Here is a 72,089-nt window from a genome sequence, read left to right as displayed (position 1 = left end):
GTACATATATTACATTCAAGTACTTCGGACATACTATAGTATACTATAGGTAAACACCTTATAGATTTATGCTGTAGCACTTCCTTATACTTCTGCACTTTCATATTCTCCATAAACTAGTAATATATTCATTTATTCATTTATCAACTACACATTCATTCTGACAAACTTTTACACACTAACATAGAAATATAGTTCTTCCTTTGACCATTGAAGGTAGTTCTAAAAAGAACTGTTGTTTTTTTTTAGTTTTTTTTTGTGTTTTATGAACAAATTCCAAGCGGAACAAAAGAATAAAAAAAAAAACAACTAATGTCGAGGACAGCGATGCTCCTGCATCCTGCATTTCATCAGGTCCATAGACTGTCCCCCATAACACAAAAGTTTATCACAATAAATGCATAGAATTTTAACTTTAGCAAAGTCAGAATCAATTTGTGGGTGTGGACTGCTTGCTGAAAATGCTGCTGCAGCAGTTGATGTGCTTGGTGTAGCAGCAGGTGGGTTCTCGTGCAACATGTGCCTTGCAGCTGGAGCAAAGTTGTTGGGGTGCAAGTTCTTCACATGTCGCACCATATTTGATGTGCCAAAGGAGTATTTTTTATATGGATCACCCCTTGAAAAAGTTGGTTCGCAAATTTTACAGGTTACTTTTGGAGCATTAACCTTTTTTTGTCCTTCTGGAAAAGTAAAAAACTTCCAAATTAGAGCTTCTTCCCTCTTCTTTGGAGGATCTTTAGGAATGAAATCTCCCTCTGAAGAACTACTGAAACATGAGTCCATTGCTCTTATTATTGTGATCTTCCTTCTATTTGAGAAAGATTCTCAGAAGAAATGCTTCTTCTTAGAAACTCAAAGTAGAATAATTATAATGGGACGGAACTTTCAACAGTCATAATAGGAAAAGTTATGAACCAATCAATCTTCTACTTTTAAAGTCACATGACTTTGCGTACGCTCATGATGCGCTTATGCAGCTCTTTCAATACGAGTACGCATCTTGTTCTACCGCAATTTGTGTAATCGTTTTTAAAAGTGATATATGATTGTTACAAGTATTAAAAAAAATCATAGTTATCCCAAATGTCTGCCCTTAGTATGTACATTAAATACATAAATAAATGTTTTAAACCAAGTACAAACATTGCCCCCTTTCGCATACAGAACGCCGTACATGACGTCACACCGAAGCTTTAATGCAACGCGTAACATCAAAGCATATTCGTACTGTATGTGCGGGTACACGCTGAGTATGATACGCAGTACAAACTATGGTGCAATCACCCTCTCAGTAACAAATCAGAGCTCAGGGCGCGCTAAGGACAATGATTAGAAGTGCTGACTCATTGCAGATCTGATTCTGGGCCTGCCTCTGCGCACATGATAACACCGCCCCCTTCTCTCTCTGTTGTTAATTGTTAGTGCACACACTCATACTTGCACATGCACGGTGCGCGCCTGCCCACACTCCACACATGCCACCACCTAGCATGCTTCCTATCACTAACCCTGCAAACTAATACATTAGCCAACGGGATGTCCCCCAGGACCTTCATTCTTGCAGACCGCGAAAACGCTACCAATCACGGCCCTCGGCTTCATTTGTTCTGCCCCCGCGGTTCCCATATAATGCAGGCACTGACGTGAGCACGCTCTCTTTTCCCTGCCTGTGCTGCGGTGACAAACAAAGTGTCGTCATCAACTTTACTACGAACTGATTGCTAGAGCGGAAGAGGACTCCTGACACTCGACGTGGTGTCACTGCTGCTGCCGCCGCCCAGCCACAATACCGTAGGCGCGGAGGCGGCGCCGCCCGCATGCAAAACACCCCAGACTCAGCGGAACCGCAGCCTTTGAAGACACGACAAAAGACGACAGAAGCAAAGGTAAGAGAAGACGTCACAACATCAGCCTCCACTGTAAATTGTATATCCATAATACTATTTTTTTCTCCTTCATATGGCTTTCCTACCCCTCAATGGTTTTAAATTGTATGCACATAGTTTAAAAGTTTCTTTCTGCGTCACGACTTGCTCAACACTTCTATTTTTTTTATAAAGCGTTCGTCCATGAAATTCTGTGTACTACTTCTATAGTACACCACGTGCTCAGGCCTCTATTATTAATTGTTCGATCATTATGGTATTTTTTTTTCTGCGTCACGAGGCCGTCCTAAGCCTCGCTTTTTATAAATTCAGCATACATGATTTTTTTATTCGTATTTCTCTACTACGCCACGAGCACAGGCCTCCATTATTAATTGTGCGTGCATGATGGTATTTTTTTTTCTGTCACGAGGTCCTCATAGGCCTGTATTCCTATTGATCTTCCTTTGTTGATCCTAATATTTCCTTCTGTGTCATGCAGCACTCCCAGTCCTCTTCTTTTTTATAAACTGAGCGTGCATGAATTTCTGTGTCATATTTTTGAGGAGTCTCACGTGCTTTGGAATCTGTTCTTTTTATTGTATGTACATGATGGTATTCTTTTCTACATCACATGACCCTCCTACCCCTCAATGGTTTCAAAGTGTGCTTACATAAATGAAATGTTTCTTTATAAGTCAAGAGGTCTTATAAACCTCTAATTTTTATAAATTGTGCGTGCATACATTTTTGTGTTGTATTTCTGTACTACGCCAAGAGCTCAGGCCTCCATTATTAATTGTGCGTGTATGATGGTATTTTTATTTCTGCGTCACGAGGCCCTCCCGGGCCTGTATTCTTATTGATCTTCCTTTGTTGATCCTAATATTTCCTTCTGTGTCACGGAGCACTCCCAGTCCTCTTTTTTTTATAAATTGAGCGTGCATGAATTTCTGTGTCGTATTTTTGAAGAGTCTCACGTGCTTTGGAATCTTTTCTTTTTATTGTATGTACATGATGATATTCTTTTCTACTTCACGTGACCCTCCTACCCCTCAACGGTTTCAAAGTGTGCTTACATAATTTAAATGTTTCTTTATAAGTCACGAGGTCCTATACACCTCTAATTTTTTTAAATTGTGCGTGCATACATTTCTGTGTCGTATTTCTGTACTACGCCATGTGCTCAGGCCTCCATTATTAATTGTGCGTGCATGATGGTATTTTTTTTCTACGTCACGAGGACCTCCCGGGCCTGTATTCTTATTGATCTTCCTTTGTTGATCCTAATATTTCCTTCGGTGTCAAGGAGCACTTTCAGTCCTCTTTTTTTATAAACTGAGCGTGCATGAATTTCTGTGTCCTATTTTTGAAGAGTCTCACGTGCTTTGGAATCTGTTCTTTTTATTGTATGTACATGATGGTATTCTTTTCTACATCATGTGACCCTCCTACCCCTCAACAGTTTCAAAGTGTGCTTACATAATTGAAATGTTTCTTTATAAGTCACGAGGTCCTATACACCTCTAATTTTTATAAATTGTGCGTGCATACATTTCTGTGTCGTATTTCTGTACTACGCAACGTGCTCAGGCCTCCATTATTAATTGTGCGTGTATGATGGTATTTTTTTGTTTTCTGCGTCACGAGGCCCTCCCGGGCCTGTATTCTTATTGATCTTCCTTTGTTGATCCTAATATTTCCTTCTGTGTCACGGAGCACTCCCAGTTCTCTTTTTTTTATAAACTGAGCGTGCATGAATTTCTGTGTCGTATTTTTGAAGAGTCTCACGTGCTTTGGAATCTGTTCTTTTTATTGTATGTACATGATGATATTCTTTCCTCCATCACGTGGCCCCCCTACCCCTCAACAATTTTAAATTGTATATACATAGTATAAATGTTTCTTTCTGCGTCACGAGGTCCTCCAGACCTCTAATTGTAAAAATTCTCTGTGCATAAATTTCAGTGTCGTATTTTTAAACTGTCACGTGCTTTAGATTGTATTGATACAAATTGTGCGTTCATAATAGTATTATTTTTTTTAATCCGTCACGTGGCCCTCCCAGCTCTGTTTTCCTTTATTTTTGTGGAATATATACTTTCTAGTTCATCGTATTTGCCCCCTCCTAATGCTCCTATTAGTTTTAATATTTATTACTGCGTCACGTGACACTCCCAAACCTATATTCTTTAAAATGATGCCTACATGCTTGTAATAGTTACTGCTACCTCATATGGCCCTCTCAGACCTCTATTTAAATTAATGTTTAAGAGTAGAATTGAGTAACGTTTAGAAGACTATGACAAATGTAAGATATTTTTAAAAGTTTTTTAAAGAAACTATGTTCCTTTTAAAAATATAATAATTAATTATTCACTTTTTCTAATACTTATAACTCTAAACGAATGTAATTCGGTTGTAATGTAAACCTATTAATTATTGAATTTTAACTCTACAGGTACCTTTTCAGAAAATGGACATTCTTCTTACTCCGACAATTACTGCCTGTCATTGGATACTTCTGGTAAGTAGAAGTTTTTCAACATTTATTACTCCGTTTTCAAAGTTATTCTTGAAAAATATAATTGGTTGTAATAGTTTAAACTATCTAAATTTATTTTATCAAATAATTTAAAGGATACTCTTTTAAAATAATTTTGTAATGTATCTAATGTAGACATCTGTACCGTAAAATGTAAACTCTCCACACTAAAAATTATATTTCTACAATGTTTTCTATACACTTCCAAACCTTTAACAAAGATAATGGGTCATGATTCACGGAGTAACAAAATTCAGACCTATCAAGACTTTTCATTAAATTATAAGTAACTTTTCCCTACAAAACAATGTACTTAATCTCTTTATTATTTATTATATTGCACAAACATAAAATTGCCAATATCATTTCTCTTTATGAAATTAAAAAAAGCAAACTATTAAACATAACCATTCGTATCTCTCTAAAGGCTTTCTCTACAACAATTGAATCCTCACGACTATGACCAATGGCAGTAACTCATCTTAATAGTTTACTTCTTTAAAATACTTGTAAATAGCAAACAGGGTTTTCAAAGATAACATTTATGAACGGCTACCAAACAAATCTATAGTGCCTGTCAGAACCATATTGCTACTTGAACATCATTTTGTCTAACCACTACTGTGGACCTAACACAGTTGCTATCAAATCTACGATCGGTTTCCAACCCCAATACGAATAATTATTGTTGTTTTGAATAGTTGCCACAGTCCCATTGCGTTGATTTCAAAACATGTACAATAATTTGCAAATTAACTTTCCAATGGTTAGCATTGCTATTATGATGACCTTATGTACATCTTTTTTACATTTGCAGTCTGTTGAAAAGTCTTGTGCTGTCTACAACCAAAAAGTTTCAGCAATTTCTTCTGAAAACTTTATGGTAAGAATCTTTTCTGAGTTGCCTTCACTATATTCGAAAGCTGCCTATGTACCGGTAGGGATGTGGAATTCCTATAGCCCAGGGGTCTCCAACCAGTAGCTCGGGTCCTACTAGTAGCTTACCAGCACCCTCAAAGTAGCTCTCAGAGGTGAAGCAAAGCAAGCCAATCTGGGGGAATCTCTTTATATTGTAAAAGGCAACACTACTAATTCCACTCCCTTTTAAGAGTTACAGACAGCCAAACCAATACCAGGGCCATTTGATAACACTCAAACACACACTTTGGTGGCCTATCAATCAATCAGGGATTTATAGAGCGCACTACTGACCTATGAGGTTCTTAAGGCGCTGGGGGAGTGTGTGTCGGGGGATTTGGGCACCTCAGCTCATTCGAAAAGCCAGATCTTGAGGCTCTTCCTGAATGCTTTCAGTGTGGTGGTTCATCTGATGCTGAGGGGTAGTTTGTTCCACGTCTTTGCCATGATGTAGTAGAAGGGTATACCTCCTGTACTGGTTCTGTGGATACAGGGGATCTCGGCCAAGACCTGGTCAGCAGAGCGCAGGTTTCTTTTGGGGGTGTAGAAGGACATTAATTTGTTGAGGTATTGGGGTCCGGTGTTGTGGAGACCTTTTATAGGTGTGTGTGAGCAGCTTGAGAATCACTCTGTTTTTCGACGGGGAGGCAATGGAGGTCTTGTATATGCTGGGTAATGTGGTCTTCTCATGGGATACTGAGAATGAGTCTAGCTGCAGCGTTTTGGACAGTCAAAAGTTTGTAGTAGAGATTTGTTGACTCCGACATAGAGGGTGTTCCCATAGTCCACCCTGCTGATAATGGGTGCATAGGTGACGGTCTTCCTGGATTCGGGGGGTGGGTCCATTTGAAAGTCTTGCTGAGTAAGCGGAGGGTGTTGAAGCATGTGGAAGAAACAGTATTGGCCTATGGGTCTGCCACATGAACCATCTTTATCCACTTTAAAACTACCTAAAAAGAGATTGGCCATATTATCCACCCGGCTTCATCAGTCGCACGATATGTGGCATCAAAGAATAGTAACAACAGTAACCAGGGATGACCCACCAAAGGGTGTGAATTCAAAAACTAAAGTGAAAATATGTTAGTTGGGACCATGATCAACCAAAGAGCCAAAGAGAACAGAGTATGCATCCAGAGCAGGGAAAATTAAAAACATCACATTCATTTTTATGTGGGTGTGTGACATTGTGTCCTTCCTAAATAAACAGTGTGCATTCCTCAAAACTACTCCTAGCGTCAAGGACTACCAAATATGTATGCTGGTCTCCATCAAAAAAGTATTATCTCTAAAGCAATTGTGCGCATTCATGTATAATTGTGCCATAGCTATAATATTTTCGTCCTTAACTATTTTGGGCACATAAGTAGAGTAATTACATACTTGCTGCCATCACTGACATATTAAGAGCATGACTGATCTGCTTTTAGCCATTCCTGACAGAGTGGCAGCATCTTCTCCCATAATAATGGCCATAACTGATATATGTTGGGCATCCAGCTGTGGCATAGTGGTAGCCCTGGTTTAATGGTGGGCATTATTACCATAACAGAGGCATTCTTAGTGTTATGGTGAAGAACCATGGCCTATGATTCCAATACCTGGGTATCTGAAGCACAATGTGTCCATGAGAGGCATTTTTACATGGCGGTACTCAATGAAAAGCAAAAGCTGATGTTTAGGGACTGTGTATTCTCTAACAATGAAAACTGATTTGATTTTTAAAAGATTAAATTATGCTTTTTTTAAAAAAAGTTTTTCTTCGGGAAAATTGAGTTTGATTGCTCAAAGCTGAAAGAGATTTTGATAGAAAACTATGTGTATTTTCAAAAACTAATATGCGAATGAAGACATAATATTGCAATTCTAAAACACATTTAAAGTTGTTAGCTGAATGATAATACAATTTGAGTTGGAGAGACTTACTGCTGTGGTACTACCCTTTGTGCAACACAGCATATGAAGATTTGAATTTTACTTCATTACAAACATTTAATATCGATAAACATTTTCCTAGCATTCTGCTGATAACTTCACCTGAAATTTTTAGGGGTTACTACTGATAACTGTGCTTAGGGTGGTCATAGTGTAATGTTAATACATATCATAGGCATTTTACAGTGATAAAATATGCTAGTAGCTCAGCAGGACTATCCTTCATCAGAATTATCTCTTACTACAGAGAAGGTTGGAGACCCCTGCTATACCCGATGCACAGGACATATTGGTTGGGATCAAGGACCACAAGTTTTCATGTGTATTATATCCTTGGAACAAGTAGGCCCAACTCCCAGCAGCACAAACCCTTTCTCTACCACTTAGCAGTACCACATAATAGGTCAGGGAAGGGCACTGTCTGCAGTTAAGGTAATATGTTTGCCCATTTGTTAATACTTTTCAAACCTGTATTTATGCTTCAATAATTCAATGCCTTTATTATTCAGCCAGACACTCTAAGTAAATGTTGTAAGCTCTCACTGCACTACTATCAGTGCCTGCAGTATACAAAAGCATACAGCTCTGAAACACGTCTGACCCACGTATACTTATCAGGAACTCTTCCACCTCTCAATGATCACCATGATATATTTATTGGGGCCAGGGCTATCAAAAATTCACATTTACTTTGTCTTTGGAACAAGTAATCCCATCGAACAATATTGTATAGAGGAGCAGTGTTTAAGTATGGGCGGAAAATTCGTCCTGCTTGAGGAATTTGCGGATTTTCCGTGATTTTGCGATCCGCGAATCGCGGGAAATCGCGGCAACATCCGCAAATTCGCGAGCAGGACGGGTTTTACTCAGGAAGCATTTACAGGGTTACTACAGGTGCCCAAGTTGAAGCTAATTTCTTTGTAACCATTTACAAAATGGTTACAAAGAAATTAACTTCAACTTGGGCACCTGCTGTAACCCTGTAAGTGCTTCCTGGCTCCTCCTTGCCTAATTGCAACTATTCTCTGACCCTGCTCTGACCCTCGAAGCAGGGTCAGAGAATAGTTACAAGTAGACAAGTAGGCTCCGTGAACAGGAGAACAGGAAGCACTTACAGATAAAGCAGGTGCCCGAGTTGAAGGTCAAATTCAGTCAGCCCCAAAAAATCACTGGAGCTTCATTCTCCCCACCTGCTGCTCTGATCGTGCCTGACCTTTTATATACACAAGAGGCATGTGAACTCGCATGGAAGCTTCGCCCGTTTGGCCCCGCCCACACACTAGCGGTGTGCACCGTCTTCCTGCCATTTACCCACTAATGTGGACAGCTCACTCAAGGGACCCCTGCGCCCTTCGGCGCGATGGCATAGTAACACACATGGTCACTGGAGCTTCATTCTCCCCATCTGCTGCTCTGATCGGTCTCTGACCATTTATACACACAAGAGGCATGTGAACTCGCATGGAAGCCCCGCCCACACACTAGCGGTGTGCACCGTCTTCCCGCCATTTACCCACTAATGTGGACAGCTCACTCAAGGGACCCCTGCACCCTTCGGCGCGATGGCATAGTAACACACATGGTCACTGGAGCTTCATTCTCCCATCTGCTGCTCTGATCGGTCTCTGACCATTTATACACACAAGAAGCATGTGAACTCGCATGGAAGCCCTACCCACACACTAGCGGTGTGCACCGTCTTCCCGCCATTTACCCACTAATGTGGCAGCTCACTCAAGGGACCCCTGCGCCCTTCGGCACGATGGCATAGTAACACACATGGTCACTGGAGCTTCATTCTCCCCATCTGCTGCTCTGATCGGTCTCTGACCATTTATACACACAAGAGGCATGCGAACTCGCATGGAAGCCCGGCCCACACACTAGCGGTGTGCACCGTCTTCCCGCCATTTACCCACTAATGTGGACAGCTCACTCAAGGGACCCCTGCGCCCTTTGGCGCAATGGCATAGTAACACACATGGTCACTGGAGCTTCATTCTCCCCATCTGCTGCTCTGATCGGTCTCTGACCAGTTATACACACAAAAGGCATGTGAACTCGCATGGAAGCCCCACCCACACACTAGCGGTGTGCACCGTCTTCCCGCCATTTACCCACTAATGTGGACAGCTCACTCAAGGGACCCCTGTGCCCTTCGGCGCGATGGCATAGTAACACACATGGTCACTGGAGCTTCATTCTCCCCATCTGCTGCTCTGATCGGTCTCTGACCATTTATACACACAAGAGGCATGTGAACTCGCATGGAAGCCCCGCCCACACACTAGCGGTGTGCACCGTCTTCCCGCCATTTACCCACTAATGTGGACAGCTCACTCAAGGGACCCCTGCGCCCTTCGGCGCGATGGCATAGTAACACACACATGGTCACTGGAGACAACTAATCACAAAAAATCTGTGATTTCACGGGGAAATTTGCGAATGCGCAGATTTTTTTGCGATTTCGCGCAAATTCGCGAACCGCTGATTCGCAAAATTCACCCAAACTTAAGCAGTGTTGCTTCTTGACCTTCAAAGAGGAACATTTAAATGTATATTTCAACAGGTACAGGAAATGATTGCTGAATATTAAAATGAAAATGAAGTACCTATGTTACAGGAACTCTGCTCCAACTCTAAAAAGATTAGTATCTCAAGCTTTTACAATCCTGAATGCTACGTTTTCTCTGAGACAATGCCCATGCATAACCATGCTAAGTTTTCTTTACCTCCATGCACACATGTAGTGTAACCTATCAAACACTTTAAAATGCTACCCTCCCACTAGTTCTAAAGGCGGGTTTACAATTCAACAGTTCTTCACAAAATAGAATTCGACGTCACTAAGTACAAAGTGTTTCTGTATTCTGAAAGCTCTAATATGTCCCTTTAAAGATTCCAGCAAAGTCCACACACATACTAACTGAAATACAACAACCATTAGTAACCTGTTAAATTTATCAAACAACTCTTTCAAGGTGTGATCAATCCAAAAAATCCTCCTTTGGCACAGCAAATATAGTGCAACACTTAAACAACTTGCACCCCAACAACTTAGCTTCACTGTAACACAGAGATTGCGGAACAACAAACGTCCTGCTGCATCAAGCACATCAACTACTGCAACACCATCTTCAGCAAACCGTCCATACTCACATATTGATCTTAAATTTGGTAAACTTAAATTTCTATGCATTTATTACGAATGACGTTTGTGTTACGCAAAACAGTCTATCAATCTCATTAAAAACAACAAACCGAAGCGTCCCTGTCCTTAACATTAGTTATTAGACATTTAACAAACTTTTTTGTTCTAAAAACGACCCCGTCCAAAGGCAGTGGAAAATTTGCACAGTTGCTGCCTTTCTTGACTGGAATTATGAATTATTCTAAAATTAATTCAAATTCAAAATGCGGACCCTTTATTCAGCCTTCATGCTAACTACTGTGAATACCAGTGAGTAATTTGCACACGTGTGTCCTTTCTTCCGTCCTTTCTACCGCACAGTGACTGTACTTTCTGCACATGTACTGTTTGCTTAGATGTCATACCCATTTCTCAGGCTCCCACTGTGGAATCCGACGCACAGTCTGTGTAATGGACTGAAAAACCAAACACCCACTTCCTTTACAAAGCAGTGGATAGTTTGCACGTCTGCTGCCTTTCTTAATTTTCACCTTATTCTGCATCCACTAGCACAAACACACCTACCTGCTGCCTTTCTTGATTGTCTGTGCTAACTATTATTAAAATTCAAAGTAGAGACCCTGAAAATGGTCGGGTGTTCTTATTTTTAAACTCTACGGCCCACAATGGGAACTTAGTACACTTGCTTTGCTTCCTTAGATGTGGTAGTCATTTCTCAGTATATTCCGAGAGTATATCCCCTTGTGGGCATGACACACGTTGTAGAGTCTAATATTCGGATCTTTATATACGAACTGTAAGTTTATCCCTCGAATCTTGAATCTGGGGACTTTCCCTTTAAGTAGAAGCTACGACGATCTGACGCGTCAGCACAGGCATTTCCGTGGCGCACACTTAAGAAGGGGCGTGTACAGCCGGCCTGGTTAATCATCTTTTCCAACGGCTGCGGGACGCCAACATATACCTTGAACGTGGCGCCCGCGGGTTGATGTTACCGTTCGTCGTCAAATATATTCGGTAAGCGAGCAGCTCCCCTCTGTAACTTTAGAATATATTTGGTACTATATCATCCTGCTATGTGGTAGTAAACTGCAGGTTTGTTTTATCTATTTTTACCCACAGTATTGATGACATTGTCAAGGGACGCTAGCTAATATCCAGTACGCGGTTCCCTCGTTTCGACATCTCCTACTATTTCTTTAGCGATACCTGGTAAGTTTTGTCACTTCCAGTCCGTGACATTGTATTTGCAATTCGATGCATCTTTGTATCCGTTGATAATTACCGCACGGTTTTTGCCTTTAGTACCGAAGACTGACGGAGGCTTCTTCGAGTACTCAGGCTTATTTTTCTACACTGCACTAGACTCGGTAAGATAACAATATCGGCAGTGCATTTGTAATTACACCACCCTGTTATCTGTTAGTAACTGCGGGTTTATTTCATTCTTAACCGCAGTATCGAAGAGTTAGTGAAGGGACGCCAGTGAATATCCTGAATGTGGCTCCTTTGTTTTTGTATTTTCAAAATATTTCGGTAAGTTTCGATGCCTTCACTTGCGAAATTACTGTGATAGATTAAACCAATCCTGTATCCGCTGACAAGTATCTGCTGACAATTATTGTCCTATTTTCATTCTTAGTGTCGAGGATTGACGAAGGCTTCATTGCGTACCCAGGCATATCTTAGCTTTCCGCTCCAGACTCGGTAAGATTTTATCACCTGCAGCTCGCAATAGTTTTGCAAACTTGCAGCATTCGTATATAGAAACATAATTAGTGTCCCTTTTCTTCTTTCCAGCAATAACGCTGGTTGGTTGTTCACTAGTATAACGAATGTATGCAGACATAGACTAGCACCTTGTTTAAAAGACTAAGAGCGGGTTTTTTCTATGTCCCCTCATTGTTTGGAATCACGGATGCCTCCACAATCTTGGTAAGAAAAATATGTGATATCTTAGACACTAGGTAGACTTGAAGCTTCAGTCAAACTGTAGCTAATTCCAAATGTAGATGGAAGCTCTTACAATACAGGGGCATCTTTTGAAATAATGTTTAGGTGTTGCTTAAATTCCAACATCAGTTCGATAATACCACCGGATATGAATAAAAATACCTTGCCTGACCGCATTATACCCAAGACTAATCCAAAGGCACAGGATTTGATACTGGCCTATATTAACGATAGTTGTATTTGTACCACTCTAGATAACAAGTTCATTGGAGTGAGATGTGATTCCACCCAGGCGATAGGAAAACAAAGATACAAGATTTCCATCCGGCCTTGATGTTTTAATAAGGAATACTAAGAGAACCCTCACCGTGTGTTCTCTCGGGTCAGGTATGAACTTAACTAAGTATGCATGCACATGTTTCCTCAATCTCTCATTGCGAGCAATAAGATTTAACTGCTTTAGGTTCAAAATAAATTCCATCTCGTCCTGACCTATTTAAATAAGGAATACTAAGAGAACACTCATCCTGTGTTCCCTTAGTTTATGCATGAATTTAACTAAATATGCACGCTTATGTTTTTTCATTCCTTTATTGTGTGTAACATGAGTCACTTGCCCTAATTTTAAGAAAAATCCCATGTGGAACTTCCCTATTCTGATCTTCTCAGGAAACCCCATACCACTGCTCAAATATAAATTAATTAGTTTGTACCTTTTGTAGCTACCATGGCTAGCTGCATAAGTAGGGAGATATTGATATGCAAGCACAGCTATATGTATATGTACTAATATGATAATGATAGGAGTACGAGATACTCCCCTATATGTTTTTAATTCATTTTACATATGTTTTTCAGATTTTAAGGTGGCTCCTGAAGAAGGCGTTTTCTTTAATACGCCGAAACGCGCGTCGATGACTATAATTGTCCGCCACTGTTTTATGAATTTTTGTGCAATTGTGTTATAAATAGATTGTTTGTATTTGATTAATTGTTCATATAATTATTCGGTTTTTATGTTTTTGAATTAAAATGTTTTTATTATGAATATGTACATTCAGAAATAAATGCAATTCTTTGTTTTTTAATTGACTGTTGTGCCTTCCATATGTCACCTCTCCCTGGTTGTATTATCCAATTTCCAGTTTTTCTTTACATTGTGTAGTCATTTCTCAGCCTCCCACTACGGAATACAACACCCTCTCTGTATAATAAAAAAGGATATCCAAAGATCCACTTCCCTGACAAGACAGAGAGTAAATTGCATATCTGCAGCCTTTCTTATTTTTCACCTAATTCATCTTCTACTCGATCTAGACATCATCCGAACGTACACATACTTACTTGCTCCCTTTTTCGCTGGGGTTATCAATTATTCTTCAATTTCATATTCTAATTCAAACACAAATTCCGATATCAAGCCTTTTTGTTCTAACTACTTCCCCAAATAAACACTAGGTCATTTCCACTTTTGCAGCCAATAACAATATTGGAAATTTTAATTAAAAATGTTGTAGCTGGTCAAGTTTCAATATCAGGAAGAACTTTTGCAACTGTTGCAATTCTTTTTAATTTCAAAGTATGTTTATTGAGTTTTAGAACAAGGAGAAAAAGAAAAGGCATGGCATTGCGAAGGACAATCAACAGGCAATTTAGGCAAGCGAGACAGACAGACACGTCTTCTCTTAATAAGCGTTAGGTGAGCAGGACAAGCATGCTCAAACGTAAAGGCAGTGCCCGGAAGTCGAAAGATGCCCCCAGTTGGGGCGACAGGTAAACAAGCCAGCCTTAAGAACCCGCCTCCCCCCCTAACATCCCAATTCAACACCCCCCCCACCCCACCAGTACGCCAGTCCTCCATAGAAGTCTTATGAGGTACAAGTAGCCTAAATATATCAAGGTGCCTCTGTTTGCGTTCGGTCCATCATGCAGTCTGTAAGTCGTAGGATACGAAGGTACTTCGGGCAGGTGATTTCGTGGAATTCCCTGGAGAGTAACATCAGGAGCGGCTGCCAAGTGGTGCGGAATGCGTCAGTGGTATGTGTTAGTGTTGCCTGGATCCGTTCCATGCACAACGTGAACCACAGCTTGTGTAGCCAGCCCGTGTGGGTGGGTGGGATAGTAGAGCCCCACAGCGACAGGATGTGTTGCGATGCCGCCTGCATGGCGATGCCCATCTGTTTGCCGCGAGCTGATCTTAGGGGGAATGTAAGTGCATTGGGAAGGCCTAGGAGTGTATATGCTGGGAAACGCGGGATCTCAGTGTCGAACGTGGAGTCAATATCGTCCAGGACGACCTTCCAGTACTCTTGCAAGGCGGGACAGTCCCACAGGAGGTGAGTCAGTGTTCCCCGCCTGCCACATCCTCTCCAACACAACGCGCTACGGGTCGGGTTGCCTTGATTGAGTCTCGCTGGGGTAAGGTGCCAGTAGATAGCCAATTTTATCGCCGATTCCCTGGCTTTGGTGTTGCGGGTAGTGTGGGCGGCCCTGTAATATATGTGGTTCCATTCTATCGCGGAAAGAGGTCTTCCAAATTCCGTTTCCCATCGCCGCTGCCCAGCGGTTTTAGCAGGGTCAGCAGCAGGGGAGAGCATCCGATAGAGGTCTGAGATAAGATGCTTATCTGAGTCTTTGGACACTAGCCAGCGTTCGAACGGCGTCATTTGCCGGCCCACCAGGGGGGCAACGTCCGGGCTCAAGAGCCAGTGGCGGATTTGGAAATATTGATACATGTGAGGGCTATCCACTCCATAGTCTCGCGAGATGTCGGCGAGAGAGAGGAATCCCTCCGTATCAAAGAGGTGCCCAGCTGATCGGCACGGTGTGTCACGCCATTGCAAGAAAGCTCGAGTATCCGTGCCGGGTGGGAATGCGGGGTTGTCAAAGAGTGGAGTAAGTGGGGACGGGAAGGTCGTGAGGCCCCGTTTGACCGCCACCATGTCCCAGGTCGCCATAGTGGTCCGAGTAATAGGGGAACGGAGGAGATAACGTGGCCTGTGTCGGCGAGCAAGAAACGGTATCTTCCACAGGGAGGTCTGTGCCATGGCCCTGTCCTGGAAGAGCCATCTCTTCTCTGATTCGGGCCGATACCACTCCACTAGATATCGAATTTGCGAGGCCTGGAAGTACTGCAGCAAATTTGGGATCCCGAGGCCGCCCTCGTCCACAGTCCTGTGCGCTACTCGTCGATGTAGCCTGGCGCGTTTCCTCTCCCACACAAATTGGTGAAGATCATGTTGGAGGTCAGCTAGTATTCCCATTGGCGGCGACACCGGGAGGGTCTGAAAGATGTATAGTATTTTGGGTAGAACCGACATCTTTACCGCCGCGATCCTCCCAAGTAAGGAGAGGGGTTGCTTTGACCATCACGCGAGGTCAGCCCGGATCTGGGATGATAAGGTAGAGTAGTTGTGAGTAACCGTCGAGACCGTGGAGGAGGTCAGGGTAATCCCCAGGTAAGGCAGTCGAGTGGTGGACCGCAGTTGGCAACCGAAGGTGGCCGGCGGGCTGTTGGAAAGAGCATGGCTGCCAAGGGGCAATATCAGGGATTTCCCCTGGTTGACCTTGAAACCCGACACCGCGCCGAATTGTTCCAGCTCAGTCAAAAGTGCTGGTATGGAGCTAGATGGACGGTCCAACGCGGCGATAATGTCGTCTGCGTATAGTCCCACCGTGTGGGGTTCGCCGCCGAAAGACATACCTAAAATGTGGGGGTTATTGCGGATCTTCTGTGCCAAGGGCTCCACGTATAGAGCAAATAGGAGTGGTGAGAGGGGACAACCCTGGCGGGTTCCCCTCTGTATCTCGAAGGGGTCGGACTTGAGGCCACCCAGCCGGACAAGCGCCAAGGGACGATGGTAGCAGCTCGCGATCCAGGCCTGGAATCGGTCGCCCAGGCGGTAGCGTTGCAGCACAGCCTGCATGTAGGTCCAGTCGACACGGTCGAAAGCCTTCTCTGCATCGATGGCTAATGGGGCAGAGTCGGAAACCTGAAAATGAGCCTTGTCCACGAGGTGCAGGAGTCGTTTGGTATTGTCACTGCACTGGCGGTTCGGGACAAAGCCCGATTGGTCCGGTTCGAGGATGCCCGGGAGACAGGGGCCCAGGCGAGCCGCCAGTACCCCCGTAAACAGCTTCAGATCTAGATTGAGTAAGGAGATGGGGCGGAATGCGGAGCAGTGCGTTGGGGGTTTGCCCGGTTTAGGCAAGACCACAATGTCGGCTGCAAGCATATCGGGCGGGATGGAGCTTGGCCCTTCAAAGGAATTAAAGAGCCTGGCAAGAATAGGCGCCAAGACATGGCTGAAGGACTTATAAAAGCCCGATGAGAAGCCGTCAGGGCCCGGGGATTTAAGCGGACGGAGGCGTGCAATGGCAGCGAGGACCTCGTCGGGGCGAATGGGGCCATCAACGGTTTCCACGCTCGCTGAACATAACGGCGTAATGTTGGCCGATTGCAAGTAAGCGTCAATGGCTGTCGGTAATGCCTTATCTGCGCTATACAGAGAGGCATAGTAGGAGCGAAAGGTCGAGGCAATCTGTGCGTCCTCAGTAACTGCATCGCCGGCGTCGTCTAGCAGCGTCGTGATTTTGGAGCGTTGGAGTTTGGCTTTCAAGGCGCTGGCCAGGAGCCGGCCAGTACGGTTGCCTCCCACGTAGTACGTGTGGCGGAGGCGAAGAGCAGCAAATTCTGCTCTGTCGGTATCGAGGCTAGCCAACTGAGCTCGGGCGGCCTTAAGTTGGCGCCAAATTCTCGGGGCGCCAGTGCGGCTGTGAACTCTCTCCAACTCCGCGACTTTGTCGGAGAGGTCGCTCCTCTTTTCTTTGCGAAGTTTGGCGTCTGCAGCTGATATCGCTATCAGCTCCCCTCTAACGACAGCTTTCAAAGCCCCCCATAAGGACGACATCGACACATCAGGGGTGTCATTGGTGGCCAGGTAGTCTGAGATGCATTTATGAAGTTGGCGGGTGACCGCCGGTTTTTGTAAGAGGGTTTCGTTAAGCCTCCACGACCCCGGAGTGCGTGGCGTGCGGGGCACGTTAAGCGTCAGCTCCACAGCTTGATGGTCGGAGAGGGCAGCCGGGACTATGGACACTGTGGCGATGTGGGGAATGAGGGTCGATGAGCCCATGAAGTGGTCTATGCGTGCGTAGGTGTGGTGTACGTGTGAGTAGAATGTGTACTGCGTTGTAAGTGGGTGTGCGTGCCTCCAAAGGTCCGAGATGTCCCTATCATGCAGCCAAGTAGTGCCTTTCTGCGAGATCGCCCCTGTGTCTCCGTAACGGTGCCCCGATCTATCCTTGACTGTATCCATGACGAGGTTAAGGTCCCCCCCTAGTATCATGTAGGTGTGAGGTGCTTGAAGCGTTTCTGAGATTGCGGAAAGCAAGAAGGATTCCTGACCCGTATTGGGGGAATAGATGGAGCCTATCGCGTAGGTGGTGTTGCCTATCTGGAAGGCGTGGGCTAGAAGGCGTCCCTTAATTTCCCCTATTTTAGCCCCTACCTTGCCTTTGAAGCGCCGTGAAATGAGCAGAGCCACCCCAGCTTTTTTGGACGTGAGAGAGGAGAAGAGTTGTTGTGGGAAAGCGCGGGAGCGCAGCCGGTGCCAATCCTTAGCCTAGAGGTGGGTTTCTTGCAGAAGGCAGACGTCGGCCTCAGAGTTCTCCAGGTAGGAGACGATAGCCCTGCGCTTAATCGGGTTATTGAGTCCCTTGACGTTAAGGGACAGGATTTTGAGCGTGTCAGCCATCACTGGGGCACACAGGGGCGAACGGGTTCAGGTTTGCAAGAGGCTGCGCAGCGGTGGAGAACGTGGGCAAACTCTGGTGTGTGTAAAGATCCCATGGCGTACTGGTCCCCACCCCCCAAGGCGTACTGGTCCCCCCCAACAGTTCCCTCCCCCCCGTGGCCACCCTAACCCCAACAGAGTGGACCTCCCCAACTCCCCTCAAATGCAGAGCCCCCCATCCCCAACTTCCCCACCCCCTCCCAAAACATTCCCCCCAACAGAAACCAGGAAAAGTCTCGGGCCTAGTCGTGCAGGGCACAGGTCCGTAGAATGTCAAAGAAAGGGGTACCGTGGTTGCAGCCCAATTGGCGGCTCCCCGGCCCAGACCCCAGTTAAGCCATGTGCGAATGAGAGAACACCCCCAAGCTAGTCAAGGTTCACAAGGGCAGTATTCTACAGGTCGGGTGCTGTGTTATCTGCCACTTCCTGAATCGCAGCCTCTCGTTCCTGGGCGGCCGTGATCGGGTCTGGCTTTGGGATGGTTCTCGGCGTCCTCCTCCTGCGGACCGTCTGCCAGCCGTCAGCTGCAGGGCGAAGTGGGTCTCCTTGCGGCCGGGACGGAGAGGCGTCCCTGGAGGTTGAGCTGTCCTGCATGTCGATCCCAAGTAGGGAGCAGGTGTCGCGGAGTGATCTAAGCTGGTGAAGGGATCCGTTCCACTTGAAGATCAGACGGAACGGGTGGCCCCAGGAGTAGGGTATCCCGGCATCTCTCAGGAAGTGCGTCGCAGGTCTGAAGGATTTGCGCTTCAGGAGGGTGATATTAGAGAGATCCTTAAAAAGGGCCACAGGGTCATCGCGAAATTTGATGGGCTGTGCTTTCCTGGCCTCTCTAAGGATGTGTTCCTTCAGGGGGAAGTCCGGCAGGAATGCTAGGATGTCCGGAGGTGGTGCTGGCGCCCTGCGTGCCATGCCCACCCTGTGCGCCCTGTCGATTCGGATGTCGAAGTCGTCCGATTCCCCTAGGATGTGCCTGAATAGGTCCTGCAGGTAGGTGGTCACACTGTCCTTTTCAGCGTTCAACTGGACACCCCTGACCCTTATGTTATTCCGCCTGGAGCGGTTCTCCAAGTCCTCAGAGTGCGACTGTAAGTCCACCTGTTGATCCTGAAGTCGCAGGATGTCCTGCTGAAGTCTCTCCACCTCCTCACTGCGGGACCGATCAGCCTCCTCCAAAGAGGCAACCCGCTCACCTAGGCCGTCAATGTCGCGACGGAGTTCGCGCTGTTCCCCGGCCATGTCCTGTTTTAGAGTTTGGAAATCTTCACGTAGTGTTTTGAAGAGGGAGGCCAGGAAGGCCTTTGTAATCGGAGCGGAGTCTTCATCCTGTGGCTGAGGGCTCGCGGGGGGTTTCGGGGACGGCTGTGGTTGGGTCTTGTCACCTTTCGACGCTGCTTTATGCATAAGTTCCACCACGTTCCGGTTCCCTTTGCGACTAGAGTGCGTCATTGTGTCCAGAGCAGGGTGGTGGGCCAGCTGGCGGGCGTCGTCGGAGGTCGTCGAGTGATCGCCCAGCAAGGAAATGAACCGTGAAGGGTAGTGGACGAACCAGAGCTGGCGCCGGGACCCGTGAAGAGGCGAGGAGCTGCGACCCAAGAAGAGGCTCCGCGGGGTGCCGTGGGGGCGGCCAGAGGAAAAGTCTCTCGTGTGGCGCCGCAAGGGTGGCGCTCAGGGTGCGTCGTGGCCGGTGAGGTGGTGGGGGTAGAGGCGACCAGGCCAGTCAGGTTGGGGCCACTGCGCCTCGTTGGGCAAGATTATGCCTGAGTGAGGAAGAGCAACGAGGATCTAGGAAGAGTGCTTAGGCGCCAGGCTGAAGAGCAGTGCCCCTGGAGCAACCGAAGGTCGCGGAGGTGTCCACTTCTGGACCAAGCGGGGGATCCGGTGGGCAGCGGTCAGCAGGCAGCAGGGAGGAGGCCCGGATCGACTGCTCCGGTCAGCGGGGGCCCAGGGCAATGTCCAGTCGGGCTATGACACCGACCTCAGCTGTCGAGGGACACCCAGCCTAGAGTGCAGGGACCCAGGGGGGTGAAGCAAGCGATAGTCCAGGTCGCAGGGCGCCGCTCACCTGATGCCCCTCGTCCAAGGGGTCGCTTCCAATGCGGGGGTGTACTGCTGTGTGGCTCCTCGCGTTGTCGGCGTATCCCTCCGCCGGGAAATCAGGGGATGGGGGGTTCCGGGGTTCCTCCGGTAGCGGGCCGACGCCGCCCAGTGAGACGTCCGCTGTGGGTGGGGTGGCGGTTGGAGACCCCTCCGGCCCCCGAGCAGGCCCACGCCGGGGCGTAAAGTGGCAGGAGGCGTCCGGCGGGGTTCGCAGTACCCGGAGGGGCCGGAAGAGCAGGCCTCAGCTCAGGTGGTGACTCTCCGCTGGCGAGCAGGGGTGCGGGGGAGACTCCGGAGAGGCGTGGGGGCGGGTGGCCGGCTCCCCGCCTGGTAAATGGCGCTGTAGGGTGAGTCTGTGCCGCCGCCCGACAGGCCCGTGCGCGGGCCCAGAGTGTCCAGAGGGCTCCCGTTGGGGCACACGAGGCACCCGTGGGGCAGAGCCACCGATCCCGGCGCGCCCCCCCCAGGGGCCACTGATGAGATGGGGGATGGCCAGCGAAAGTGCGCAGGACCGGAGGCTGGCGCACCCCACGGGTCAAGGATCCGTAGGCCCGCCAGGTGAGGGCGCGGGTATGCGCCTGGAGGCCCACGCCGGGGCCCGAGGTCGGCGGTCTGCTGCTGATGAGGCCGCCCGGGAAGGTTGAGATCACCGGCCCTCAGGTGGTCCGCCGTGAAGTGGTCTGGGCGTCCGTGCTCGGGCGGCCGACCGCAGGGCTGGCAGGCCCGTCTACTCCCGCAGCCACCGGGAAGCCGGCGCACAGCGGAAGGGCTCTAACCTTCTTCGCCGGTGCACCGGGCCCAGCTAGAGCAGAAGCCGCGGGCTGTCGGTGTCCGTTGGTGCCCAAGTCTCCGGTCGGCGGTCCCTCGGCGGAGCAGGGTGGATGTGCGCGGGATGTGGGCGCTGTGGGGCCGCCGGAGTCGGGCCAGTCCGGTCTCCCGGTAGGCCCACGCCGGGGCTTAGATTTGCCAGGGGCCTTCTGCGTGGCGCTCTATGTCCAGGGGGTTCGGGACACACCGCGTCCCCCGGAGAGCTCCCGCGGCCGCTGGGCACGCCCCGCTGCAGTCCGGCGTGTTATGCCACGGCGCTCCGGCGTGGTGTATGCAGCCTCCGCGGTGTAGCCGCGCTGTGGAAGAGCTCAGACCCCCGTCGCCATCACGTCGTCCTCCCCGGCGACCGGGAAAGCGGGGCCGCTGGCGGTCAAACGCCCAGAGGAGTCCGAGCGGCAGCTCTCCAAGGCAGTAGAGAGGGTCGAGCTTGGATTTGGGCTGAGGCACGGGGGGTGATAGCTGGAAATTACGTGGTAATGGGGCTTAGGGCCGGGGAGCCTCTCGAGACACGTCCAGTCAAGCCGCCATCTTGGCCATGCCCCCGTTGCAATTCTTTTTAACCACTTCCGCGCTCATGACAAGCTCAGCTCGTCATGAGCGACGACACTCTTACGCTGATGACGAGCTTAGCTCGTCATGTAACGCGGCTTTTTTTAAAACGCAGCGCGCAGCGGGAAAACCGCTAGCGCGCATGCGGTTAATAATGGACCTTCCACAACATCTGGACATTACACTGTTTATTTAAATCAGTGAAAGCTTGGATACATTGCAATGATAGGCAATTAGTTTATAAGCAACGTTTGCCTAAAGAGTTACCAAAACTTTACCAAATATTTTCAAAGTCAAAATTTTAAGATCAAAATTTGGCCTTTTTAGAGTTACTACTGTTAAAGTAGATTACTCTGGTGTTCTAGAGTATTTTAAAAGTAAGGGTGAGCAGCTTGAAGATGATCCTATTCATGGTATTAAGGTAGTGTAGGTCTATCAGGTGGTGAATGATGTGCCTGCAGCAGAGGACATTGATAATCTCTAAGGTGGATGTCTTTTGGACTTGTTGTAACTCTTGTACATGTTTCACTGGAATTCCTATATACAGTGTTTAGCCACTGTGTAGTCTGCTGCTCATAAAGGACTGTCGCTGTTTTTCTTTTGTTTACAATCCAATTGTAAATGTTGCAGAGCATGTGGAGGGTGTTACGAGGAGACGGAGTAGACTTGCTTACACATACAAAGGGAGGAGTTGAGGATGAATTCTAGGTTGTGTACATGCTTGATAGCTGTTGGTACTGTCCACAATGTACTCAGCTAGCGTAAGTCATCCGAGAGTGGATCTGAGGAAGAGTACCTTCCTTTTGTGAGACTTCATGTTTAGGGAGCTGCTCTATATGTACTTCATGACGTTGCAGCCGTTCTTATTTTTTATATTATTCATCTTTCACTCAATCAACACATTATCTATACGTACACACACACACACACACCTACTTTCTACCTTTCTTGCCTATGGTTAACAACCGTTTCTTACACTCCCACTGCAGAATCCGACTAACACTCTGTAATATACTGGAAATCAAAACACCCATTTCCTTTACAAGACAGTAGGATCTTTCCACATCTGCTACCTTTCTTCCTTTTCATCTTATTCTACATCCACTACCTCAAATACATCTACCTACTACATTTCTTGCTGCCTTTGCCAAGTATTATTGTAATTCAAAATGGAGTCCCTGAAATGGGCCCAGTGTTGCAATTTTTCAGCCCTACCGCCGCATTGGTAACTTAGTACACTTACATTCCTTCATTTGATGTGGTAGTCATTTCTCACACTCCACTACGAAATTCGACAATCTATCTGTGTAATGAGATCTGAAACATCCACTTCCCTGACAAGGCAGTGAGTACTTTGCACCTCTGCAGCCTTTCTAATTTTTCACCTTTTTTATCTTCTCAATCAAAACATCATCTACACATAACACACACCAACTTGCTGCCTTTTTTTTGCTAGGCTTATCAATTATCCTTGAATTTTATATTCTGATTCAAACTCATGCCCTTTATCAAGCCTTTTTGTTCTAACCAAAGTGGAAACAATACTATTTTGGAATGGGTAAGATGAATAGCCATATTCTAAATTTTTTAGTACTGTATTTTGCTATAACAGCCTCAGCCTTTTCCTAAAGTCATAAAGAATGACTGATTTCAAAATGTAAGAAAACATAAGAACACAATATCCTTATAAGTAACAGCCTCATACTGAGGGGAGTTTGCATATTACCTTGAGTGTAATCAAGAACAATTGTATCTATCACAGACAATGAGTGAAGAGGGAAAATTAGTGTTCCAGACATGAGCTATGATTTCAATGACAAAAGCTTTGATACACACTTTCCAGAAGCATTAAATTATGTTGAAACTTTAGAACAAATGAATTCCGATACTGCTAACGAGAAAATTGATGTGTATGAAATACCTGATGAACTGATTCAAACTCAAGGCCCTTTATTGAGCCTTTCTGTTCTAGCTACTTCCACGGCGGAAAGCAGTGGAAAATTTGCACACCGGCAGACTTTTTCCCCCGGCGTTATCAATTATTCTTAAAGTAATTCAAAGTTCAGGCCCTTCATTGAACCTTCTTTGTAACTACTACCCATGAATAGCAGTGGGTAATTTGTACACTTGCATCTTTTTTTGCGTCCTTTCTACCGCACAGTGTGTGTACGTTGTGCACTCGCTAAACTCCTTAGATGAGATACCCATTTCTCAGCCTCCCACTGCAGAATCCGACACACAGTCTGTGTAATAGACTGGGAAACCACACACCCACTTTCTTTACAAAGCAGTGGGTAGTTTGTGCATCTGCTCTCTTTCTTATTTTTCACAGAGTGCGTACTTTGTGCACTCGCTAAACTCCTTAGATGAGATACCCATTTCTCAGGCTCCCACTGCACAATCCAACGCGCACTCCATATAATGGACTGGGAAACCAAACACCCACTTTCTTTACAAAGCAGTGGGTAGTTTGTGCGTCTGCTCTCTTTCTTATTTTTCACCTTTTTTATCTTCCACTTAACACATCATGTACACGCACACACACCTACTTTCTACCTTACTTTGCCATGGTTAACTAATATTCTATTTCATATCCATATTAAAAATACAGGCCATTTATCGAACCTTTTTATTGTAGCTACTACCGCAGCCAAAGATAGTGGATAGTTTGCACACTACTGCCTTTCTTGCCTGGCATTATCAATTATTCCTCTTAAAATTCAAAGTGCTGGCCCTTTATTGAACATGCTTCGTAACTACTACCCATGAATGGCAGTGGGTAATTTGTACACTTGCATCCTTTTTTGCGTCCTTTCTACCGCACAGTGTGCGTACTTCGTGCACTCGCTAAACTCCGTAGATGAGATACCCATTTCTCAGGCTCCTACTGCACAATCCGACGCACACTCCGTGTAATGGACTGGGAAACCAAACACCCACTTTCTTTACAAAGCAGTGGGTAGTTTGTGCGTCTGCTCTCTTTCTTATTTTTCACCTTTTTTATCTTCCACTTAATCAACTATTATGTACACACACACACACAACTTCTTTCTACCTTTCTTTGCTATAGTTAACTAATATTCTATTTCATATCCATATTCAAAATGCAAGCCGTTTATCGAACCTTTTTATTGTAGCTACTACCGCGGCCAAAGACAGTGGGAAGTTTATACACTTACTGCCTTTCTTGCCTTGGATTATCAATTATTCTTCAATTTCATATTCTGATTCAAAGTCCTTTTTCAAGTCTTTTTGTTGTAGCTACTATCGCAACCGAAAGCAGTAGGATATTTGGACTCTTGCTGCCTTTTTTTTCCTAGGGTTATCAAATACTCTTGAATTTCAAATTCTTTTTCAAACTCATGTCCCTTTATCAAGCCTTTTTCGTGTAGATATTGCACACCCAGAAGGCAGTGGGAAATTTGCACACTTGCTACCTTTCTTAAGTGGGCTTATCAATTATTCCTCTTAAAATTCCAAGTGGAGGCCCTTTATTGAACCCTTCGTAACTACTACCCATGAATGGCAGTGGGTAATTTGTACACTTACATCATTTTTTACGTCCTTTCTACCACAAAGTGTGCGTACTTAGTGCACTCGCTAAACTCCTTAGATGAGATACCCATTTCTCAGCCTCCCACTGCACAATCCGACACACACTCTGTGTAATGAACTGGGAAACTAAACACCTACTTTCTTTACAAACGGGTGGGTAGTTTGTGCATCTACTCTTTTTCTTATTTTTCACCTATTTTATCTTCCACTTAACACATCATGTACACGCACACACACCTACTTTCTACCTTTCTTTGCTATGTTTAACTAATATTCTATTTCATATCCATATTCAAAATGCAGGGCGTTTATCAAACCTTTTCATTGTAGCTACTACCGCAGCCAAAGACAGTGGGAAGTTTGCACACTTACTGCCTTTCTTGCCTGGGATTATCAATTATTCTTCAATTTCATATTCTGATTCAAAGTCCTTCTTCAAGTCCTTTTGTTGTACCTACTACCCCAGCCGCAAGCAGTAGGAAATTTGCACACTTGCTACCTTTCTTTCCTAGGGTTATCAAATACTCTTGAATTTCTAATTCAAATTCATGTCCTTTTATCAAGCCTTTTTCATGTCAATATTGCACGGCCAGAAGGCAGTGGGAAATTTGCGCACTTGCTACCTTTCTTAAGTGGGCTTATCAATTATTTCTCTTAAAATTCAAAGTGCAGGCCCTTTATTGAACCTTCCTCGTAACTACTACTCATGAATGGCAGTGGGTAATTTGTACACTTGCATCCTTTTTTGCGTCCTTTCTGCCGCACAATGTGCGTACTTTGTGCACTCGCTAAACTCCTTAGATGAGATACCCATTTCTCAGGCTCCTACTGCACAATCCGACACACACTCCGTATAATGGACTGGGAAACCAAACACCCACTTTCTTTACAAAGCAGTGGGTACTTTGTGCATCTGCTCTCTTTCTTATTTTTCACCTATTTTATCTTTCACTTAACACATCATGTACACGCACACACACCTTCTTTCTACCTTTCTTTGCTATGGTTAACTAATGTTCTATTTCATATCCATATACAAAATACAGGCCGTTTATCAAACCTTTTTATTGTAGCTCCTACCGCGGCAAAAGACATTTAAAAGTTTTCCCCATTACTGCCTTTCTTGCCTGGCATTATCAATTATTCTTCAATTTCATATTTTGATTTAAAGTCCTTTTTCAAGTCTTTTTGTTGTAGCTACTACCCCAGATGAAAGTAGTAGGAAATTTGCATAATTGCTGCCTTTCTTTCCTAGGGTTATCAAATACTCTTATATTTCAAATTCTAATTCAAACTCATGTCCCTTTATCAAGCCTTTATCATGTAGATATTGCACAGCCAGAAGTCAGTGAGAAATGGGCGTACTTGCTACCTTTCTTGTCAATATTGCACGGCCAGAAGGCAGTGGGAAATTTGCGCACTTGCTACCTTTCTTAAGTGGGCTTATCAATTATTCCTCTTAAAATTCAAAGTGCAGGCCCTTTATTGAACCTTCTTCGTAACTACTACCCATGAATGGCAGTGGGTAATTTGTACACATGCATCCTTTTTTGCGTCCTTTCTACCGCACAGTGTGCGTACTTTGTGCACTCGCTAGACTCCTTAGATGATATACCCATTTCTCAGGCTCCCACTGCACAATCCGACGCACACTCCGTGTAATGGACTGGGAGACCAAACACCCACTTTCTTTACAAAGCAGTGGGTAGATTCTGCATCTGCTGTCTTTCTTATTTATCACCTTTTTTAACTTCCACTTAACACATCATGTACATGCACACACACCTACTTTCTACCTTTCTTTGCTATGATTAACTAATATTCTATTTCATATCCATATTCAAAATACAGGCCGTTTATCAAACCTTTATATTGTAGCTACTACGACGGCCAAAGACTTTGGAATGTTTGCACACTTACTGCCTTTCGTGCCTGGCATAATCAATTATTCTTCAATTTCATATTCTGATTCAAAGTGCTTTTTCAAGTCTTTTTTGATTGTAGCTACTCGCCCAGCCGAAAGTACTAGGAAATTTGCACACTTGCTGCCTTTCTTTCCTAGGCTTATCAAATACTCTGGAATTTCAAATTCTAATTCAAACTCATGTCCCTTTATCAAGCCTTTTTCATGTAGATATTGCACGACCAGAATACAGTGAGAAATTTTCACACTTGCTACCTTTCTTAAGTGGACTTATCAATTATTCCTCTTAAAAATCAAACTGCACGCCCTTTATTGAGCCTTTTTGATAACTGTTACTCGTCAATGAGTAGGTAATTTCCGCACTTCCTACCATTCATGTATAATAAAAAGCTTAACAAAAGTCTACCAATATTAAAAAAAGAGCCACTATGGTCTATGTTTATCAAATCTACTGTTTTTATCCTAATTCAAAGTACAGACCCTTTATTGACCCTTCTTCGTAACTACTACTAATGAATTGCAGTGAATAATTTCCGCTCTTGCATCCTTTTTTATTTTTTCACATTATTCAACTTCCACTCAATCAACACATCATCTACACATACACACACCAACTTGCAACATCTCTTGGCTATGGTTATCCACTATTCTTCTATTTCATATCCATATTTAAAGAACAGGCCCTTTATCGAACCTTATTGTTGTAGCTACTAACCCAGGCGATGGCAGTGCAAAATTTGCACTCTTCCTCCCTTTCTTGACTAACATTATCAAATACTCTTCAATTTCATATTCTGATTCAAATTCATGTCCCTTTATCAAACATTTTTCATGTATATATTGCACGGCCAGAAGGCAGTGAGAAATTTGCACAGTTGCTGCCTTTCTTAGCTGTGTTTATCAATTATTTTCTTCAAATTGGAATTCAAAGTGCAGACACTTTATTGAACCTTCTTCGTAACTATTACTCATCATTGGCAGTGGGTAATTTCCACACTTCCTACCATTCATGTATAATAAAAAGCTTAATAAAAATAAATCTAACAATATTAAAAAAGAACCAATATGATCTACGGTTAACAAATTATACTGTGTCCTTAGCTTCTGTTATCTGTGACTAAATAGTTTTCATCAATCTTTCTGTCAACAACTGCCTTCAATCTACACTGCAAACACCAGAGTTCACAACTTAAATTCAGCTTTGAATCCAAATTTATCTTCAGTATTTCTGCTAAGAACTTTTTTATATACATACTACCCCAACATAAGACAGTTGAAAATGTTGCACTTGCTGCCTTTCTTCACAGCAGTTAAGAATTATTATTCTTATAATCCAAATTCAAACTACAGATGCTTTATTCAGCCTTCTTCATAACTACCTGCCCTTAAATAGCAGCGGTTAATGTCCACACTTTAATCCTTTCTTGCCACACACAGTCTGTATAATGAGCTGAATATCTACAGAACAACTTCCCTGACAAAACAGTGGGTACTTTGCACGTCTGCACCCTTACTTATTTTTTACCTTATTCATCTTCCACTCAATCAACACATCATCCACACATACACACACCTTCTTGTTGCCTTTTTTCGCTGGGATTATCAATTAATCTTCAATTTCATATTCTGATTCAAACTCTAAACCCTTTATCGAGCCTTTTCTTTGTACCTACTACCCCCGCCAAAGGCAGTTCGAAATTTGCACACTACCTGTGTTTCTTAACCAGGGTTATCAATCATTCAAAAAATAACTACAAACTCAGAAACAATACTTTCATTTGCAAACAAATTGCAAAGGAATCGTATCTGTAAAACTGCTTTCCATGTTCACTCTTTTTTCCAATTCTTATATCTTATACAATACTTCCATAACTAACATCATTGACTTGTCGCATATTTGTAATAAATTCCATATATTCAAAATATGACCAGAGATTAACATTTCAAATGCTACATTAAACCTTTTACTTAATCTACCTCTGGAGCATGACAACAAATTACAATACTACAAACTATCTAGAGAAGCTTGTTGTGAAGACTCTTGAAGAAAATTAAAGTTGTCAATATTGATGACGTAAGCATGGTATCAAACTTAATGCTTGCCTTAGTGCATTTAAAAATGCAAAAAATTCGTAAAACAGAGTATGACACATTACTCTCGATTTATTTAAGACAGACATTTATGCTGTGTCCTCAGTTCCTTTTATCTGTGACTAAATAGCATTCATCGATCTTTGTTTGAACACTACCTTCAATCTACTCTACCGACAGCTCAGTTCACAACTTTAATTCAGTTTACCATCTACATTAAAGACCACATTCTTTTCAGCTTTCCTTTACTTAAGGCAGACACAATTGTACTCTGTCCTCAAATTCTGTTAACTGTACAAAATAGCATACATCAATGTTTGTATGCATTAGTACCTTCGATCTACATTACAGACAGCAAAATTCACAACTTCAATTCAGTATTCCACGTAAATTTCTCCTCACTATGTGTCCTCAGAAGTGCCTTCAATAAATTCTGCACTCAGTAAACTTCACAACTAGATACCAACACCACCAACACTATGGAAAAAAATCACTACGATCTTAACTTATTTAAAACATAGACAATTTCACAATGTCCTCACATTTCCTTACAGTTTGAAGAAATCGAAATTCCGACTTCATTTATTTATTTTAGAGATGCTTCTACCGTATGTCTTTAGATTTTCTTTAAATAAGTGACAAATACCATTTGTCTAGCTCTATTAACAACTACCTTCAATATACACTGAACAGAGAACATACAAGCTCAGCACCAAACATACTACTTACTCATTGCACCATAAATCATCACAAAAAAGAGTGAACAGTTGTATGTCACAGTGAGACATACTATACCTTTTAAATGAAATGCATGCAGAATTCAATCGACATAACACATTACTTCAATTACTGCACCCCACCCAATCACACATCATCACTCGGTACATTCAACCTCGGCACCAAATATTACTAACTCAGTGCACCAAAAATCAACAAATCACCATATTGAATGAAATGACTTAATTTGAAAAAAAATATATCAAACTTTTCAGAGATATACTTCAACTTACTTCTGTAAATAAACAACCAATATTTATTAGAACACTTGATTATAAAGACTTTCAGCCAGATTCATCAAGCGAAATGCGCTCGCAAAAGGGCCAGATTCTGAGAATCTGGCCCTTTGCGAGTGCAATTTTTGCATTTGGGATTCATCATCCCAAATGCAAAAATCGCTAATAAAGAATTCGCAAACTTGCGAGGATTAGCATTTAAGGAATCTCTATTAGAGATTCCTTAAATGCTATTCATGAAACATTTAAAAATTGTGAATTCGCAATTCAGGACCGCTATTTACCACGAAGTCAAACCTCGTGGTAAATAGCGAAAACTTAGAAAAATGCATTTAAATGCATTTTTCTAAGTTGCATGTTACACACACACACATGTCCTTTGGACATGTGTGTGCACAACATCAGTGTAAATTCACATGAGGGGCGTGGCTAGCAGCCGATGAGGACGGTCGCAGCCTAACGAGGCTCCCGAAATCCGCCGAATATCCTGACATTATCCCGGGATCCCCGCGCACCTCGGGTAGATCCCGGGTACTACCACTGACCCTGCTCCGGAGCGAGTTGCACGCCTGGGTGCTGCTTGCTAGCTCGACAAAACGCTGTGAAGGGACGGAGCTCCTGGCTCCCAAGATGGCGACACCCGGGCTCCCTGACTGAGGCGAGCCGTGCATCCTGGAGGGCCCCTCGTCAGCGCCCGCCCGTGCAGAGGAGGCCATCGGGCTGCAGATCCGTGCCCTGGGACGCCCCGGCGGGCGATCGTTTTCAGCCTACGCCGAATCCTGACCGGAGCTTCGTCGCCGGGGGTCCGGCGGGGCCCTGCCTCTCCGGGATGTGCCAAAATTTACTCCCCGGCTTTGAGGCCTACACCATTGGTGAGCACCTGCCCCTGCCCTGGGCTCCTGGAACCTGCCTTGCTGTGCGTGGCTCCCCCACCGCCTTAGGAGTGACGGGAGCTGGCTGACCCCCCTGGAGCCTGGCCGCCTGGTTGTCTGCGACCACCCACTGGGGAAGGAGTACCCTGCTGACCACGAGCCGGGGACTCCCGAACGGAGGTGTCCCTCACCGGCGCTGCGGAGACCAGCACTGAGCGCCGCGCCCTGGGCCGACTTGGCGGGCGCTCGTCCTCGACCCTCGGGGTCTCACCACCGGAGCGCCGGCGGAGCCCCGCCTCTCGGGGACGGACTGCAAATTCACTCCCCGGCGCGGAGGCCTTCACGCACGGCGGGGATCCTCCCTCTCCCCCGAGCTCCTGGATCCTGCCCGATGGTGGCGCGGGCTGGCTGCCCCCAGTACCCAGCTGACCGGTTAGTGGCGCGAGATTGTGGGTGTGCGGCGCTCCACCACTGCAGGGCCGGCCCGACTTGCCTGCGACCCCGCTCCGTTGCCCTTGGGCCTGCATCTCATGGGACGCCACTGACCCCCGCCTCACAGATAGCTGGGAGTGGGGTGCCCCCCCCACGACACGGCGCGTCGCCTGGCACTGCGACCCATCCCAGGACTTACCCCCGCTGCCCACGGGTGGCCCCTGCCACCGAGACCACTGGCACAGCGACCATCTGCGGGGCCCCCTGGGGGAACAGCTGGTGGGCCCTATCCCTCCTGCCGGATTCCGGCGGCGCTCTCGGCTGGCCCGCCGCCTGCCTGGCTGGGGACGCCCGGAGGGTGAGCTTGCCGAGAGGACGCCTGGAGTGCTGCTCACTGCTGCTGTGGCTCACGGGGGGGGATTTTGCTAGCCCCATCACAGAGCCCGCGGAGCGCAGGAGGCATGGGCGGCGGGTCTCACGGGAGCCCCGGGCCCCCTCGAACGTTGGGACGACGGACAGAGGAGCGTAATGGGCAAGACAACGAGAGGCGCAAGGACGGAGGGGACTCCCCCTTCGGAAGAGACCGAGGGCCCCGTGCACCCGGCGATGGAACTCCAGCAAATGCAGGACAAAATACTTGAAGCTATTGCGGCCACGAAAGAGTCGCTGCACAGCGACATCGCTCAGGTATCGGCAAGCCTGGGACTCCTGCGGGCCGACCATGCCAAGTTGGCGGACAGAGTCAAGGTCGCGGAGGCCTCCCTGCAGGAAATCGCGCCGGCGCAGAAATCAATGGAGGGGAGGCTCACGGAGGCGATGGACCGGATCAGCACCCTAGAAAGGCGAGCCGAAGATGCCGAAAATCGCAGCCGCCGGAACAACGTGCGCCTCGTGGGCCTGCCGGAAAAAACAGAAGGGACAGACATGGTGGGATACCTCGATGGCTGGTTGCGTTCAGTGGTGGCCCCAGAGGGACTCTCCCCATTCTTCACTCTGGAAAGAGCGCACAGGGTACCGGCGAGACCTCCGAAACCGGGCCTCCCGCCTCGCCCGGTGGTCATAAGGCTCCTGCACTACAAAGACCGAGACTGGTTGTTACAGCGCGCCAGGGACGCCGGCCCGTTTCAGGTGGACAACAGTAGGGTGACCCTGTTTCCAGACTATACATTTGAAACCCAAAAACAGCGGGCCTCCTTCCTCTCCATCAAGCGGGAACTCCGGGTGGAAGGAATCCAGTACTCGCTTCTGTTCCCGGCTAGACTCCGAGTTGTGGTGGATGAGAACACGTTGTTCTTCCAAACATCTGATGCGGCCTGGGCCTGGTGGGACACCTACAAGGCTGGCACGGACGGTGCCCGGCGCAGGGAGGAAGAGGAACGCCAGGAACAATCCCTCAGACGATCGCGGCGTCACCGGGGTCGAGGCCAAGGCCCTAAGAGACCAACAAGCACCCAAACGGCGGACGAGCGAAGAGCGGCATTGCAGGCGGTTAAAGAGGTTTCGGGGCCTGCACTGACCCACTCTGAGAGGGGCTCGGGCTCGGAGGGCCAGGGTACGGGCTCAGATTCTGACCTGTCGGAGCTGGGTGGAGCCAAGGGCCCGAAAGTCACACCACAGACGTCAGGTGAAATCATCGAGAGCTGAACCCTCGACAAGGTACCAGGTGGGGAGGCGGGGAACTACCACACCTGCTGCGAACTCTGGAGCAGGCTGCTGTGAGACTGTACTATTGCAAACTGTGATGAGTCTTATAGGGCAGAGGCCTGAGGGCAGTACTCACGGGCTTTAGTGGCTAGTGCACGCTCCCCGAGGCCCATAAGGCCACCGTAGCTCGCCTACGGAATAGAGGTTCTGTGAGCCGTTGCTCACTTGTTTGGATGGGAGTATCTCTGTTGCAGAGGGGTCCTATTCTGGGGGAGGGGGGGCCTGGAGCGGTTGGGGGTTCTCTGGGCGTAGCATTGGGGGGGGAGTTGGGGTGTGGGGCTGGGGGGGGGGAATGTGTGTGTCAGTGCCTATGGTCTGGATGCTGCTTACTAGACCTTCATCGTTCACTGTATGGGATAATGGCTAACATGTGCCCGTTGAAATGTGTGACCTGGAATATGCGGGGCCTAAACACAATGGCGAGGAGACACAAAATTCACTCATATCTGATACGTCGCGGAGTGCAAATTGCATTCCTGCAGGAAACACACTTAACTAAGCAGGAGGGTATTGCACTTCAGCGGAGATGGAGGGGCCACTTGTTCTACACTACCTACTCTGCATTCGCTAGGGGAGTGCTGATTTGGATAAGGGCGGGCACTCCACTGCAGGTCACTAGGCACACTGAGGACCCGGAGGGGAGGTATGTGGCTGTAGAGGGTCTGCTCAGGGGCTGACTCATTGCGCTCTGCAACATCTATGCGCCAAATGTAGATCAGGCTACCTATTTCACCACACTCTCCAGGGTACTTGCCAGTTATATTTCTGGTCCTACTTTACTGGGTGGGGACTTCAACTCCATAGCGGATGTTGCGCTAGATAGATCACACCCCCCGCTGCGCACCTCCCCTGTGTGTCGATTAGCGAAAAGTAGAACCGAATGGCAGGATCCCTGGGCCCTATCTGACTGCTGGCGCACGCAGCATCCCACCGTGCGAGATTACTCATTCTACTCCAGCCTACATGACCTACATGTGCGCCTCGACTCCTTTCTGTGTTCCCCTGCAGTGCTCACTGCGGTGCTCCGCACGGAGTATCTAGCGCGCACATTGTCGGATCATAACCCGCTCCTCCTGTCCCTAGACTGGATGACCGTGCCCCCAAAAATACCGACGTGGCGGCTGCGTCCCGACACTCTGGATGACCCGCCCTTCCGTGCAGAACTGGAGGAGCGTATCGGGCAATACTTTGGGGAAAACGAGGGCACAGCCTCCTCCCGAGCAACGGAGTGGGATGCTTTTAAGGTAGTGGTACGGGGCCACTGTATCGGGAAATATGCGGGGGCACGTAGATCACTGATAGAAGACCTGGAGAGATCTGAGAATGCGCTGCGGGAAGCGGAGCTCACCCGCCCCAATCGCCCAGAACTGCAGGAGACGGTGTGTAAGGCACGTGAGGCGGTAGCTGTGGAGGTGGAGCGCCTCCGCAGCTTTGATTACAGGACATACCTCACGAAAACCCTTGCAGAGGGTGACAAAACGGGCTCCCTCCTGGCCTGGCTAGCAAATACCAGTAGAAACAGCCAATCGATTCTGGCCTTGCGGGGACCTGGAGGTCACGTTCATGCCACGCAACCCGCAATAGCGGACTGCTTCAGATCGTACTATGAGAGGTTATACAAGTCTGGGTCGGGCGACCGCTCTGACATGCTGGACGCCTTCCTGGCCGACCTACCACTACCACACCTAGAACAGGAGCAGGCTGAAGCGCTGGGGGGTCCCATTACACTGGCTGACATACGCAGTGCTGTGAAACGTATGGCGCGTAACAAGACACCGGGGATGGATGGACTGCCCGTCGAGTTTTATGGGAAATACCTGGATCTCTTGGCCCCGAGACTACAACTAGTCTATAATGAGGCAAAGGAGGCAGGCCGACTCCCCCAGTCGATGAGCGAGGCCATAATGGTCCCTCTCCTGAAGCCACGGAGAGAAAGCACTGATCCTGCTTCTTACAGGCCGCTAGCTATGCTAACGACTGATTACAAAATTCTAAGTACGGTGCTGGCCACCAGACTGTTGTCCCATATGCAAGAACTGATCCATAGGGACCAATCGGGTTTCATACCCGCGAGGAATACCTCGCATAACATTCGTCGACTGCTGCGACTGGTAGATGCCCCACCACTGGAGGCGGGTTCCCCCCTCGTACTGGCTGTAGACATAGAAAAGGCCTTTGATAGCCTGGAGTGGAACTATTTATACGAAGTGATGCACCTATTTGGTCTGGGTGAGGGTTACATACAATGGACTAGAGTGCTCTATTCCACTGCGAGGGCCAGGGTGAGGATTGGTCCGCTGGTGTCGGACCAATTCGAGGTGACGCGGGGGACCCGACAGGGGTGCGCGTTGTCCCCGCTCCTGTTTGCGATAGCGGTGGAACCACTCGCGGCTGCGGCCAGGAGCGGGGATTACTATACGGGCCTGACCTTCAGAGGAGACCTCCACCATATCTCCTTATATACAGATGACCTGCTCCTCTTCCTGGACAACCCGGATGGGGCGTTGTCGGGCGCTGAGAAACTCTTAGAATGCTTTGGCGATATGTCGGGACTGAGGGTTAATTGGACGAAGACGTGTCTTTTCCCACTCCGGAGAGGGGCGGAAAGCCCTCCACTTCGTTCACGCCTGCGGTGGGAACCCCGCTGTCTGAGCTACCTGGGAGTCCACATTTATCACGACCCGGTTGACCTCCTAGACGGTAATATCGGCCGATGTATCCGTGCCCTCAAGGGTTGTATATCCTTCTGGGCCACCTTGCCCCTCTCGATGGCCGGCCGAGTGGCACTCCTGAAAATGATTGTCCTGCCGAGACTGCTCTACTACTTCCGAACCCTCCCTGTGTGGATACCAGGGTCGACCTTCAAACACCTGAAGACTATATTAGTGTCCTTCCTGTGGGGCACGGGTAGACGTAGGATCGCGCTAGCGACGCTGACCCGCCCTAGAGACGAGGGGGGACTAGCAGTCCCGGACTTTGAGTTGTACTACTTGGCGGGACAGCTGCAGTGCTTTACGCAGGAGGTGGCGAAAGTCTATCGGGGACCGGAGCAGGACAGGGAAAGGGGCACCCCTCGCCATATCCTGGCGTATATCACTCTACAACAGAAGTTGTTCTTGAGGGGACTGTCTCAGGAGGACCGTACATTCCGACAATGCTGGAATCGTGCCCAGAGGCGGGTCGGGCCTGGTCACCCGTATGCCCCTGAAATCCCATTAGGTATGGTGACGGCTCTACCGCATGGCGGTGACTGGTCGGGGTTACGCCTTTGGGAAGAAGCGGGGCTCCAGATGCTGGGCGATTTATACGAGGACGGAGTGCTTTCCCCATACCAGACTCTACAAGAGCGGTACGACCTCCCCAGAGGTGACTATTTATTACACGCAGCAGTGGTAAGAGCCATGCAGAGGCACTGGGGAGGAGGTCTGTCGGAACCCACAACGTCATTAGCATGCCAATACACGATGATGGCGGCGGGTACGTTTAAAGCCGTTACATGCCTTTACCGCAGAATGCTTTCCGAAACACTGCTGCCTCTTATGGCACTTAAGACTAAATGGGAGGAGGACCTGCAATTAGACATCCCGGACACGACATGGGCGCAGCTAGTGGGTAGAGCTAGGAAGAGCACTAGGAATGCGCGTTTTCAGCTCATACACCTATACATCATTCACAGGGCCTACCTCACCCCGCAAAAAATCACTGCATACTTTCATGTAGCTGACGCGGCTTGCCCCAGATGCAATCACATAGGTGCTGACTTAGTACACATGCTGAGGGGATGTCCCGCGCTCCAAGACTACTGGACCACCATTGGGGAGACCCTGAACGCGATCACAGACAGGGAGCTACTCTATGACGATGCTGTCACTATACTACACTGGTTCCCCCACACCAAAAAAAACAAGTTGTCCAGCAAGTTCATAGACATGGGTTTACTCCTAGCCAAAAGGGAATTGACAAAAAGCTGGAAATCAAGGGTGGGACCAACTCACAGGAGATGGCTGCATGAATTCTTGAAGTGGGCCACTGCGGAGAGCACAATCCGTTATCAATTGGCCCGCCGTCACTCGGATGATAAGGCGCGGGATGCAGCGATGGCCTGGGAAATACTGGTACAAGCCCTCAGGGATAGCACTGTAGAGGAGGAGGAGGCGGAGGGGGAGAGCGTAGATCGGCCCCAACCACAGTAAAAGGGCCTACGACACTACCAGGGATTTCACACACGCAGTTAACCGCGACTGATCCGGATTCCCAGATCAAGAGTGCTTATAGTTGCACCACACGCAGGCGCTGGCACCGCAGAGGGTGGGGGGGATTGGGAGTTGTAGATTAGTGGGGGGCTGCTATTACATGTCACTACCTATCACTACACTAGTACAACAGGGCTACTTTACCCACAGAGGACGACAACATAATAAAAGCAGACGACTAAGAACACTGACCGTTGTTGGAGATGTTCACAACACTGTACGTGGTTAATTACTCTGAACATTCACGCCGCCCTGCCTCCGGGATGAGGGCTGAATGGCTGTGTTTTCCCACATTTTTACTACTGCTCAGAACCCAGTGCTTCTGTACCTTCTCACACTGTTAGTAGCCTTGATGTATGTATATGTTACCCTGCAATAAAAATTTTTGACAAAAAAAAAAAATCAGTGTAAATTCACATTTCAGGGGTGCTACAGGGTGTCCTTTGGACACCCCTGCACCGTTGAAATCGCATCCTTATTTGCGATTAGCAAATTGCTAATCGCAAATAAGGAATAACTCCCCATGCATTCCTATGGGCCTGTAGTCCTGTAGGCCCATAGGAATGCATGGGGAGTTATTACTTATTTGCGATTAGCAATTTGCTAATCGCAAATAAGGAACATGTAGGAATCGCAATATTTTTTGCAATTCCTACATGAATCCCGTTTTGCAAGTCCTTAATAGCGATTCCTTATGAATCGCTATTAAAGACTCACAAAACGGGTCTTTGATGAATCTGGCAGTTTGTTACCAATGCGTCCTGCTTGGACCACTCCTCATCGCAAACTCCACAGAACTTTCTTGCTTTAGATGCACACGTCCTACCTTTCTTGCATGAGATTATCAATTATTCAATCTACACTGCAGACATCAGGGTTCACTACTTGCATTGACCGATCTTTCTGTCAACAACTACCTTCGATCTACACTGTGGACAGCGAAGTTCACAACTTGAATTCAACTTTCCTTCTACATTAAGAACCGCATAACATTTATCATTGTTTTCCTTATCACAGATACAATTCTACTCACTCCAATTATACTGTCTCCTCAGATTCTGTTATCTGTAACTAAATAGCATTCTTCAATCTTTGTCTCAACAACTGCCTTCAATCTACACTGCAGACAGCAGGGTTGACAACTTCAATTGAGCTTTCCTTCTAAATTAAGGACAGCATTGAATCCAGCCTTGCTTTACTTAAGGCAGACCCAATTGTACTTGTAGTGTAGCTCCTATTTTCCCAATAGGCTCTGCGCATTGGAATAGTACCTACAGCAGTAAAGGCCTAGGCCAGACGTTAACTAGGTCTACTACTGTCGATACTAGACTTAATTTTTGGGTTTGCCAGCTAAGCTCAGAGTTCGCTAGAAACTTTCTCGAATGTTCAAGGAAGGATTAACTCCCCTGATTAGACAAGAAGGGATTTAGTTTCTGACAACCATAGAACATGACAACTTTGCTCTCCCCTAATCAAGAGTCAATCTCGAGAGTCGTGTGAGCACAAGGCAATTATTTTACTCAGTCAGTACGTGCATTCTTAGTCTCATCAGAATGTAGAGAAAAGGAAGAGACGGGCGTGTTCAATAAAAAGGTGTTATTTATTGATCAGTCTCTTTTCTCGTACAAGAGAAATGGATCGATATTATTGCAATACTTATAGTTAAGTAAAGTGCATACATTAGAAGCAATAGTATAAAATAATACTGTAAAAACATTGATATGGTTTCTGAGCCATATGATGTTTAAAATGATTAAAATATATTTACATACACATATACATTTGACTAAACGTACTCAACTGGTGTTTCTAAATACGCCTACCCCGTGTACCTGACCTAAGTCTAATGCGTGGGCGGGAATAGAAAGTTACAGTTTAAGTTAAGTTTGTTTTTGCCAAGTGAATAACTAAAGAATTCTCTGTGAGGGGTTATTCAGTTCTGTACCTGGAATTTAGGATGAATGAGGAATGGTATCTCTTTCTCTGCTCTCGATATTCCAGGCTGCCTGCGAGGGCTGCCCAGAAGCGCCGGTGCTGGGTCTCTCGGCTTGAGATAGCAGCGCGTCTCTCAGCGCGTCAGGAAGGCGGGGCTGCTGCCTGCGGGGTCTGCTTCTGCTCTCGGCTTCGGCAAGTATGGCTGCTCCGTCTTGTCACCACGCGTGTGTTTGCATAGGGCAAGGTCGGCAATATTTATACCGTAAAGGTGCCGAGATTGACGTAAGGATGGACATAGGTACGTCAATAAAGATGTCATACGACTTGCTCGTTAGCACATTCTTTTGCAAAAGTTCTCTGTGAAATCAAAACAATGGCCGCATGGATTTTCCAGGTTGTCATAGGTTTGATTTGTTATGAGAACGTCGTATGCCTTATCAGGGGCTGGAGGAATGTCGCTTGTCTAATTAGATCTCAAGCGTTATGACCTAATCAGATAACACGTTCCTGTGCCGTAGTGTGACTGCGTCAGATAACGGTATCTGCATCATGGGGGTTTTCTTGCCTCATGGGCTGACTGTTAGTTAACTAGCTAGGTAGTTTAACCAGAATAGGGTCAGGAATAGGGGGATCGATTCAGAACCTATAGAAATACACGACACCCACTCCACGCTAACTATGGTCATATCTACTAATCTATGCATAGTATAACATAGTACAACATACTATAGAGTATAGTGTATACCTTACCACCCCAAAATACATAAATGCATTTCGAAATTTTCAAATATACTGAAAAATTGCAGTCATATATATTGTATGCACTTAAGCTATGAATTAAATGCAAAAGTAAACACGCATTGTTATGCATTATTGCTTTTTGGTATATGAGAAATACACATGAAATGGCTCTTAATATAGCTATACAGAAAGGAAGGTCGAGACCATTTCATCACAAAATAAAATATTTGCGAACATACCAGCGGGCAGCTAAAGTCTATATAAAGTATCTAAAATAGAAATCTTAGTTCTCTAGGAATAGTTTCTTACTTTAAGCAGAAGATCAGTGTCCCGGGGAAAAAATATATAGAAAAATATTTTAAGGGCTTGCTGAAAAAAGTTGCTGTCCGTGAACTGGATTGTAATTGTTCATGTGACTTTATTTTTAAAGGTTGAAGGCCGAATTCAGGGAACGCCGTGTGCGAGTTTACTCAAAAGTCTCTATTTCTGTTCCGGAGAGAACATCATATCATTCAGGCTTTCGAAAAAACTGTCAACAGCTTCATGGGAAAGTTCCACTAAGTCGGAAATAGGGGTAACCATGCATTCGTGCGCATGATTGTCTCCATTGACATTCTGATTTGCATTGCTGACAGAAGGTCGTACCTGTTCGATGCTGCTTTCATCTTGAACTTCACTACTCTTCAATCGTAGTGGTGAAGATTCCAGGAATGCCGTCATCAGAATTGGCAGCCTTTGAGGGCAGCACAGTGCGTGAACCTTGGTAGGAACCAACAGTGTATCTGCATCCACCGGCGCATCCGATTGTAGCGTCAGACAGGTGTCTAACACGCATTCTTCTCCGCATAGCAGACACCTTAGTACAGGTAAAACACACCTTTGCCACATTGGTCGAAATGATAGAAACCAAGTCATGTTTAGGTCTCTAAGCCGGGAGAGTCCCAGGATTTTTGATATCCGGTCCCGGTATCCAATGGCTAGGATCGTATCTTCCATTGTCGCGAGAGTTTGATCTGTGACATGGGTTGCCATAACGAAAAATAAGGACTAGGAATAGGATTCCTGCAATTAGTCCCAGGATCAGGGGAAGTCCGCCAAAAATCGAATGGACGAAATCTGGAAAAATACCCAGTATGGCTTTGAATGGTGTTAATGCCATCGAAAATACTGTCTTAAATACCTTTGAGACCCCAGTGGTATCAGAAATATTTAAGATTTCGCTCAGGATTTCCGCGAAATGTACGGGGGAATTAGTTGATAATAATGTATGTATCTCTGCAGTCGTCCTTGCGACTTGTAGATCATACGTTTCTTTAGATGACGTGAGCCTTGTAGGCGTCTGAAGAAGCACTGTTTTCATTCTGCTTAAAGTGTCTATTCGAATAGAAGTAATTTTCAAACCGGGCCATGCCCTTGCCTCCCTGTCTGGTAAGGAGCTGGGGAACAAAGAACGTCCACAGCACTTGACCTTCGCCGTCGTGGTGACGAGATAAGGAGTCCCGGGCATAAGACTACAACATCTGCGGTCTACAATAAGAATGTAACTCCCATTATAGAGTCTTTGAAAGAATGGTTCTATTTCAGTTGCAGGTGCGCCTTGCTGGTGACATGAAAGGTTGTATGAATTCCCTTCACAGGCTCCATGCAAACTAATACCGTTACACAGAAGCGTGCCGCTTAGTGACATAGCACAATTGTTGCCACTAAGAAACACTTTCTGTCCTTTATTACTGACACATGCATGTGAATAGGGCAGGTTCCAAGTTGTTTTAAGGTACCCCTTTCCCAATTTCTCGTACATGCCAGCCTGTATATATTTTTGGCAGTATTGAAACCTGAAGGTTGAGATTGGAATATTTATGATTCCGTGGATTATCCATTCACTGACAGGTCGTTCTGACATTGTCATTGGTAATCTTTCTAGTTTTTCAATGCTCAAGATTGTATAATCAGCACCCTTTTGCGCCATACCGATTTGTCTATCAGTAAGGTTAAAGATTTGGAATAGTGACGTTGTGTTGATTAAACGCCAAGGCACATAGCCTGAACGCAGATTTTGTAACGTCCAGCCAAGCTGTACAATAGAACGCAATTGCGACTGACCATGTTGTAATAACAGTAAGTCTTGCGATAATATGTCGATTGCTGAAGACACAATGCTGTCCAATGAAAAAATTCTGGAGGACAGAGTCATTAACCCATTGTCCACTACAGATAGTGATTTTTCCAAATTGATACGGTCAATTTCCCGTATTCTTTCTGCTGTTTCAATTTGAGTAACCTTCCAGGCCTCATTGTATGCTGCATATACAGAGGCTGCTATGAAACGCTTATGACGCTGTTTGCGTGGTCCCAGTATGAAATCACGCAAGTCAGCACCATCAGTAAGTAAAGTTAGGTGTTGCTTAATTTCAGGCAGTGTGGAAGTTTGTAGCCATTGAAGGCATAATTTGCCCACACTGTATGTTGTTATTATCCCTGGGTGATGTCTTTGGGGATATCTAGGGTCTGGCCTGGTCATTTTGAAACCCTGTGTTTTATTCAGGAATCTATCTTGACAGTTATTTGTATCTGTGGGCCAGATCAACCATTGTTTCCAATCAGGATGTGTTCTGTTTTGGTTAAGTATATGGTTTACGTCTATCTCTTCATCTGTATCAGAGCTATTGCTAAACATTGTTGGCTTTGGAATAGACGGGTTATTTAAATCTTTGATTTTGGCTAAGCCAAGACAGGTGGTTTGTTGAACAGTGTCATTTAAAAATATCATTTGTTCTGGGATCATGCAGGCTCTAAACAAAGCTTCTATACCCTGTACTTGCCATTCTTTTGTACCCCAAACACTTTTCAAATCAACATTTTTGTCCCAATAATCAAATCCAAAAGTATTCATTTTTTCAAAGAATGAATCTGAATATATCAATTTCGTGTTGGTTATCATGGTTTTCATCCCTGTCTTGTTTGACAATTTGTAATAAAATGTTTCAGCATTAGTTATGTTAAAACCTGAAAAATATGAATATTTGTCATAAACGGTTCTAGAGCTCCCTTTTGGAGGTGTAGCACAATGTTCCCATTGATTATAATTTAAAACATTTCTAGGTTGTGCAGATTTATGCAAGAAATGGTTACCATAATGGTTATAGCAATACATACTATCATAATTTGTAGAACCTTGCAAATAATCATGTTTTGTAAATTTAGCAGACATTACTAAGTCAGACATCATATTGTTTATACTTTCAAAGTCCCAATCATCAGCAAATGAGTTTGGTTTTGCAAAGTCACTCAAGGAGATCTTGATTTGGTGTGGATATTTCAGGATCTCGACCGGACCATAAATTTCATAGTCAGTGTTGTCCCAGGCTACCCCACCAGGTATTGGAATTGCTGTGAAGTTGGCTGAAGAAAGTTCTGAAGAAAGTTCTCGTTTCTCGACGTGTGAAGATGTGTGTGGTTTGAGGACCAAGTTGATGTTCTGACTTGCTGTGTCCATTTTAGCATATTTTCCCTCAATGAAGCGTCCCAAAGTAAATACCATGATGAGCCAAAGTATGAGGATAAATGCACCAAAACCCACCCAAAATTCAATCCATGGAGAAACCAGATATGTTTCTTTCAGTTGTTTCAAAAGTTCCTTAGCTTTGTCTTTAAAGGATTTTGATGATGGCTGTGTCTTTTGTTCGCTGAAACCTTCAGAGGAATCATCGAAGTTGATGAAGTAACCAGATGCAGTTCTGTCAATTGTTCCAATTGGTTCAGGATTTTTGTTTCTTGCATTTTCACTTGGAACTTCATTGTAGATTGGTGTGTCTCTGCTAAATGTCTTTATTTGGGTTTTCAGAGGTCTGAGTTCTATTGCATTGTTGCATAGTCCTTGTTGTTCTTCTTTAGGCGTTTCGAATGTGATGAGCCTCTTTGTTAGGACCTCTGTACTGGTAGCAAACCTTGGTGTTCTGCTACTTATTGGGAGTCCACTTGGCCTACCGTTTGTTATCGGCCACATGTTGTGGTTTTACCAGGTCGATGGATACAACTCGGTTCTCCTTTTTTCCAGCAAGTGGCGGTAGTACAACTGATCTTGTCCCGTTGACAGACAAGACAGGAACTGCTTTTCTGTAAGAAGGCCCAAATTCCTTCTTTACCGCGATCTTCTCCCTGACTAGATCCCCGACTTTTGGAATCCAGACAGGTCTTGCTGGGACAGGTGGTGATTCTTCAGTGGTTGTTGGCTGTTGTTTCAACTGTATGTTGCTCAGGTCTTTTCTTGTTTTGTTTAAGTCCTGCAAAATAGCCAAACGGTCTTTGACATCAAAGGTTTTTTCTATTACCACTGAAGTCTGACTATCAAGGTCAGAGATCAACATCCTAGTTCCGAATAATAATTCGTACGGACTGAATCCCTTCAGAGAATTTCTTGGCAAGTTATTTAGACTACGTTGGACACTTATTAGATGTTTGACCCACCCAGATCCCGAACCTAATGCCTTTGCCGTTATAGATTGCTTTATGTCACGGTTTTTTCTTTCAACAATTCCGTTCCCCTCAGGGTGAAATGGACAAGAGTACCGCAATTGCACGCCCATGCTGACCATGGCCTCCTTATAAGCCCGAGAGCTAAAAGCAGGACCATTGTCCGAATGCAGAATGCCAATTGCGTATGTGCCGATAAAGACTCGCAAATCTTTTATAACAGTTCTGGCGTCAGCCGTTCGCTGGGGCCACATCCATATGAATCTCGTGCATGAGTCCACTGCGACCAAGATATATTTATAGTTACCATCCCTTTGTAAGGGACCGCAGTGGTCTAGATAAACACAGGCTAATGGTTTATCCGAGATTAGAAGGGGCGTCTGTGCTGGACGTCTCACAGTTGATACTTTCATTTTTTGACATATTTCACATGCTAGAACATAGTTCCTTGTTTGTCTTCTCATTTGTGGCCACCAGTATCTCTGTTTTAATAATGATACAGTGGCTGAGACGCCAGCATGGGTAGAAGCAAGCCCTTCGTGTGCCGCTATTATCAGTCCTAACCTATGTTCCATGTTTGGAATTGCCCTATCCCCCACTCCAGGGATTCGAGCAAAAGGAACATTGTTTGTATCAGTTATGTATGAGTATTTTACTGGAAAGCCTTTAGGGAGTGGCTCTATCGAATCCTTTTCTGAAGCGCTGACAGCTTGTAATATTTCGCTGTCTATTTTTGTTTTTGACCGGGTGACGGCCGCTACGGAAGCCGTTTGCACAGCTGCCTTCGCGGCCTCATCAGCCAATGAATTCCCTGCAACGTGAACGCCATCACGTTGATGACTCAGTGTATGTATCACGTGAGTCTTTGGTAGTTCTTTTTGTAAAAGAGCTACTTGTTCCCAGAGCATTTTATGCTTGATTGTGCCACCTTTCGCATCCTTGAAACCATTCTGAAGCCAGATCTGCAAGTATTCATTATAAGATTGAACGCAATAATACGAATCGCACACTATGAGCGTGGGGAATTCTCGATCGGTATTTTCAAGCGCCATCTTGAATGCTAGTAATTCAGCTCGCTGAGCTGTACAATCTCCTAGGGATTGTGTTTTAGTGAGGGTTGGTTTAAATTTCCCTTCGTGCCAACGACCTTTAACAATCGCGCACGCAGCACTGTAAGCTTGTTTACCCCCTACTGCGGGTTGTGCTGATCCGTCTGTATATATTATACAGCCGTAGTCATCTAGAGGCAGAATTTCGGTTGGCGGAGGACATTCAAATTCATATTGGAGAAATTCTTGTGTTTTTAAATAAGGATCAAATTCGTACATCACGTCTGTTGCAGCAAGAGAGTTAGCCCATTGTATCCATCTTGGATGGAGTGCTTTAGCATTTGGAATGCTTGCCTTTGTTACCGCCTCTAAGGCTGGTATTGGTGTCACGATTATTATTCGTTTACCTTGTGCCAGGGCTCGTTCTTTTGCTATAGCTGTCTGTGTTGCTGTAAGAATTTTTTCCGTTGGGCTAAATTTCATTTCAGCCTTAGTGTACAAGTGTGATTTGAATGCAATTGGTACCTTTTCTCCCTCATTAGAGGTCAGGTATGTGAATCCGCATCTCCCTGGGATGACTCGGATCACAAGGTTGCGTGTATTATCACGGGTTTCTAATTTTGTCTTAATTAGCATGTCTGTTTGTAGGGATCTCAAAATTTCTGTGTGTGTTTGAGTCCAACTGGATCTTTTAAAGTCTGGTTTAATTAGATCGTAAAGGGGTTTCACCCTTTCTGCGTAATTTGCAATGTATGTTCTTCCAAAATTTAGGAAGCCTAAAATTGACTGTAGGTTTTTTAGTGTTTTAGGAGCTTGGATAACGGCACATTTCTCTAGGAAATTGTCTGCCAGGCTTTTACCTTCACTTGATAGCTCATATCCTAAGAATAGGACCGTCAGATGGGCAACTTTTGAAGTTGAATTTGTAACCCTCTGTAGCGAAACCAAGTATTATGGTGTTCACTCTTTTCAAGTGAGTCTCCAAGTCATCATCTGTTAAGTAAATGTCATCGACATAAGATAATGCTTCATCATCATATAGTTGTAGTAATTCTGTTACTCTCGCTGAGAATACCCCCGGGCTGTTCTTGTACCCCTGGGCTAACCGACAGAATTGTTTTTGACTGCCATTTACTGAGAATGCAGTTAAATATCTGCTCTCTGGTGCTATGTTTTGACAAAAGAATCCGTTGGAGATTTCCAAGGTAGTTTTGTATTTTTTGCGCACTATGTTATTCATTAGTGCAGCACTGTGTGAGTTTTGCACTGCAAAAGTTTTGCAACATGTGTTAAGGTGTCGGTAATCCAAAACTAGGCGATATTAATTGTCTGGTTTGGAGACCGGAAACAAAGGATTGTTCATTTGTGAGGTGCAAGTTTCAATCACCCCCTGGTATTCTAGCTGATCTAGTATTTCATTTACTTGTTTTTAAGCTTCTTGCTTAATTGGGTACTGCCTTTGTGCAGTTGGTTGTGATTTTAACTGGATTTTGTGAGGAGGAGAATCCTCATCCCATCCTACATGATTTTTATATAAAGCAGGTGCTAAGGCCACTGCCCACTTTCTAGCAAGTGTGTATTTTTTATGAATCGGGATTTGATTCGAGAAGGCAGGCATAATTACTTCTTCGCCATGAGGGCACTCCCTGACAAACTCTGGTGGCCAGTCTTTTTCAGCTAGAAGGATGTCATAACCCTTGGAGAGGTTATCCCAAAATAGTCCCCTTATTTTCCTAGTCTTATCTCCCTCTATACGTAATGTTATCTCGTATATTTTGTGGGGCTTGCTAACTCTGGTATCTGCAGTTTCCACTTGAAGGTATTCATTCGTGTCCACTGTCTCCAGATGATTCATAAGGACTTTGCGAGCTATGCTCACCTCTGCTGCGCTGTCTAGCATTGTCTGAGCCCACTCTCCGTTTTTCAGTTGTGTCCTCAGTATTCTCGGCATTGTTAACTACCTTGATACTGGCTACCTTCTTTTTTGGAAATTGTAATTTCTTTTTCAGTTGAGCAGGTTCCTTGTCTTTGGACTTGGCGTGCTCTTCTGATCGTCCTCTTCTTTCCGATTTCTGCGAGGAATTCTGAAAAGATTGAGAGGGACGTGTATCAATGTCTTGATATCTATCAGGTTTTTTAATATTATCCCTATTTCTAAGGTTATATCTATTCCCAGAGGGGTCACTCTGGGGTGACCTTTGTCTCGGGTTTGGAGATTTCTCTCTTCGCCTAGGAGACCTTCCTCTGGACTGGAATTTCTTTTCTTTAGGATTGGATTGTTTGTTTCCATCCCAGTTCTTTTTTGGTGAATTATTATTATTAAAAAATATTTTTTCTGGACTTGTAGTCAGTTGCGGTTTTACTGGTATTCCACCTAGACTATCTCTGCCTAGTTCTTCATAGGATTTTTCTATGATTCTGGCAATTTCAGCTGGTTGGTCTGCTATATCTGTCTCTTTTAACCTCTGGCGGATCGCCACGTTTGCTGCTTCACCTTTTATATTGGCTAATAATATAGCCGAGACCTGCTTGAAGTCTTTCAGTAATTTCATACCAAGAGTTAAAGCTGGTTCTGGACCGTATTCATCTTGAATTTGTTTTAGCACATCTGGTATTACCGAAATGGATGGAACACCGTGCGTTTTTGTGTAGATTGAAGCAAAGACTGTACCCCAAGTGTCACAGTCCTCTATGTGTGGTGCGATTCCCATTGGGAGACATATAGTCAGAATCCTGTGTTTTTCTAATGGGGTGGTGTCAGGAAACACCGCCTCTATTTGGGTAATTTTCTGTGCCAACCAGAATGGTATTTGTTCCCGTTTAGCTGGAACTTTACCTAGGCAGGATTGGATGTTCTGTGGTGTAATTTTATTTGTGTTCCCCTGGTGAGGGGTCAGCTGTGGAAGTTTAATCGCTGGCTGAATTGTTGAAGTCCGCATTACATACTGAACTAATTGTCTGTGAATTTTTAGTAGTTGTTTTAGCTGTATTAACAGCTCTGCTGCAGGCATTCTTTCGATGTCTGGATGTGGTGTGTATCCGGCTAGGACCTGCCACGTTGCTCCTGGTCTTCCTAAAGGACCGAGCCTTGTAATGTGATTGTTATGTTTTAGGGCGCCATCAAATAAGAGCAAATGCTCTTGGAATTTGAGTGGTACTTCCACCTCCTCGAAAGGAGTGTACGTTTCAGGAGGTTCCTCTACTTTGTAATAGTGGAAGTACTTTGTTACAGCATTTGCTGCTGGAAAATGTATCCATGTATAGTATACCTCTGTCTGCCGATATTCGTGTGCCTCAATTACGAATATGACTGTGCCACCTCTAGGTGTCAGTCCATTTTCTATAAGTTTTAAGGTTATAGATCTCCTTTTGGCGACCTGGATGAGTATTATATCCGGGTCTGCTGTTTGCATGGTAGCATCAGCATCTGCTATTTCAGTAGCTAATCTAATTGCCTCTCTTTCATCATCACTCTCTGCCATTTTACAGACAGGATGGTATTATGTTTGTTTGCAGATCAGGTTTCTTATGGAAACAGAGATTAGATGCACAATATTCTGGAACTGTTTTATCCTTCAACGTTGACTAGACCAAGAACCATACATAGGAGTTCCCTCCTGCGAGGTTTTGGAGGATATAATAACCTTTCACCCACTCCAGACGTCTTTGGAGTATTTGGGAAAAGGGGTCTGAGTGAGAAAGCACGACTGAGTTACTCTAAATGTCTTACGTTAGTTTTATCGCCCTTTCCAAACGCGTTGGGTGCCATGTAGTGTAGCTCCTATTTTCCCAATAGGCTCTGCGCATTGGAATAGTACCTACAGCAGTAAAGGCCTAGGCCAGACGTTAACTAGGTCTACTACTGTCGATACTAGACTTAATTTTTGGGTTTGCCAGCTAAGCTCAGAGTTCGCTAGAAACTTTCTCGAATGTTCAAGGAAGGATTAACTCCCCTGATTAGACAAGAAGGGATTTAGTTTCTGACAACCATAGAACATGACAACTTTGCTCTCCCCTAATCAAGAGTCAATCTCGAGAGTCGTGTGAGCACAAGGCAATTATTTTACTCAGTCAGTACGTGCATTCTTAGTCTCATCAGAATGTAGAGAAAAGGAAGAGACGGGCGTGTTCAATAAAAAGGTGTTATTTATTGATCAGTCTCTTTTCTCGTACAAGAGAAATGGATCGATATTATTGCAATACTTATAGTTAAGTAAAGTGCATACATTAGAAGCAATAGTATAAAATAATACTGTAAAAACATTGATATGGTTTCTGAGCCATATGATGTTTAAAATGATTAAAATATATTTACATACACATATACATTTGACTAAACGTACTCAACTGGTGTTTCTAAATACGCCTACCCCGTGTACCTGACCTAAGTCTAATGTGTGGGCGGGAATAGAAAGTTACAGTTTAAGTTAAGTTTGTTTTTGCCAAGTGAATAACTAAAGAATTCTCTGTGAGGGGTTATTCAGTTCTGTACCTGGAATTTAGGATGAATGAGGAATGGTATCTCTTTCTCTGCTCTCGATATTCCAGGCTGCCTGCGAGGGCTGCCCAGAAGCGCCGGTGCTGGGTCTCTCGGCTTGAGATAGCAGCGCGTCAGGAAGGCGGGGCTGCTGCCTGCGGGGTCTGCTTCTGCTCTCGGCTTCGGCAAGTATGGCTGCTCCGTCTTGTCACCACGCGTGTGTTTGCATATGGCAAGGTCGGCAATATTTATACCTTAAAGGTGCCGAGATTGACGTAAGGATGGACATAGGTACGTCAATAAAGATGTCATACGACTTGCTCGTTAGCACATTCTTTTGCAAAAGTTCTCTGTGAAATCAAAACAATGGCCGCACGGATTTTCCAGGTTGTCATAGGTTTGATTTGTTATGAGAACGTCGTATGCCTTATCAGGGGCTGGAGGAATGTCGCTTGTCTAATTAGATCTCAAGCGTTATGACCTAATCAGATAACACGTTCCTGTGCCGTAGTGTGACTGCGTCAGATAACGGTATCTGCATCATGGGGGTTTTCTTGCCTCATGGGCTGACTGTTAGTTAACTAGCTAGGTAGTTTAACCAGAATAGGGTCAGGAATAGGGGGATCGATTCAGAACCTATAGAAATACACGACATACTGTGTCCTCAGATTGTGTTATCTGTGTCTAAATAGCATTCTTCGATCTTTGTCTCAACAACTGCCTTCAATCAACACTGCGGACAACTGGGTTCACAACTTGAATTCAGCTTTCCTTCTACATTGAGGACAGCATTGTATTCAGCCTTCCTTTCCTTAAGGCAGAGACAATTGTACTGCGTCCTCAGATTCTGTTAACTGTGACAAACTAGCATTCATCGATCTTTGTGTCAACAACTGCCTTCAATCTACACTGCGGACAGCTGCGTTCACAACTTGAATTCAGCTTTCCTTCTACAATAACAACAGCATTGTATTCAGCTTTGCTTTCCTTAAGGCAGAGACAGTTATACTGTGTCCTCAGGTTATGCAAACAGTGACAAAATAGCTTTCATCGACTTTTGTGTCAACAACTGCCTTCAATCTACACTGCAGACAGCTGGATTCACAACTTGAATTCAGCTTTCCTTGTACATTAAGGACAGCATTGTATTCAGCCTTGCTCTCCTTAAGGCAGAGACAATTATACTGTCTCCTCAGATTCTGTTATCTGTGACTAAATAGCATTCATCAATCTTTGTCTCAACAACTGCCTTCAATTTACACTGCAGACAGCAGGGTTGACAACTTCGATTGAGCTTTCCTTCTATATGAAGGACCGCATTACATTAAACACTGTTTTCCTTATCACAAATAGAATTCTATGTCCTCAGATTCTGTTATCTGTAACTAAATAGCATTCTTCAATCTTTGTCTCAACAACTGCCTACAATCTACACTGCAGACAGCAGGATTGACAACTTCAATTGAACATTCCTTCTACATAAAGGACCGCATTACATTCAACACTGTTTTCCTTATAACAAATAGAATTCTATGTCCTCAGATTCTGTTATCTGTAACTAAATAGCATTCTTCAATCTTTGTCTCAACAACTGCCTTCAATTTACACTGCAGACAGCAGGGTTGACAACTTCAATTGAGCTTTCCTTCTACATGAAGGACCGCATTACATTAAACACTGTTTTCCTTATCACAAATAGAATTCTAAGTCCTCAGATTCTGTTATCTGTAACTAAATAGCATTCTTCAATCTTTGTCTCAACAACTGCTTTCAATCTACACAGCAGACAGCAGGGTTAACAACTTCAATTGAGCTTTCCTTCTACATGAAGGACCGCATTACATTAAACACTGTTTTACCTTATCAGAAATAGAATTCTATGTCCTCAGATTCTGTTATCTGTAACTAAATAGCATTCTTCAATCTTTGTCTCAACAACTGCCTTCAATCTACACTGCAGACAGCAGGGTTAACAACTTCAATTGAGCTTTCCTTCTACATGAAGGACCGCATTACATTCAACACTGTTTTCCTTATAACAAATAGAATTCTATGTCCTCAGATTCTGTTATCTGTAATTAAATAGCATTCTTCAATCTTTGTCTCAACAACTGCCTTCAATTTATACTGCAGACAGCAGGGTTGACAACTTCAATTGAGCTTTCCTTCTACATGAAGGACCACATTACATTAAACACTGTTTTCCTTATAACACATAGAATTCTATGTCCTCAGATTCTGTTATCTGGAACTAAATAGCATTCTTCAATCTTTGTCTCAACGACTGCCTTCAATCTACACTGCAGACAGCAGGGTTGACAACTTCAATTGAGCTTTCCTTCTACATGAAGGACCACATTACATTAAACACTGTTTTCCTTATCACAAATACGATTCTATGTCCTCAGATTCTGATATCTGTAACTACATACAATTCATCAATCTTTGTCTCAACAACTGCCTTCAATCTACACTGCAGACAGCAGGGCTGACAACTTCAATTCACTTTTACATGTACATTTCTCTTATGTCTACCAAGAAGAGCCTTCAATAAATTCTGCACTCACTAGAGTTCACAACTAGATACCAATACCGCCATTAGTAAGAAAACATTCAATACAATCTTGATATATTTAAAACAGACAATTTCACAATGTCATCACATTTCCTTACAGTCTGTACATTACGAAACTCAGCCTTCATTTCTTAAAATTGTAGATGTTTCTACTGTATGTCTTCAGATTTTGTATTAAAAAAGAGACAAAGCATTCCTCCATTTCTCTGTCAACTACTGCCTTTGACCTACACTGCGGACAAGAGGATTAACAACTTCAATTCACCTTTCCATCTATACTATGGACAACATTGAATGTAGCTTTGCTTTATTTAAGACAGATAATTGTACTATGTCCACAGATTTTGTTAACTGTGACAACATTGCATTCATCGATCCCTTTAATGAAAGCCAAAAGCAAATGGAAAAGAGAAACTAACACATTTTTCAAACATTTTTCTTATGAGAATGGAAAGATACATCAAGTTCTAAGCCTTTTTTTATGACCAGTTATCTTCAGAGTAATGATTTGCATACAGATGACACTAGTATTCGTACCTATGAAGTTAGAAATGGTTGTTATATTGTGAAACACAAAATTGTTCCTACAAATGCAAAATAAGTGTTACCTGAGGAACTTTTAGGGAGATGTTCTAAAACTCCAGTGAACACTTCCAATTGTAGTAGTATTTATACTGTAAGTTAAGAATCTACTAATTTTCTTATGCAAGTTTTTACCCAACTATAATAACAAAAGTGTTAAACAAAAGATTAAGATGTGGCACGCACTAGGCTTTTGCAGAGTGAGAGAAAATACTGCTTTCCAAACTCATTCCCTGCCTTATCTTTCTAAAAAAGTATACCAAAGTGTTTTTCACCTATTCAGAATGTTACCAGTTAATCATACTCAAATCAGAAAATTAATCAGAACATTGTATTATGCATAAATTCCAGCACTAATGTTAAAAAAATTGAACAGTACTCTTTTCCGTGCATCTGGATCAGATGTAACAAATGTCTCTGAAGAAATTCAGCTTAGTTACTTTGGGCCTCAGGAAAACCGTGCAGAAACTGAAATATTAATAGAAGAAAATGTGGAACAGAATGTACAATGTTGTACTGCAGATAATTGTAAGCAACATATTACAAAGTTGAAGGTGATTTCTCTAACACCAAAACACCAAATTATTCTTCCATTTCTTTTCAACAAATCCGTTTTAAAATTCAAACCAGTACTGTTCATGTGTATTTAAAAAGGAAAATAATAATGACGAAACATTTTGCAACTTATTACTCACAGAATTGTTTTGAATTGCATTCTAATCAGCATATTTCTAAATATTTTTTATAACAAATTGGATAAGAACAAAATGCCTCCTAGTGCTGTGCATAATAATGTAGACTTCGTAATAATTCCTACTCAACTAATGAATTTAAATACCTATGAGTATATTCTTATTAAATGTGTGCATCCATTTCAGGCTATTATTCGTATATAGAGCCTAAGACAGAAAAATTTCCTCCTTTTCATTTACAGAGAGAACCAACCTACTGCTGCACAAAGCACAGCGATTGCTGCAGCAGCACATTCAGCAAGCAATCCACACCCACAAATTAATCGTCATTTCTATGAAATTAACATTCTATGCATTTATTGTAATGAACGTTTGTCTTACGGGGAACAGTCTATCGTCCTAATAAAATGCATAGATCAGGAGCATCACTATGCTCAACATTACTTTTTTGACATTATCTTCTAATTAGTATGAACTACCTCAGCCAAAAACAGTGCTTAAATTGCAAACTTTCTGCCTTTCTTGACTGGTATTATCAATTCTTCCAGAAAATCAACATCTAACTTTTAATCTAGGAAATCACAGCTGATATCTCCAGCATTTATATCTTCCTCTTCATTCTCGCTACTTGTTAAAAGTATGTTCAGCTCTTCTATGACACTGTTACTAATTTCGAAAATGTGTTCAAATTATGTTGTTGTTTTTCCATACTGAATTTCTTCTGTTGTAGCTCCTTGTACATAAACACTTCTTTTTATCTATACTATAATATCAACTCATGTGGTGATTCAAAAAAATTATATTAAATATTTATTTTTGAAATAAAACAATACTTTGTACATGAGTATATTCTATTTTTAAAACATTGGAAAATTAAATACAATGAATAGTGTCACTCTACATTGTATCAAGTGCTTTATTTATCCTACCTACTGTGTTGCAAAGTTAAAACAGACACGACAGCAATGCCCCCATTACGTTGTCAATTAGGGTGAAGGGAGGCAAACAAAAAACAAAACTGCCACAGACGCTACCCTGTGGAATTCATTCTGAAGAGATGTAGAAACATACTATAATTAAAACGGAATACAAGTAAAGAAAAAGAACAGTTTATATGCTGCTCTCTAACGAAAAGCAATCTAATTCCTACTTGAAAGACACAGCAGCTTAACTTTCTCTCCCTTTCAAATAGGAAACCGGTTTGCTGTGCTGAAGTGGGAACCGCGACGCTCCCGCACTACCATACCAAACAGCAGTGTCCCGGGGGTACATACCCCGGGACACTGCAGGACTCCCCAGAACAATCAAGAGCTCCAGGACGGAATCACCGCTACCCCCTCCCAACATTAAAAAGTCCCGAAAAGTGGTAACCCCGGAGCTAGGAAATTCATACCCTCACGGCCACCCTACTTTAAAGATTACATCCCAGGAAGGTGGCAGACCCCGGGGCACGTAGGCCACCTCGAGAAGATGAAGCGTTGACAACCAATCTACATGCAACTCGTGATTAAACGTTCGCGCACGCCGCAATTTTTCCATTGTTAATAAAAAATATATAGACAACCAATCAGCATGCACGTAAATACACGTACTCCGCAATTTTTCTATTCAAAATAAAAAAAACTATAGACCTTAAAAATACATGAACGACCCCCTGACCAAACATACAAGATCAGGATGTTTCTACCATGCCCCCTTCCCTTATTTCTCACCTTGTTTTTTTTTTTTTTACTGTGTTCTTCAGACTCGGATCTAGCGACCAACAACACGGCTGCCAACACTTCCTGGTTTGGAGTATCAACAACCAATCAGCATACAGCTCGTGCACATAAATAAGCTTACTCCGCGATTTTTTTATTCAAAATAAAATAAAAAATAGCCTAAAAATTCTAAACCTAACCCCTGACGAAGCCTACAGGGTCAGAATCATTCTACCCTGCACCCTTTCCTTATTTCTCAACTTTGTTTACTGTTTACTTGTGACTCGCTTCTAGCGACGAACAAGATGGCTGCCAACACTTCCTGGTATCGAGTGTTCAGACAGTTCACAACCAATCAGCATGCAGCTTCTGCTCGTAATTCTAGGTATTTCCGTACGCGTATATAAATTTGTAAGTAAGGTATATGGATAGGCCACGTAGTATTAAGGTAATAACTTGGAATGTTAATGGTTTACGGAATAAAAAGAAATTATTTAGGGTCAGGGAATTCTTAAAAAATAAGATGGCTGATCTTTTTCTTTTAGAAGAAACTCATTTAGAGTCTCAAGAGTGTAGATTGGAGTTTGAAAAGGAGAGATGGGTACAGGAGGTTCTTTGCTCAGAACAACGAGGGAGTACTAGAGGAGTCGCCCTGATTATTAAAAATAACGCCGGCATTAGGGTAGTGAAAAGGGAGACTGATTATTCAGGAAGGTGGTTGGTAGCCACGTTAACAGTTAATGACCTACCCTTAGTATGTGCAGTCTGTTATTGCCCAAATGATGATAATCCAGGTGCCCTAGCTAGAATGGAGGCCTGTCCGATGAATTCGACCGGGCCAATAATAATGGGGAGAGATTTTAATCTGGTGTTGAACAAAGATAAAGATCGTACCTCCAGAGTAAAATATAACTACCCATTAAAACGTTTTCATTATTAAATAATCTAATTAAAGAATTCAATTTAATAGATATATGGAGAAGACGGAATGTCGCATTATATGATTATACTTTTTACAGTAAAAAGTATAAACATCATTCGAGAATTGATTTTTTTTTTGATAGATCAGTCACTGGGACCTGATGTTGTGGATATAAAACATGTACCAGCAATATTATCAGATCACTCTGCAGTCAAAATGACTCTTGGAATTAAGCTCATCGAAGCACAAAAGAGATGGACCTTAGATAGAGTCATCTTATTGGAGGAAGAAGTAAAGATAGAGGTGATAAATAAAACTGAAGAATATTTTAAATTTAATATGGGTACAGTAGAAACACAGATAGTATGGGAGGCGTACAAAGCATTTATAAGAGGGGTTCTCAGTTCAATATCAGTAGGTAGAATAAGGGCGATGAGAAAAGAAGAATCTGAGAAGATAATTAAGATCAAAAACAAAGAGACGGAATTACAGAAAGCTTCACGGGAAGAAACGGGGATTCGAGCACTGGTTGCTACCTTAAAAAAAGACTTAGATATACTACGAGCAGAATATCAAGCTATGATAGACAAGAAGTTAGCAGATAAGTTGAGAGTTAGCAAGCTCCAGCATTTTTCATATGGAGAAAGGTGTGGTTCATTGCTGGCTTGGAAGGCCAGATCAGACAAGGCTAGGAATGGGATAAAGAACTTAACCTTGAGAGGCACTGGCAGACAAACAAGTAGTGAGGGAGAGATATTAGAAGAAGCAAGATGTTTTATGAGTGACTTGTATACAGAAGTAATAACAAATCCAGAACTAGATGTTGAGAATTGGCTAGATACTGTAATGCTTCCTAGCTTACCGGATGAATCTAAGGTATTTTTACAATCCGAAATTACAGAAGAGGAAATTCGGATACAGTGTAGAAAGGCGGCCAGGGGGAAAGCTGCAGGACCGGATGGTCTTCCTAATGAGTTTTATTTATTCGCCCTAGAAGGTTTAGTCCCGATACTGAAAACTATGTTTAATGAAATATATGTGGAAGGCAAAAGTACCCCTAGCTCCTGGGGAGAAGCTACAGTTACAATAATTTTAAAGCCTAACAAAGACCCAAAACTAATAGAATCATATAGACCTATATCTTTACTTAATTTAGATTATAAGTTGTTCACTGGAATTTTGGCGGGAAGAGTGGCAAAAATTATTAAAACGATAGTGCATTCTGATCAACGAGGCTTTATACCAGGGAGACAATTGAATGAACTGACATTCCAGGTAATGGGAGCCATTGACATGGCTGTAGAAAATGAAAACCCACTTACAATAGTAGCTATAGATGCTGCCAAAGCGTTTGATCAGGTTAGGTGGCCTTATCTCTAGCAAGTCATTAAAAAATTTGGATTCTCAGATAACTTTGTCCAAACTCTGAAGAAAGTTTATTTGAGCCCCAGGGCAAGGGTTTTAGTGAATGGTGTATTGACAAATTGGTTTAGTGTCGAGAGAGGGACAAGACAGGGGTGCCCTCTTTCACCATTATTGTTTAATCTGTACATTGAACCTTTTGTTAATAAGTTGAGGCAAGATTAGGATATACAACCCTATTGGATGGGGGAGATAGAACTTAAAACTGCTCTTTATGCAGACGATTTGCTTTTATATACAACAAATCCTGTACATTCTCTACCACGGTTATTCGAGTTGGCAGAAGAATTTGGGCATGTTTCTGGATACTCAATCAATAAAGATAAGACAGAAATAATGGAATGGAATCAAGTTAATAATTATCCTGGGGTAAAAACTGAGATGAGATATTTAGGGGTCCATTTAGAGCAGAACCTAGAAGATATCCCAAAAGAAAATTTGAAGAGGATCTCAAAGGAAGTGGTAAACCTTTTAACTAGATGGGCGAATCTCCCTCTAAATATATATAGAAGAGTGAACTTAGTTAAAATGATTATTTTGCCTAAGATAACATTTTTATTTAATACTATTCCGTTAGCCTTTAACAAAAAAGATATCACTAAACTGCAAGGTAGAATCGGTACATTTATATGGGCAACAAGGGGTTCTAGGATAGCCTGGAAAAAGTTGAGAAGAGGCCTAAGAGTAGGCGGGCTAGCCCTACCAGATTAATTATTTTACTGTTATGCTTTTCATTTTAAAAACTTTAGAATTCTGCTGAATAACTCAGATACTTCACCATTAGGTCTTTTATATAAGGTCATGTTACGAAACATGCCTCAAGGTCAGGTCTCCTTTTTATATAAGTATGGCAATCCCAAATTCTACAAAAAAAGATATTAAGGGCGGCCTTAGAAACATGGATGTTTATAAGGAAAACAATGAACATACCATACTATGCGACGCAAGCACCAGTGTGGGACTCACCTGGGACTCCTCAATGTTTAAAGGATCAATTGAGTGAACCACTTAAAAGAGGGGGAATAAAGTGTTGAGGGGATTTACAAGTAGGTTGTAACCTGATGAGTTGGGAAGCATTCTGTAAGCTCACTCATGGATTATTGACAAGATTTAAATATTATCAAATAGCTTCATGGTGGTCAACCCAACTTTGGCAAGAGGAAGAAACTTATTCTGAAGTTTTAGACCAAATAGTGAGAGGAGGAATCCGGAAAAAAGAAGTTGCATACTGGTATGGTGCATTACTTAATCAGGAAGACCAGGCAAAAACTGATGTAACTAGATTATGGGGGGAGGACTATAGAGAGAATGCAGGGAACGCAAGAGACATATACAAGGTTTGGACTGACTCTTTCTTAATGCTACAGGAATTAGTGAAACCGGCTGCTCTGAAGAGAAATCCCCTCTTTATGGCTTATAGAGTATATTGGTCTCCAGAAAAGCTGACTAAGGTAATAGGGACAGTATATTGCTGTCCAAGATGTAAATTTCCAGAGGCGGATGATATCCACGTATTTATGGAGTGTTTAGAGATCAAACCTTACTGGAAAGAAATATGTTCTTTTTTGAAAGCTGTTCTGAAGAGACCAATAGATTTAAGCATTGGTATGGTTTTCTTCGGTCTACCAAATGATTATCAAATGAATTCACCTATGTATAACTTTATATTTTTTGTGATCATTTTAGCTAGGAGAGAGATTTGCCGGCTCTGGAAGTCAGAAGATCCCCTGGTATTTTCAGAATTTTTAGGAAATGTAATATGTATAGGTGAGACTGACATGGCATGTGATATAAAAAGTAAGGTGAAGATATGGGCAAACTTGTTATGTTGGAGAGAAAGTGACAATGGGTCCAATGATTAAGCAAAAAAGAGAACACCGTGGATCCTATTTTCCCTAGTAACTAAGAGGGCTGGAACCGGATACAGTGAACGGGACTGGAGAAGGTCTCGGTGGAACTAAGAAAAGAACGCCCTATCTTTCTCTGAGGCCTATCCGGAGGGTTGGCAAAAGGCAAGGAGTGGATGGAGGTATTCTATTATGAGTTCTTCTTTTTTGGCAATATGAGGACTGTAGAAAAAAAAAAAGAAATTCACTGAAAAAACCATAGGTTTCACACACGTTATAGTTAAAAATTAGCATTTGCAAAAACCTTAGAAATTCACAGAAAAAACCATAGGTTTTACATACGTTATAGTTGAAAATTAGCATTTCAAAAACCTTAGAAATTCACTGAAAAAAACTATAGGTTTCACACATGTTATAGTCAGCTGGACATTTCACTCATACAAAACCATTGAAATTCCCCAGTTATAGTTAGTTCAGTTAACTATAACTTGCGCGCCCGCAATGCAATACTGATGACGTCACATATTACATCACTCATGACATGGTCAGTGACATCACTCATGACATCACTGATGACATCTCAATTGACATCACTGATGACAACACTGATGACATCATCCTTGTGAAAGAGTGGCAGACCTCCTCTCACCCTAATATAACCTTTGATACACACATTCAAAAATAGAAAATAAAATGTTCAAAAAAATGGAGATACCAATACCAGTTACAACAACCTATTCAGTAATTCCAACACCTACATACACATCCACTCATTCACCAACATTTCTAAACAGTCACTCATACATGTACTCACTCATCATATGTACTCATACACCTATACATCCTGTTACATACGGACACTCATACATAGAGTTACTCACACACATACTTACACATGCAAATAAACTATCAAACATCCATTTACTTGCATATACAGCTATACACACACCACTACACTTACTTCTACAGAAACATACACATACTTACTCTCTTAAACAATCACTTATAGAAACACATACTTATTTATACAGGAATTCTTCCAATCACTCACTCTCATATATACTCACTTATATACATCAATACTCACATATACTAGTTTAAAACATATGTACTTACTCATAAAGGCACTATTGGGACAGTCATTCACTCACTAACACACCCATACACAAACTCATCCACCCATACAGTCTTGCACACATGCTGTCATCAAAACACATAGAAACAGTGAGTCAGTCATTCATGCATCTATACGCTAAGTAATATACCCCACTGAACCATACAGACACTCATACTGATACTAACCAACTAATAAGCCATATACACACTCATGTAGGTACTCACCAACCCATGCAGTCACTTATACACAAGTGAGACACTGATACAGATATTTACATATTTAAACATTACTCGTTAATACATGTATTCACTAAGATACACTTAATAAGTCAGTTATAGAATCAATTTTACAAAAAAAATCCATTTATTTACCCATTTATTCCTCCATCGACCTTTTTTAATATACATATATAAAAAAAAATATTTTTCAGAAAGACACACATTCACTGGATGATGTCATCAGTGATGTCATCAATGATGTCATTTGAGATTTCATCAGTGATGTCATGAGTGATGTCACTGACCATGTCATGAGTGATGTAATATGTGACGTCATCAGCAGTGCATTGCGGGCGTGCGAGTTATAGTTAACTGAACTACTGGAGTGAAATGTCCAGCTAACTATAACATGTGTGAAACCTATAGTTTTTCTCAGTGAATTTCTAAGGTTTTTGAAATGCTAATTTTTAACTATAACGTGTGTGAAACCTATGGTTTTTTCTGTGAATATATATATATATATATATATATCCAACAACGTCAGTTCCAAGGAAAAAATGAAACGAGCCGCAACTCACAGCCACAGTTCTTTTCAAAACAAATATTTTCTTTTCTTTGTCAAGCACAGATTTAACCAACGCGTTTCGGTAGCTCCATCTAATGTTAAGTAGTTTTCAGCTTCTTTAACCTTTAGTTAGGTTAAAGAAACTGAAAGCTACTTAACATTACTAAATTTTAATTCAGAGGAGGGTCAGGAAATAAAGCTGGAAGCCGCAATACAACAGATGGGGGCGGGAACCAGTACAAAAAGGGCAAAATCAAAATTCTATCCACAATTACCCCCAGGCAATAAAATTGACATTTTTCAAGAAGCGGTAACACATGATTTGTACAACATCACCAAAACGAAGGGCAATAACAACTTAACTTCACAAGAAAGGGAAGCTGTCATATGTCTGATCAACGACAAAGAATTTGAAATTAAAATGGCGGACAAAGGGGGAAACGTGGTATTATGGGACAGAAAGGCTTATATCACGGAGGCAATGCATCAACTAACCAATCCCCTCTTTTACGAACAACTTCAGACAAGTCCAATGGACAAGATCAAAAGAGCAATTGATCAAAAACTTGACATTTGGGAAACAAAGAACTTAATCGATTTGGATGAAAAGAAATACTTGGTGGTGGATTTTCCGAGAATGGCAACAATGTATTTTTTACCAAAAATACATAAGGATCCTAAAAGACCACCAGGTAGACCGATAGTGTCAGCAAAGGGCTCAATACTAGAACCAATGGCTAACTTAATCGATTACTATCTAAACCCTTATGTCCAAAAATTTAAATCATACATAAAAGATACGACTGACTTTTTATGCACCATACAAAAATTGACTTGGCAAAAAGAATATCTGATGATAACAATGGACATCATCGCCCTTTATACAAACATTGATAATAATTTAGGTTTGAAAGCATGCCACTATTACCTGCAAGATCGTAACATTCACTACAAAGAACACAATGACATGATAATGGACATTCAGTCACAGGAATACTTTATTGTGCATGGTTATTTAAAACCTTTACAATATAAATCAAAAAGGATTCAATAAAACATAAATCAAATTTTAGCGTGTTAAAACAGAGATTCTGACAAGACACTAGATTCCATGGTGAGGTAGCAGCAGCAGAATTAAAAGAAGCTTAACATCATGTTATACTGCCTATATATCCTAAAAGCACAAAAAGTAAAAAATTAAGGAATAGATTCTTCCTCCTTGCCTGCCAAGGGAAGATAAAAAAAAAAAAAGATGCCAAGGTGGAGGAGAGGATAGTTAAATTATGATAACAGTTCAGGGGAGCCCTATTGCCAATCAATACTGGACAGTGTAAGGGAGGGCAAACGGTGTCACTCTGGAGGAAGGGCTTCTGAGGTACCAATTAGCTCATCATTATGGCCCTTTACGGTGCTACTTGAATTGTTCGTTCCTTCAAAATTTTAAAGCGGGCCTCAGCTGTTTCAAGAAATTTTACCATTCTTCAACTCAGTTGGATGTCATCTCCTTTGAAGCAGGCTAGCGCCGCTTGCCTGCAGGTCCGTATGTTACGGATGTTGAAAAGTGGTCGCAGGAGGACGCGGCGATCTTGGGTGAGCTTGGTGCAGGTAGAGATCAGATTAACTATATTTTCCTTGCCAATCCCGCAGAGTCGGTATGTTATAGGTAGATGTGGCCGTAACCATGGAGGTAGGTGAGCCACTGACGGCAGTAGACCTAGGCGATATTTCAAGAATTTCTCTTTTGTTTTTTTAGTGAAGCCTATCTGCAGATAGGTTTGAGGCAAGAGCATATTGTATGATTGAACTGTGAGCCAGCCATGAGCCCGCTCTATTAGGGCGGCTTTGTCCTGCAGCAATGATTCCTTCCGTACTATTTTATTGACCACCTTTTTGAAGAGAGCTGTGGAGCCTGAAAGTTCCCAAAGTTGCTGCAAGCCAAGGTCCTCAATGGCTGCTTCCAAGTACCGCCTTGCCGGGCATGTTTCTTTATTTTGAAGCTCCTTCCACAGGAGAGCATTTAGGGTCTTCGGGTCCCCCCTGCTTACTTTATGCCAGGTTTTTATGTAGGCTCCCTTGCGCGCCAGCTCTTCTTTTTGTAACCCGAACTCTAATCTCATTTGGGCAGGCGATGCATACCTTGGAAGGCTGAAGATCATGCGCAGTGCTTTTGCTACTGTTCTGTCTAGTAAGGGAGCATCCCTCCCCCTCATAGCTTCGCTGCCATAGGTGATTGCTGGAACTAATTTTGCCTGGATTACTTTTATGAGAGGAAGCAAGCTTGGCCCCGAAACTGTGTTTTTTAGATTTCTGAGCGCCGCTGCAGTGATTAGTCCTCTCCTTTTTATGGCTTCACATTGCGGCTTGAAATTGCCCTTGTGATCTATGATGACCCCCAGATATCGATATTCGCTGACCTTTTCTAGCTTTCTGGATGACAAGAGCCAGTTTTGTGTTGCTTTCTTTTTAGAAAGGTTAATACACATGATTTTTGATTTTTCACGATTGATGGTAAGCCTGTTAGCAGCGGAATATCTTGAGGTGATGTCCAACAGCCGCTGAAGGCCAACCGGAGTCGGCTGATGAGTAACAGGTCGTCTGCATAGAGTAAATTTGAAATCTGTGAGCCCCCTAACTTTGGAGCGTGCGAGTTGCATTCATTTAATAGTATAGGTAAATCCCCCATAAAAAGATTAAAAAGTATTGGGGCTAGTACATAGCCCTGTTTTACTCCTGTATATGTTGGAATCTTTTTTGTTAGAAAATCACCGGTGCCGAGCATAACTTGCACCCATGTCTCGCTGTGTAGGAGAATTAGTTGGTTTAAAAGCAGCGGGGGAATGTTTAACTTATGTAGTTTTTCCCACAAAAGGTTTCTGTCCACGTGGTCAAAAGCCGAGCTATAGTCAATATAGCACAAGTAGAGTGGGTGGTTCGCTTCTTGGGCCGCGTCAATTAATAAAGAAAGAGCTAAGATGTTAGAGGTAGTTCCCATACCTTTGCAGAAACCTGTTTGGTTGTATGGGATTGCTGAAACTTCGGCTGCCCAGGATGACAGTTCCTCTAGAAGCAGACCTGCGAAATATTTTGCTTCGTTATCGAGCAGAGCCACTAGCCGATAATTTTTTGGGTCGCTTTGGTCACCCTTTTTGAAGATGGGGGAAATAATGGCTCCCCTCCATGATGACGGGATTGATGACGTCTGCAAAATCTTGACAAACATTGGTCTGAGGGCAGCTGCCCAAAAATCGGGATCTTGCTTAAATAAAATGGGGGGGATCCCGTTTGGCCCCGGGGCCCCCTCACGCCTTCCCTTTGATATTCGATGACAGATCGAGGCGCACTTAATTTTAATTGTCTGGTCTTGCTGCTGGGGCTCGTAATGGTCACAGCTGAGTGTTAAACGTTCCTCGGTGTCTTTTATGAATTTGGACGTTCATTGGGTGTTAGTGTCAGTACCCTTGAAGTGAGTGCTAAGAAATATTATCCAATCATCTTCAGGGACGAAGGAATTAATGCCTTGATTCCTCCCCGTAGACAAATTGTTGATTTTTCTCCAAAATTGAGCGCTGTTGTTTGATTTGGCGTCATATAGCAGTTTTGCCCACAGATACTCTTCAAATTCTTGCTTAAGCCACCTAACCAGCCTTCCGCGATCACGCTTTAACAGCCTCAGTTCGTCCTTGGCAACAGGGTCTGTCCTTACCCTTCGTAACTTTTGGCAGATGAGAGTTTTTAGATGTTTTAGATGAACATTATTTGTAAAAGCGTGATTGAGATACCGCGTCGAATTGACAGACTTTCCCCCTCCGCAACGCTGGTTTTTCCTCAGTGTTTTTCCCATGTTTTTGCGTAGTGTTTCTGTAAATTTCTCCCAGCTGGCAATTAGATCTGTTGTTTCATTTTGGGCTTCACCAAGTGCTTGCTTTGCATAGAGCAGGAGGCCCACGGGGTCGTCTGTTCTGCACTTTAGTCGCCTGTCGTTTGCTGTATAAACTAGTTCATGCCCAATGGCGCGTGCTGGACTTGATATTGCAGAAGCCTCTAGAGTCACTTCTTGTGGTAAGTGGTCACTGTAATCAAGTAAACCGATATGGAAGTCAGTTGTCACTTGAAACAAATTACCAGAGAGGAAGGTGAAGTCAATTGTTGAACTGGTTGTTGTACTGTGGAATGTTGCTGCTTGGGGACGATCCCCTGGGAATCTCCCATTAAGCGCTCGTAGACCAATTTCTTCAAGAGTTACTAAAAGTCGCTGTGCTGCTTTAGTACTTCTTCCCCCTGATGAGTTGTCCTGAGAGTAATGTTCCATTGCAAATGGGTCCTTAGTGGTGCTGACTTCGGTGGCCGATTTATTAAGCATGTTCTGATTGAAGTCGCCGCTAACAATCAGACTATTAGTATCCTCTGCAGTTAATAGCTTTATAAGCACTTCTTTCAGTTGCAGGGCTCCTTGCTTCTTACCTCGGGGATGTAGGTAAAGGTTGATTAAAATTAACTCTTCCATCTTTCCCTGGTCTCGAATGGAGATTCGTGATACTTGCATTGCATTGGGGGAGTCTAGATTGTATGGTAGTGGGACTACTGTACGCGTTCTTTTTAATGAACAATAAGTGACGAGGCCCCCTTTTTTGTGGCCAAATCTTGCAGCATGGGTTGGAGGGATGAAATGCAAGGTAAATCCTGGAAGTGGTGGGGGAGAATCTGACCAAGTTTCTTGCAAGGCTATGATGTTGAAGCTTTGCAAGTAGAGATTTAGTTCCGAGTCCATAAACTTATCCCCAATGCCGTTGATGTTCCAGGAGCAGACTTTGAAGTTTTTAAGAGAATTCCCAATTTCAGACTTGTCATGTCAATGTTTTTCCAGCTTATTATTTATAGTCCTCGATAACCATGTCCAGTCTGAGTTAGATCGCTCAATCCCGGAGTATTGCCTTATTACGCGTGGTCCTTTTGGTTCTGAACTGGCCGGGGAGTTGATGCGAGCCCCTCGCAATACAGAGAGTGAGTGATGGTCCTGATTGGCCTGATTTTGTGCGTTCCGGTGTACAAAGTCACTTGCCAAGGGATCTGGGTATCTCGGTTTTACAAATGGGCAAAGTATTATGCCCCAGCTATTAAATTTCGCTTGTTCGTTGAGCACGCGCTCAGCCACCTCTGTTGAGGCCCATACAGTTTTGGTGACCTCCACCCCCGGGTGTTACGGTGAGACTGTGAATTCGACTGAGTCGAGATCCTTGGTGGATATGTTTGTTAGGGTATCAATGGAGTTTAGCAGACGTAGAATGTTACCCCTGTTTAGGATGTCAAAAGCGCCCCTTGACATGTATTCCGGGAATATTAAAATTGTGAGGTTGCCTAAATGCTCCTTTATCCGTTTGGGGCTACTCAGCTGGCTTGTGGGGGTAATCTCAACCCTGTTGGATTCCTCTGGTAGCATTCTCTGATCAGGGGCCTTTGATTCATCTGCTTCACTTACAACCTGTTTTGAAGAACTCTCGGTTGGTATGGCTTCAGGGGCATGATCTAATTGTACCCCTTTGTCCGTTTTGGGAGCTAGATTTTTGGTTCTTATGGTGCTTGTGCTAATAATAGTTCTTTCCCCACAATCGATCAGACCCTCGCTCGTGTTAGATTTTATAATATTTGCGCTGCCCCTCGGGGCGGGGTCGTCAACTTTTGTTGGGATCATCGTGTTAGAAGTGTTTGTTTTTCGATTCTTTTTCCTTTGGCTCGTATGCCACTGGTCCTGAATAGGGAAGGGGCGTGAGTCCAATTCCGTGTCTGTCTCTGGACTCGATAGGGCCCACTTGTCAGGCGTTGGGTCTGAAGGCAGGATGCTGACTTGGTTATTCTTAACTTTCCCTTCAGCCAAAGTGCCTAGCTTTGACTTGCAGCCCTTCCTCTCTTGCTTTCTGCTCCGCTTTGGGGAGCGTCCGTGGTCTCTTGGGACATCCTTTTGGTTGGGTTCCCAAGTCGGGAATGAGCCATTATTCACTGCTACCAGGGTTTCTCCATCCCTGGTATGTCCTTGCGCTCTCAATGGCGTTGCATTTTCCTCTTCCCTTTCCAGCTTGTCTTTTTGTATTAGGGGGGGGAGCCCTCAGTAGGAGTTAAAATTTCTCTGTTGTTTGTTTGCCATGCTCTATTTGTTCTCTCCAGATGACCCGTTGGTAAACTGTTTTTGACGGCCTCTCTGATACCTGTAAGGAGGTTGTCCATTGCTCCAGGCAGTGTAGCCTGCTTGTCCACAATTGCGATGCCAGGACAGTTTGATTGTATAAGTTCTGTCTCCTCTTGTGCTCTTTTGACCAGACTGTTCAGTTCAGCTAGCTTATTGTCGATGTTGGAGACAAAAACTGATAGTGAGTGTAGAACTGTTAGCTGAAGGTCCATTTTGTCCGATTGATACTGGATGGCGTTAACAGACAGTTGCATTGTATGCAAGAGAGATTCCCATACGTCTACCTTGGTTTGCGGCGATGCGATCGTGGGGCCGAACTGTGGGGCTTTGCCTTTTTGGCTTGTTACAGCTTCTTTTGGGGCCACATGAGGCTGAGAGGTGTAGCGGGCGACCAATTCTTCCCACTCTTCTTGCGTGGGATACGAAGCCACTGGGACCAAAGCTTTTGATGGAGTGGTGACTGTGGTTGCCTGCACCGGGAGGTGACCTCGAGGAGGGGTTAGGGGTTGCTCAACCTGTGCCGAATGATGAACTTGTGCCTGAAGCACGAGCGGCTCCGATGCCGTAGACAGGTCCCCCGACCGAGACTGTCCCGATGTTATATCAACATATTCTACGGTTACCCCAGAGCGCTTACTAAGTTCTGGTTGCTCTTCCCCGAGATCTTGTGAAGAGGGTATATTTTTCTCTACCGTAAGGTCCTGTATTGGTCCGGAGGAGCCTTGCCCTGCCTTTGTTGCAGGACCTAGGATCCTCACATTCAAGTTGCTTGATGTGCTAGGAGCTGGTGCCGGAGAAGCCGGGACTTCTGGAGTGCCAGGGATGCTAGGCACCTTAAGACCCATTTGAACCCCTGGATTTTTCTCAGAATCTCTGGCGATCTTGGACCAGTCTTCTGGGGAGCATTTTTCTCCCGATGGTTTGGTGAAGACCTTCTGGTCCGATTTTATTGTAGAACCCATACTAAGGGCACTCTGACTAGATTCTTGCTGTTTGCTCGTGAATGACTTTGATTTTAATTCATGCACCTGGGACTGATTTAAGCCCGGGTCAGGATTGAGGCCCCACTTTCTGATGGTCATCGAAAAGGTTGCCCCTCTGTGGGATTCGCTGTAATTTCCACTGTGATTTTCGGTCTGTGAAGTGTCAGGGCAGTCCCTCTCGTCGCTGTCTTCTTCTCTGACATCTTCTTCTTCTCCTCCTCCATCTCCGTCTTCGTCATCCAACGCCTGCAGGGGGGGCTTTCTTTTCAACCCTCTCATTGGTTCTTTTGTTTGCTCAGTCTGAATCTCTAGTTCTGATGCGTAGGAGACCGGTAGTATTGGTGTTGGCAGGTTGTTGGGCTGCCGAGTGTTCAGGCAAAGGACCGAGCCTGCGTCCTTGATGAATGAGAATTTTGTATAGATTTTTGGTTGGAAGCTTAACCCTTTGGGGTTTTGTGAAAGCTCAGGGCTTGGAAGGCGTGGGAGAAAGGGGGTCAGGGGGATCAGCCGCTCATCCCCCCTCCCTCACCCCCATACGCTACCCCCAATCGTACCGCCAACGTAACGGAGCGGCAATGGGCTTTTCCTTCAGCCCAAGTTATGCGTGCATAGCAATGGGCTGGTGGGAGGAAGAAGTGGCATGGAACAGTCAAAATAAACACTTCACCCGACACATAGTGACCTGGAAATGGTTCATTGATGATTTATTCATCATCTGGAGCGGGAGTGAAGCCGAGTTCCGACAGTACTTTGACATCCTAAACACAAGCACACCGTGCCGGAAATTCACTTACGAACTAAGCAAAACCAAAGTGGTATTTCTGGACACGGAGGTGTACGTGAAAGATAATCGGATGGAAACAACTTTACATCGAAAAACCACAGCAACCAATGCAACCCTGGAAGCAAAAAGCTTTCATCAACCTTCGTTGATCTCCAGTATTCCCGTCGGGGAATTTCCCTGTTTAAGACGGATTTGTAGTGAAGAATCAGAGTGGAAAAAACACAGTGCAGGTACGATCAAACGCTTTCAAAACAGAAAATATGGAAAACAACTGATAAATAAATGTTGGGAAAAAGCTAATGCAAAACTAAGATTGGAGTGCCTCAAACCAAAAGAAAATTTAAACGAACCAGAAGAAGAACCAATAAGACTTATTTTGGACTACAGCCAAGAATCTAAAAAAATCGTTCAGATTTTAAAAAAGAATTGGAAGATACTGCAACTAGATCCCACTGTGGGACAAAGGATGGGGGCTCACCCAATTATAACGTACAGAAGAGCAACAAACTTAAAAGATCAGTTGGTCCACAGCCATTTCCAAAGCAAGACGCCAAAGAACATATGGCTGAAAACGAAGGGATTCGTCAAATGTTATAATTGCAAGGTGTGTGAGATTGCCAAACCCACAAAAGAACTAATTATGGCAAACAACAAAATCTGGACAATCAAAGAACTAATAACGTGCAAAAGCCAGTATACAATTTACATGATAGAGTGCCCATGCAAGCTAAAATACATAGGGAGCACGATATGTGAATTAAAAATACGAATCCTGCAACTTGTCCGCGCTACAGTCAACAAGGACCGGAATAACGCGGTAGCAAAGCATATGGAGAGCCACCACGATGGAAATTAGAAACTCTTAAAGTTTTGGGGAATAGAAACAATGTCCCTTTCCAATTGAGGTGGCCATCGGGAAAAACTTTTGAGACAAAAAGAGTCACGGCATATTCTGAACTTTCGAACCATGACACCCTTAGGTTTGAATCAGTCGGAGGAACTGTACATTCATCTATAAATTAGAAATTGTTTCTAACTTCTCTGATCCAACTGTCTCTCCTCACACCCTTACCCCATCCCCCTTTTCCTTTCTCTCTACAGCCCACTGGAGGGCATTATCAACCTTGAATAACAAGTTGCGTGGCCCACTGGAGGGCAGTATTCTACTGTGTACCAATTGATGGCGCAGTGTAAATCGTATGAATAAATAGACAGGGTGTCTAGAAATACCAACACTGTGTACTAATTGATGGCGCAGCGTAAATGATATGAATAAATAGACAGAGTGTCTAGAAATACCAATAATCATGATGGGAATGATTCATCAATGATAATGTAGGAAAACTACGTAGTCCAGAATTCCCAGCATTAACAGAAACAGGAAGCATGGAAATCACATGCTTTCTGGGTAAATTGGGTGTGTTTTAAATAATGTGTAACTTCAGGAGTAATCGACCGTGAGCAAGGTAGATGGAGCTACTGAAACGCGTTGGTTACATCTGTGCTTGACAAAGAAAGAAAATATTTGTTTTGAAAAGAACTGTGGCTGTGAGTTGCGGCTCGTTTCGTTTTTTTCCTTGGCACTGACGTTGTTGGATTTACAAGCTGCTTGGTTCTGCCGCAGGAGCTACGCACCGCTACGAAGCGCCATTGCAGGGAAAACAGGAACCAAATTGTTGAATATATATATATATACATATATATATATATTTCGCTCCAGTGTTCCACCGTTCGCGAATCACTCTCAAAGGCGGGTGCTGCAGCGCGGCGGTGTTCCGCGCAAATATACAAGCTCCACACTGTGTCCCCTTGATTTAATCCAACAAGACACGCAGCACTCACGGGATCAATAAGGCTTGAAATGCCAAACTTTTTATTCAGACAAACGCGTTTCAGGAAAGACTCCCTTCGTCAGTGTCGTGAACAATGCATTTCGCTGCACCATTTTTAAAAGCACGTAGGTGTACATATGTAAACACAAACAAGGGACCAGGCCTCGTATTTTCATATGGGCGCCATCTTGGAACATGTTTTTCCCGCATAGTAACATAATTTACCATTGTATATCGAGAAATGTAACAACATTATTACATACATATCCTAGATAAACATCTTGCGGTGGATCGGCATTTGCAACACTTATTAGTGTTGCTTTGTGTCCCAATCCGTGAGTATGTTTTGCAATCAATTTGTATCATACATTATATTGAAGTGACAGAGTTCTAATAATTTTTGACTAAATATGCCATGATATTATCTTTGCACTTTTATCTAATTGGACTAATTGCTCATAATAAATGATCATAGCCCTATTGGTTCAAATCGTAATCTAGCCGTGGATGGGCC

The sequence above is a fragment of the Lissotriton helveticus genome, chromosome 2_1, assembly GCF_964261635.1.
Source record: "Lissotriton helveticus chromosome 2_1, aLisHel1.1, whole genome shotgun sequence".
NCBI classification, from domain to species: Eukaryota; Metazoa; Chordata; class Amphibia; order Caudata; family Salamandridae; genus Lissotriton; species Lissotriton helveticus.
The sequence above is the reverse complement of the archived record's forward strand: the minus strand, read 5'-3'. Positions refer to the sequence as shown.